The 72,089-nt window shown below is 47.1% G+C and overlaps 2 protein-coding genes and 1 pseudogene across 2 annotated transcripts; 1 reads left to right on the top strand and 2 right to left on the bottom strand.

Annotated features, from left to right (window-relative positions):
• The window catches only part of LOC136461125 (tryptophan--tRNA ligase, cytoplasmic-like), a 10,054-nt pseudogene extending 4,481 nt beyond the window's left edge, over nt 1–5,573 (bottom strand).
• An 8,099-nt stretch (nt 5,574–13,672) lies between these two features.
• On the top strand, nt 13,673–15,944 carry LOC136456753 (protein NUCLEAR FUSION DEFECTIVE 4-like). The gene is made up of 2 exons (XM_066456712.1): nt 13,673–14,874; nt 15,135–15,944. Exons 1-2 carry the CDS (start codon nt 13,724–13,726, stop codon nt 15,598–15,600), a joined length of 1,617 nt encoding a protein of 538 aa, XP_066312809.1. The 5' UTR covers nt 13,673–13,723; the 3' UTR covers nt 15,601–15,944.
• Nucleotides 15,945–25,121: 9,177 nt separating this feature from the next.
• On the bottom strand, nt 25,122–27,374 carry LOC136461124 (zinc finger BED domain-containing protein RICESLEEPER 2-like). The gene is made up of 4 exons (XM_066460561.1): nt 27,108–27,374; nt 26,607–26,666; nt 26,390–26,531; nt 25,122–26,299 (listed from the first exon to the last, which is right to left on the bottom strand). Exons 1-4 carry the CDS (start codon nt 27,372–27,374, stop codon nt 25,122–25,124), a joined length of 1,647 nt encoding a protein of 548 aa, XP_066316658.1.
• Between the last annotated feature and the right edge of the window lie 44,715 nt (nt 27,375–72,089).

Raw genomic sequence — 72,089 nt, 5'->3', positions numbered from 1 at the left:
TCCAATAGCTGAAGCATATGGAACCACTTTCACTTTATCAATTGAGCTCATATTGGTTCCTGGGGCATTGAAAATCCCCATATCTGTCGCCCTTGACTATAGGAGCAGGTGAGGGACTACATTTGTGCATACTGAATTTCTTTAAGATCTTTTCTATGTATGCCTTTTGTGACAGTCATTATACCCTTTTTCTTCTATCTCGGTGAATCTCGATCCCTAGAACGAATGAGGCTTCGTCAAGATCTTTCATATCAAGTTTTGAGGACAACTTCTTTGTCTCCTGTAATAGACTGACATCACTACTAGCAAGTAACATATCATCCACATACAGGACAATGAAGATAAACTTCCCATTCTTAAACTTTGCATAGACACAATTGTCCTCTACATTCTCTTTAAAACCCAAAATTCTTTATTGACTGATCAAACTTCAAGTACCACTGTCTTGAAGCTTGCTTTAATCCATAAATGGATTTCTTTAGGTGGCATCCCATTTGTTCTTTTCCTTCCATGACAAAACCTTTCGGTTGTGCCATGTAAATATTTTCCTCCAAGTCTCCATTGAGAAATGCCGTCTTTACATCCATCTGATGTAATTCTCAATCATAATGTGCCACTAATGCCATTATGATTCTGAAGAAAACTTTACATGAGACTGGAGAAAAGGTCTCATTATAATCAATCTCTTCTCTTTGCATAAAGCCTTTTGCCACAAGTCACACTTGATATGTCTCTATATTCTCTTGAGAGTCATGTTTAGTCTTATAGACCCATTTATAGCCTACTGTTTTGACTCCTTTAGGAATTATTTTCAAATCCCAAACTTTATTGACATTCATCGATTTTATTTCATCTTCCATGGCCTCAAGCCACTTTGATGAATGATCACTTCTCATGGCTTCTTCAAATGAGGTGGGATCATCCTCCATTTGAAATTCCTTAGTGTTATACACTTCATAATCAGTAGAAATAGCTGATTTTCTAACTCTTTGAGACCTTCTAGGGGCCTCCACATTTGGCACAACTTCTGTTTGAGGCTGTTGTTGCTCCCTCTCATGTGTGGCAATAGGTTCTATAGGATCCTGAGGACCAGGCTCCTCATTGTCATTCATTGTTGCCACAGGTGGGATAACAACAGGTGCTAGCACCATAGTATCTAGCACTGTCGGTGCAGCTATAGCAGGTAGTGAGAAAAATGGCTCATGAATCATTAGAGTGGACGCATACACCCGCTTCACTTCAAGGACAATTTCTCGAGCTACCATGCTCCCCCTCATCTTTTCATCCTCTAGGAAAATAGCATGTCTTGTTTTCACAAACTTTGTATGTCTCTCTGGACAATGGAAAACAAAAACCTTTTGACTTTTCTATGTTGCCAATGAAATGGCACCTTACTATTTTGGGATCTAACTTCCCAATGTTTGGGTTAAATACTTTAGCCTCAGCAGGGCTCCCCCCCCCACACAAGTGGTTTAGTGAGGGTATACTTTCTGTCCACAACTCATACGGTGTTTTGGGCACCGATTTACTTGTTACTCTTTTGAGAATATGAATGGGGTTTTTAACGTCTCTATCCACAGGCTCAACTATAAGGTGGAGTAACTTATCATACTGCCCACCATATCCATCAGGGTACGATTGATTCTTTTAGCTACTCTATTCTGCTGAGGTTCACCTGGTATAGAATACTGGGCTACTATGCCATTCTTTTAGGGTATGCCGACCGCAGTACTCCTCCATGGTTAGACCTAACTATCTTAATCTTTAATATCTTAAATTTATCCAATGCTTCTGTTCTTTTTTTGATTGGATAAATATAGCCATAATGGGAGTAGTCATCTGTGAATGTTATGAACGAATCATTACCATCCACACTCTTTACAGGAAACTGACCACATATGTCTGTGTGAATAATCTGTAGAATTCCTGCGCTTCATTTGTCATCTTTTCTTAATTCTTTTTACATACTTTCCTTTTATGCATTCTCTGCATTGTTCTAAAACTGAGAGCTCTAATGGAGGAAGAATATCATTCTTAACTTGTCTTTCCATTCTTCTCCTCGAAATATGGCCTGAACGATAGTGCCATAATTTTGACAACGCATCATGAGCTCTCTTATGCCACCATTTCTAGAGTAACACTCTGTCACCAGCTGCTTTATCAGCTGAGTAGCATATGTCTTTGAAGTGTCAGTGAACTGACTCTTTATTCTATCGAGGTACTCGGTGACCGTGTCATATTCTAGGATTGAGCCCACAATTGTAGGTTCAATCATGTTCTTTATCACAACCAAACATTTCTGGTTGACAGTGACACACTTTCTATGCTCAAAAGCCATAGGATATCTTTTGGGATTTAAAATCCCTTTCTTTAGTTGCCCAAGTGGCATCATTCTCTTTTGTCTCCCTCACCGGTGCCACAATCTCAGTGGAACACGGTGAGGTGACTACCCAGTCCACCTTAGACAAGATGAAAACCAGGTCAAAACTTTTTTTAACATAAAATTAACATCATTTGCATGTCTTGATTCCAACATTGGTCAAAATCAAAACATATAATTATTCTTATACACTAATTCTACATCACCGTTGGGCAGAAATAGAATTAATGCATAAATCTTTAACTTTCACAACTGTTCTTACACACTAATTCTACATCACCGTTGGGCAGAAGTAGAATTAATGCATAAATCACTAAAATTAATATCTGTTCTTATACACTAATTCTACATCACCGTTGTGCAGAAGTAGAATTAATGCATAAATCATTAACATTACGATATTGTTATTAACAACGTTGGTCAGAAAACAATAACATCATAATCATATCTAAACTCTTTTTCTCCAATTAAATACCACATTGATTTAAAATAACTGGAGAATCAATATTTTCTTCAGCAGCGGAAAAAATCTCTTTTTCTCCAATTAAATACCACGTTGGTACAAATTAACCGGAGAATAAACAATTTCTCTAGCTGTGGAAAAACTTCTCTTTTCCTTGAATTTTACCCACAGGGAAAAATGTTTTTTCTATTTTCTTTAATCCATTAATCAATTTCCAGGAAATAAACATTTACTAGAAAAACTTTCCTTTTCTCCAGTTAAATATCACGTCGGTTCAAAATCACTGGAGAATATACTTTTTCTTTAGCAGCAGAAAAACTCTAATTCAATTTCTTGAATTTTACCCATAGGTAAAATACCTTTTTTCTATTTTTCTTTTGAGCCATTAATTCATTTTCTAGAAAATAAAAACTTTACTGGAAAATGAAAAAACAAAAAACTGATTGATTCTTTCTCACTGTTCTTTGATTGGGCTAGAACTGCCATAGTGGCCCGGCCCACCATTGCCTTTCACTCTCGCGCGCGTGCGCTGCGCTAACCCAGGCCGCAACCTGGGCCTGGGCCAGCAAAGCGGCCTGCCGCTCGCGCCCGCTTGGGCTGAAAGCCGGTCCGTGCTTCCATCGCCGTCAGATCTCATCCGATGGCCATCCGTCATCTTAGCTGAATAAAAACCTCCTCCGACCGCGGTCAGCAAAACCCTAGCGTTCATTCGGTTCTTTTCTTTCTCTCTCCGTCTACGCCGCTCTCTTGTCTCTCAGCGCACCCGCAGCCACCGAGAGGATACTGAGCGAGAGCGAGCAGCGACCATGGCGCCGTCGCCGGCCCCCTCGTCGGCGCGCGTGCTCCCCAACGGGTGAGCATGCCGCCGTCGAGCGGCCTGGCCGCGGCGCCCCCTTGCCAAGCCTGGAGAGCCAGCTCCCCGGCTCGTCTTCTTCTCCCGCGCCAGCGAAGGGCCGGCTCGGCTCTTCTTCTCCCGCGCCGGCGAAGGTGGGTTCGTCCCCCTTTCCCCTTCTTCCCCGTCCCTTCTCTCTTCTGGGATTAACCCATGGTGGGGATGGGGTCAAAATTAGGGTTAGGGTTTCGCTTTTCGATTCGATTTTGCCGATTTGGTTTTCTGTTCTTTGATTTCTTTTCTTTTCGTTCATCCGAATGGGTTCCCTTCCCATCCGAATCGGTTCCTTTCCTCTTCTCCCTTTCTCCTTTCCCATCCCCTTCTTCTTTCGATTTGGACTGTGTTCTTCTCTTTTCCGAACCAGTAGATGGGAATAGGGTTTAGATCTTGGGTTAGGGTTCGAAAAACGACCTACCCCTTTTCTTTGTTCTTTTCTTTGGATTTTTCTTTTCTTTGATTACTTTTCTCTTTTGGAGTTCATCCGAATGGCTTTCTCTTTTTCCCTTTCTCCATGCGAGTTAGGGTTAGGTCTTAGGGTTCGGCCAAATCCGAACCCACTCTTATTCTTTCCTGAGCTTTCTGCGCGGGTTAGGGTTAGTGAACCCCTTCTCCGACCCGAATGGATCTTGTTCTTTCTCCCCCGCGCGATGGCGGTGGTGACCGGGTTCTAGTGACATCCGCCACCCTCGGTCCCTTTTCTTTGCTTTTACCCGGTTAGGGTTAGGATTACACAGAGGCAACCTGCTCTGGTACCATTGTTAGGATCGATGGTGTGTACCTCTGTGTGTGTAACCGTAGATCCAGGGACGACCTCTTCCACTAGAGTTCCTCTAGTCGCCCTGGGACAGTAGCGTCGTGACCTCGCGGACACCGGTGGCGAGGTATAGTGGTGGCGGCCGTGACGCTGCAGGGGCGACGGCGGAGGTTGGTGGGGCACATCCCGTCGCTGACAACACGGTCTTTAGATCGGTTTAGGGTTACTGTAGGTGGGTGTGGCAGCTCACGGCGAACCTTGTAGTCCGAGCCCTCACCCCCACATTCCTTTTATGTGTACTGTACGACAGGGACCCACCAACCGGATTAGGGTTGAGCTCCCCCGATCAGGGAGCAGAGATAAGGGCCCAATAGGCCTTGGTGGAGATCAACTAACAAAGTCATCTTCTTGACTACCTCCAATTAGAATCCTCACATGTCACACGTTTGGCAACTTCAAGGATATTTTCATAAAATGCCCCTCTGGTATAACTGATATTTGTGAAGATGAAAGTTCTCTGAATATCAAATCCACAAGCTATGATGTCTTTTGCATTTTCACGGGCAAGCCTTTTGCATTCAGCAACAGTCAAGTTGTTGTTCCGCAGAAAACTTGCATCGTCACATAGCTGTATCACTACGGGCACCTTGAAAGCATCCTGCAAATACTTTGTGAACTTGAAGGGGATGAGATGGCCAAGGTGCAGCGCCTCTGATGAAGGTTCCATCCCCGTGAACAGGTAAAACTTCTCCCCTGCCTCGTGGAGATCCAGTACGCTATTGAAATCCCGGTGGGCGAAGAAGACTCCGCGCCGAAGGAAGCGATGCGGCGGGCGGGATGTGAGGCCCGCGATGCGGTGAACGAGCGCGGCGTCGATGCGCTGGCACCCAAACAGGTCAACCAGCTTGTCGTAGTCCATGCGCCCCTCCGGAGCCAACACCTCCGACTGGGTAACTACCAGTTCCACTGCCGCCGCCTCTGTCTCGTGTTCTGTATCTTTGGCCCGAACGCCGACCACCGGCGGCGTCTCCTCCTGCACGACGAGCATCGGCTGTGTCGCTTCACGTTGAGCACCAACTTCCATGTCCGGAGGCAGATCTATTCTATCTCCGAAAAAACTTGACTTTGTGCCTGCAAATCTTCGATATTGCTGGATGCACGATGTAGCGGTGTAGGTGCAGAGAGGCGGCGGCGGAACCAACGGCCGGCGGCAGGGAGGCGGTGGCCAAGCGGGGGTGGGATGGGAGGAGACAGGCGGTGCCAGCGGATATATATATAGGAGCGGGGGCGACCGGGCGGGGGCGAGGCAACCGAGGCCGATGCGAATCCACATACTATCCTCAATTCGATCCGGACGCGGACTCGATCACTTTGCTGTGAAGCAAGTTTCCCAAATGCATCTACCGCCCAACAGATATACCTGTGCATCCAAATCCAAGCATAGAATATTTAGTTTTTTTTTTACCTGTGCAAGCAGAGGCGGAAGCGCTCGTCGGGCTCCCGCGCCGCAATGGCCTTTCCTGCGCTGCCTTCCAGACCCGCCGCACTGCCTTCCGGCGGGGCTTGCTTGCGCCACCGTGCCGCGCTCCTGCGGGGTTGCCCGCGCCGGCCTACGTCGCACGTCGCAGCCGCCCGGCATAGCGGTTGGCACCTGCCGCGTCTTGCCGCAGTGCTGCCGAGCCAGAGCCAAGCCGGTGCGCCCTGCCGAGGGGTTAGAGGTCGCCGGTGGATCCGACTTCCGAGGCTGGCGGTGGCATTCGTTGTGCCAGCGCGTATTGGCAGTGTTTCAGGAGAAGGGTCTTCCGCTGGCGGCACGTGGTCCGCGCCCATCCCGGCTGCTGGCACCGCGTGGCAGAGGGCGGAGAGCCCGGGCCTTTCTGAGGGGCGGCGAGGCGGAACGTGATGACGCGGCCGATTCAGTTGCACGGTGATCACGGGTTCAGTCTATTGTGCATATAACAATGGCTCCACGAGAAGATCCATAACGGCCAGTGTCACCACGGTCGCGTCGCGTGCAGAGAAACTCAACGTGAGCGCATGGGCCGGCCATGGTGTCCTCAGAATCTGGGAGCTGGCATGGGTGACGGTGACCTCAACGGCGTGCCAGCGTGCAGAGCTGCGTGTTCTCGGTGCGACGACTGCTTGTTAGAATAGTTCTCGGTCCAACAACACGCCTCCTTCATGTCGTACGCGCGGCAACCATGACTACTCTTTCAGATGCAGCTCGGCGCCGGGCGCCGGCGACCATGTTGAGTGCTGACTGAAACCTGAATGCATCGCCTATTGCATTTTTTTTTTATTCCATCGCCTATTGCATTGGAAAGTAAGAACAGGCCAAGATAAAATTGAAATTAGGACAGGCCGCGGTTGTGCATGGACAGCAGCAGGAGCTTCTTCCAGCTACCAGTTGTGCTGCTTGTTCGCATTGAATCCATTGTGGGCATGCATAACAGAACAGAACTGGAAGAGTTTCCAGCACTGCATGAACATTGCTTTGGTTCGTGCCGAGTTGCTGACGCCAATCAAGAAGTTTGAGACGGCTCCCTGCTGACGCTGAACACGTTTTTCTTCGAGCGTTTTGGGGCGGCCACGGCGATGTCATCACACCGTCTCCCAGCTCAGTCCAGTCGGCAGTCGCGAACCGCGCCATCCCGCAGCGGCCGGTCACCACGCACTTCACAAGTTCACATGGTGGCCGTCTACGGCCGCTGCTCGAGGAACTAACTAGGCCGGAAATTCCTCGAGCACGTACGTGTAAGCCTCGGATAGGCTCATCTCATGCTTTCCAGGCTCATCTGCTCGAGGCACTAGGAGCAGATGAGCCGACAAGTTGATCGATAGGCTCGGATATACTCCTCGATCTGTTGGTGTAGCAATAGCTAACTTGTCATCGATGCTTCTTTTCTCTAACTAGCACGTGCACCCCACCCTCGACGCTGTGCCCGCTGCTCCTCGCGTCCGGATAGACACCGCGCAGCCTGTCCCCGCCTCCCACGCGCACCCTGCCCCTCGCTGCGCACCACTCCTTCCACCTAACCCCCTCCTCTCTCCCTCCGTGTGGGAAGGACCCGGGAGCCGACCCTAGTTCGTTGCACCCCTATTCGTCGGTCCCGAGCTCTGTTGCGCCCCATTCCCCAGCGCCCGGGCCATGTGCCTATCACTCAACGTGACCCCGTGAAACACTTGCAACATTAAACATTCGAATGCAACATACGTCGGACACAGATGAAATATTTGAAACATACTGTTGCAACATATGTATGAACACATATACAAAATCCAAATAAAAGACTATGCAATATGTGTGTGAAACATATGCAATATCCAGATAAAACACTTGCAACATGTGTGTGAAACATATGCAACATTCAGATAAAACACCTGCTGCAACATACGTCTAAAACAGATGAAACATTTTTTTTTCAAAACGCTTGCAACATACCACTGAAAACACTTGCAAAAAAAATATGCAACTTGTGCAACATACGTCTGAAATATCTGAAACACTTGAAACATACATTCGTAACATAGGGGAGTAGAAGGTCAAGCCGGTCGACTCTGGTTGTAGAGGTGGGATCCGACAGCGAGCGGCGGCGCGCTAGCACCACCAGCACTGGCCACGCTTGTGGGTGCCCTAGGCTCGCCTAGGGAAGACCTGAGGCTCCACGGCACGTGCGCCCTAGCAGCCACGGCGGGTTAGCGACATGCCCGACGATGATGGACGACAGATGGACAGCGAGGGAACGAGCGGCGCAGGTGACTGAGAGCAAGTGAGCGACGCAGGGAGCGAGGGTGCACGGCGCGACCGGCAATGGGGGGAAGGGCATGGCGCGACAGCCCAACGAGTGCATGGTGAGGGAAGAGGGCGGACGGATGAGCGGCCACGCAGCATCGAGACCAAGCGGATAAGCATACCACAAAGTGGGGATTTTTTTTTGGTTCCTGAGAGAAATGGGTCCACTCCTATGGAGCAGCGTCCGGACGAAGTTAGGGATGAACGCCAGTATTGATCATTATCGTTTCTTTATTTCTTCTTGCTTCTCGAACCCTTAATGGCAGCTGGCCGGCCGGTGTGGGCCAAGGTCATACGCTGTACGCTGGCTCACGTATACACCTTACGCGTATATGATATGGAGACTACTCTCACAAGTACGCACGAAGACACATAATCCCTACGTCGCTAAATAACTATCATTTTTTATTTTCGTGTCATAAGTTTGACTAGATTTATAAAAAAATATGTGTAATATTTATATATCTAAATAAATTTATTATGAAAATAGATTAAACAATCTATCTAATGATATTAATTATGTAACATAAATATTAATATTTTTATATAAAATTTGTCAAAGTTATTTTTTAAGAAGCGACAACGACAGTTATTTATGAACGAAGGGAACATGTAGTCTACTTTTACTTTAATTTATATATACACGTATAAGACCGCCATGCATGGATGCTGTCACGTATGCATATTATGCATATTTTATAGTGAATTTGGTACTTATGAGCAATAGAGTTCTTTTTTGACGTTATATGAGCAACAGAGTTGTAGTTATCTTCTTGTGTTGTTGACTTTTGAGCATTGCGCGGCTCACACCAACTCGGTTTTTGCTCCTCTACGAATGGTTTCGCTCTTGCCTATTTCTTTTTTATGGAAAACTGAGGCTTGTTGTTAACGCTAAAAAATGTCCCAAGATGGATTATGGGCATCTCCATTAAGTTATAAAACTTCATGGACGTGCTAGAGGTCAAGTGATGTGACAAAACATCGAAGGAAACACACAGAGAAGAAAGCGAGCCGAACAAGCCAGACCCAGTCGGCTTAGTCGACTTGGCTAGCCAGCCTGGCCGGCTCCCCCTCTCCAGTCAGCTAAGCCGACTCCACCGATGACTGGGTAGAACCCTGGTCTCGGGCCTGATAAAGTCGGCTTAGCCGACTGCCCTGCTCGAAACCTATTTGGTCTGTTTCCAAATCGGTTTTTGGTTGCTTTTGGACGTGGAAAACTTAAAGATTGCGATTTGGACTTGTTTTCCTACTGCGATAAGACCACCCCTTTCTATATATATGAGAGGATCACGACCGCTTGAGGAATCCAACTTTCAATCGTCAAAATCGATCTACAACAACCCTTTTACCCCTTTTCCTCGCTATCCTGCTGTTCGGCGTGTCTCTCGGCGAGATTCAACGACATTCTAGGTGACCTTAATGGTCCTATGACACCCTCCACGTGCTTCTCCCTGACAGGTCTTCCCGAGAGAAGTTCAGAAGTCTATCAAGCGAAGAACGGACTCAACATCGATCGGACTAATCGGTCTCTAGATCGGTGTCGTCAATCCCGCTCGGACATGCTAGCCCTTGCTGGTGTGTGATCCGGAATTTATCCAGTGTCAACACCTATCTTTTGAGCGGAATTACTTTTTCGAGAACATGCCGTAGGACGTATTTCATTAAGAGGGAACTTTGAGCGGAATGACACACGGGAATTTAATCTGCCTATGGAGGTTGTGGGTCTTCCGTGGATGTGGTGAGTTGGATTCGCAGCGGCGGAGGACAGTGAATGACAAGGTGGGTCATGGACTCATGGCCACCCCTGGTTCTGCAAAATTCCTTTTAAGTAACAGCAATCAGCACAGGATAATTAAATAATTACATAGTTAATTTATCTGGTTCCACGATCCTGCCTCCTCCCCCACATTTATGCTGAAACTCGGCCACTGTGGATTGGGCTGCTGCCCCTCTAATCAGTGCCGGTCCTAGGATTTTAAGGGCCCTCCGGTCATCTCGTCGTAACAGCCCCTCTTGACCATGTATAAAATCTTATAATATATAGGCGCTAATTTTACTTGTAAAACGAAAGCAAATTCAATAACATATTTTTAATTTAACATATCTGTTAATTATCGAGGAACAATATAGATTAAGGAATATATTTGTAGATGTATGATAATTATCGAGGAATAATGTAGATTAAAAAAATAATATATTCGTTTTCTTTTCTCACTCATGATAAATGTTTCTTAGGTAACATTATAAAATTCTAACATGTAAATTAGAAGAAAGATATGACTATATGGGTACAAAGTATTAGAAGTCTGGAATACTATACAAATAATTAATTTGAATTAAAAATAAAAAGGGAAAAAATACCTTGAGCTTAAACAACTAATCGGTGATCGCAATTCATAAGAAGCAAAGAATCAAGATGTCGTCGTCGTGGAGCCCTGCCTGGTCGCCGTCCTTGTGCGCCGTGTCCGTGTCTCCGGTATTCTAGCTCTTCGCGGCGGCGCGGCTCGCCAGCTCCGTGCGTGTAAGGCGCACGTCCCGAACTCACGATCAGAGTGTGTTGTGTGCAGCGTGACTCCTCGCCTCCTCTCTACCCGATGGACGTGGGGAAAGGAAACTAGGAAATAAATATCAATGTTGTCTTTTTGGACCGCCTAGCCAGTTCTATGTCTCTCTTCTTATTAGTTTGTTAATGCCTAATGAACTATAGAACCTAAGGGTTTATATACCTGGACTTGGGCCCCTCCTCCGCTTGAGCCCTCGGCCGTCGCATCTCATGGCCTACCCTTAGGGCCGGCACTGCCTCTAATACCGTGTTCGAACCAGCGATGCACTTCTGCTTTTAGAGCATCACAACATTTCACACTCGACTGGCCAAAACTCTGAATTCTGAACGTGGTGTGCAACCATGTGAGCAAAAGGCTACGTCACTATACAACCTTTGAGGATCGCACATGGATCCTAGCCGGAGATTCAACTGACAGGACTGCCAACCGGTTCTTCAAATGACACTGAGCACAAAATGCTGCTGCTTTTCAGGTGTTATCATGTGCGTGTGTTTCACAAATCGTGGCATCGATCCTATTCGTCTGCTTTTTGACCTTTGAATTAGCTAGCTTTTCCACTGAAAGAGGAAAATGACATTATCATACATACAAGCAGCACAATAATCCTAACCTTTCACAAGATGAGCTCAGCATTAGCTCAGAGTGATCTCCGTTCATCCCATCCCAGAGCTTGAAGTGATCGATCTGGACGCCAGTCCTCGGTTTCAGGAATCTCGGAAAGCGTGGTTGGTCATGAGTATACGTTTCCATTTGCGAGTGAACGCCAATTGTCACCACTTACCGAACGAGTGAACGCCAGCAACGGCGATTTTCCAGTTCCCGGCTCCAAAGGTGGCGGTCTGAATGAAGAAATTCAGAGAATTAGGTCTCAGGTATGGTCAGGCTGCACTCCGTACAGGTACAGCAGTCCAAGATAGCCCGGCGCCGCGGTGCCGGTCTGATGTCACCGTGACCTAATTGCAAATGTAAGGTGGTGTCCGGATCCGACGACTAAAATTTAAGAGGGGTCACACGTGAGGGTGTCGCATGGGGTGTTCGGATAATAATAAAAAAAATTATATAATCCGTTAGTACCCACGGGACGAATCTATTAAGCCTAATTAATCCGTCATTAGCATATGTTTACTGTAGCACTACATTATCAAATCATGGACTCATTAGGCTTAAAAGATTCGTCTCGCAAATTAGTCGCAAGTTGTGCAATTAGTTTCGTAATTAGTCTATATTTAATACTTTATACATGTGTCTAAGCATCCTATGCAAGTTTAGGAGGTAATTCGGCCGGCGTTTCATTCTGATTCACGTTGAAGCCGGTCTGAGTCTGAATGCGAGTGCCGAGGAACCTGGGCTTCTGTCGCAGGCATGGCTAGAAACGAGTACACGAATCCATGCGTCATGCCTGGTTCTGCGCCGCTAGCGTTTGCTGTCTGTCGATCATGGCGCCCTGTCCTGGGGTCTCCGTTTTTAATGGCGCCGAGGCGAGCTGATGGTAACCGCAGCGGCGAGGGTGGCCAGACGTGGGCGAGCACCACGGCGAGGGCGAGTTATTACCCATGCCTCTTGTTGCGCTTACGCGGCGCCTGATGTCACCAGGCCCATTAACTGCCTCAGGCAACGGTGAACCGCTGAGTCCTGGCTCCTGAGCGCGACGGCCGGAACGTAAGGAGCCATGGATTCAGATCTGGAGAACCAGTCAGTGCAGGCACTGCAGCAGGTTCATTGCATTCTGAATCGTTTGATTTGAACTGAAGCCGCGGCCAGCTGAATGGCGGGAAACGCTTCACGTCGACAGATCGAGATGGAAACGATCTATGCGCGCTGCCAGGCGAAACCGCTGCTGAAGACTAGAAAGTTGTGCATTTCTTTCCGAGACATGGAATATCAGTCATGGTACAATGTTTTTCTCTCACAATAAAATAGCATCAGTCATGGTACAATGTTTTTCTCTCACAATAAAACAGCATCAGTCGGCTTATCAGCCGTAAAAACCATCCGAACCGCTCTGAATGAAATATCGAATCCGATCAGGGCTTAGAGAGTGCTTGGTTCAGGTTGACTCGTCTCCTATTCTGGATCAGATCACCTGAGTTAGGCACTTAGGCCGAAGAAGAAGCCCTGCTATAGCGCTGTGTAAAGGCTGTACAACTGCTTGGCGTCGCAGCTTGGCAACTTCGGGTTCCGGTGCAGGACGCCTATACATCGGCACACAAGACACATTGCAGGACGCAGAGCTTGCGCCTCTCTGGAGCGGCGAAGTGTTTGATTTCGTTGCAGCTTCTAATGACCGGCAGATCTCAATGACGTCCACGGCTATGCCAATGTCAAGCCAATAACTCTGTTTGCGATCTGAATCCGTCGTGGCTGCAGCGTAACCGTAACCGGCCTGAGCGTTCCCGGCCAGGAAATAGATACAGGAAAATGGATGCAGTGCAGCAACAGGTCGTCGGCTTATGCAAGCAAGCGTCAACAGATGTCACGCAACGACAGTGCCGAAACCGAAAGGCTCCCGCCCGAGCAACCAACAGTCTGAACTCTGAACCGAGGCTGCACCTCGACACCTCGTTCTGCTCACACCGGCCGAAAGTTACGTCTCGGCGTGGATCGGCCGGCCCCGGCCTTGCATTGCACCGTTGGCCGCCTTCCTCTGTTGGGCTAGCTGCTCATAGCATAGCACTTAGGCTGCTCTGCTCGCCTACTCGGCTAATAGCAAACCACGTATCTGTTGCGGCCACATCCATCGTAGTCGGGGCATTAAATTGCCGGTTTGGCTTAATTAACCGCCGGAGCTGCATAAATACCTGGCACGCACAGCTCTCAAATGGCAGCTGCAAGCACCACCGGACGGAGAGGGACACGACTCCTCCCTCATCTCTCACCATGCCTTCACCTTCCTCGGCCCACTGGCTGAGCCTCGTCGGGAGCATCTGGCTGCAGACCATCAACGGTCCCAACGCGGACTTCCCCGTCTACTCGTCGCAGCTCAAGGACCTGAAGCACATCACGCAGGTGCAGATCAACTTCCTGGCCTTCGCGTCGGACGCGGGCAAGCTCTTCGGCTGGTTCTCCGGGGTGGCGGCGCTGTACCTGCCGCTGTGGCTCGTGGCCTTCGTGGGCGCCGCGTTCGGCCTCGTCGGCTACGGGGTCCAGTACCTGTTCCTCGACAGCGCGGGGCTCCGGTACTGGCACCTGTTCCTGCTCACCTCCCTGGCCGGGAACGGCATCTGCTGGATCAACACCGTCTGCTACCTCCTCTGCATCCGCAACTTCGGCTCCAGCAGCCGCGTCGCGGTGAGCCTCGCCACCAGCTACCTCGGCCTCAGCGCCAAGGTCTACACCAGCCTGGCGGACTCGGTACTACCCTGGCTGGCCACCAGCTCCAAGGCCAAGACGTACCTCCTCCTCAATGCCGTCGTGCCGATGCTCGTCACCGTCGTGGTGGCGCCGTCGCTCAGGGTGGTAGACCTCACGAGCGAGGCGAGCACGGACGCGGCATTCCTCGTAATGTTCGCCATCACGCTCGCCACGGGGGCCTGCGCCGTGGTCGGGAGCATCGGCTCCACGTCCGGCAGCGGCCTGTCGTCGAGGGAGCACGTGATCAGCCTCGGCGTGCTGCTGGCCACCCCCGTGCTCATCCCGCTAGCGCTCAGGGTCCGGGAGAGCCTCCACAAGATAAGGGAAACCAAGCGGGAGAACAGGATCCACGACCTCGGCACCGACGACGCGGGCGCTGTCGTCGTCATCGACGTGGCCACCGCCGACGCCGAGAGTAATAAGGAGGGAGACGACGTGACGGCGGAGAAACCGCAGGAGGAGATCGGCGGCCTCCGGCTGCTGAGGAAGCTGGACTTCTGGCTCTACTTCTTCAGCTACATGTTCAGTGGCAGCCTGGGCCTGGTGTTCTTGAACAACCTGGGACAGATAGCCGAGTCGCGACGGCTCGGGCAGACTTCCACGCTCGTCTCGCTGTCGTCTTCGTTTGGATTCTTCGGCCGCCTGCTCCCGTCCTTCTTGGACTACTACTCCGCGAAGTAAGCAACAAGCTTCAAGCTAGCATTCTGTTCACACCACTTCCTATCTAGCCTATTGGTATATATCTATCCTGAGATCTTGGAGTCAATCAGTCAGTCTATATACCAAGACTCGGTAGTAGCTTCAGATTCAACTTTCTAGATCGATCCATGCGCGCGGTCTTTTTTAATTGACGTGCTAACGAACTGCTTGTTGCTACGTACAGAAGTAAGTGTTTCTTTGTCGTGCTAACGAACTTCTGTATTTGCATATTATGCAGGAGTGGCTACTCCATCTCACGGACGGGATCCATGGCGTCACTGATGGCGCCCATGTCCGGCGCCTTCTTCCTTCTGCTCAACTCGAGCGACTTGTTCCTGTACCTGAGCACGGCCGTGATCGGGACGTGCACGGGCGCCATAACGTCGGTGGCCGTGTCGGCGACGAGCGAGCTGTTCGGGACCAAGAACTTCGGCGTGAACCACAACGTGGTGGTGAGCAACATCCCCGTCGGCTCCCTCTGCTTCGGCTACTTCGCGGCCTACCTCTACCAGCGCGGGGCGCGGGGCAGCACGCACCAGTGCATCGGCGCCGCCTGCTACCGGGAGACCTTCGTCGTGTGGGGCGCCACCTGCGCCGTCGGCACGCTGCTCTGCGCCGTCCTCTACGCGCGCTCGCGCAGGAAACTAGCAGTAAGGACACCATGCCTCGCCCGCTTAGCTAATTGCCTCAAGTCATCATCGTAAGGTGGTAGCAGGCTGCAGGCTCCAGAAGTTTCTGATCTGAGGGCCTGATTAATCATACACCACCCATCGATCGATCAAGCATCTGCCTGTAGGCGATGTAACTTTTGATCCATCCTTGTTTTCTTCTTCTTCTTTGAGTTTTTACCTTGACTGATCCCGATGGAAGGGGCCGGGTACAGGAAAAAAGCCTTGGGGGAGGCTGATCATGAGTAGATATTGTTGTGCAGCAGGTTGGCCACCTTTTTCACTTGTTATTAGTAGTGCATATAGTATATATATGCAATATATATATGAGTGGTACACTTAAAAAACTTGAAAGGAATTCAGATTTAGTTCCGTGCTGATATTATTTCGATCGCATTTGTGATCTCTCTTTCTCTTCTTCGGAGGTTAGATGGACCACGCAGTACTGCACTGCACTCCTTGTTAGTGCCGTGCCGCTGAGAGTGAGAGGTTGATGTATCGCGCGCGCGTGCCTACGCGGACCCGGAATTCGCATTTCGTGCGTGAAAGAAACCATGAATGTCTTTGGACTTGTATAGACTCGGTATTTACGAGAACACAGCTACATGCATATGATTAGTGGTCCAGAGCAGGCAGTGCTATACTGCTATTCCACGTTATTTAGTGCAAGGACAGTTATACAGCAACAACAGTATTTTATTTTACACAAGTACAGTAGTTTATAGTAAATTTATATTGATTCTGAAATTTACTATACATCTAGAAGTAAAAAGTTTTCAGTCGCCTGATAGGTAGATACATCTGTGGTAGAGAATACGAGTACTGAATTACGGAAAGGAAAAACAAAGAATACTGAACTAGTGATAGTATGCGGTTTGGTTGTTATACGCGTGTCCAGGGTCCAGACCTAACTGTGAGTCCGTACACGAGGTGATGTTTTTTTTAAGAAAGTATGGAAAAAGGTTTGCCACGATTTCTAGTGGACGAAGAATGAAAAAAAGGCAAATGTCAACCCAATTTTTGAAAGAAAACTAGGCCAGAAAACTATTTAACTGAGGAGAGTGCTCTACTCATCCTACACAACTTTGGTACAACTGTCACAACTCACGCCACCCTTATAACTTGGTCGAATCGATACAACTAATAATAACTACCTAACTATCAATAATTTGGTTGAAAAAAATAACCCAACTAAGACACCCCAACTTAAAAAGACAACTTGGAAGTGAAGTCAAGGCCGATGTTTAGTACCTGTAACTGTCCGTCAACTTCGTACTGCCTGAAGGCGCTGAGGAGTCGCCATTCCTCAGAGCGGCGCGGAAGAAATTCCCGTGAAGAGATAGTATATCTTTGGTTGTGCCGTGTAGCCATCTCCATATTCCGTAGGCGTGCGGTTGTCTTGTACTACGTACTACTCTCGTCGCTTGGCCCCTGACGGAATCATTTCAAACTATCACCACGGAAAACAGATCCTTTACCGAGCGTAATTTTCTTTATCGAGGGCTAAAAGTCGAGTACTCGTTGAAGATCTATTTTGTCGAGTGTCAGGCACTCGGCAAAGCCAGACACTCGGCAAATGCCCTTTTTGCCGAGTGTCAGGCACTCGGCAAACCCTGGCGCTCGGCAAAAAGCGGCGTCAGGTAACGGCCGCCGCCTGCCGTCCAGGTTTGCCGAGTGCCAGCGGGTAGGCACTCGGTAAACCACTTCTTTGCTGAGTGGCAGACCCTAACACTCGGCAAAGAATAATGACAAACTATTTTTCCCCACTTTTGAACTCTAAAAGTTTTCTCGAGTCCTCCTACAGTACATGAGACTCCATGTTAAAATTTGGTACATTTTTTATGACTTTTTGCTATATTTAGTTAATTTATTTCATTTAATTAATTTTTTCAGAAAATATAAATTTGAACTGCACGTGCATCGAATAATGGAATTTAATGATTCAAAAAATGATATTCATGGTATTGAGTATAGTGTGAGGCCGTATCCAGGAACGGACCCAAAATTTCGAACATCTTGTTCATGAAACATGACCACGAACTTACGGACGAATTAGTTTTAAACTCTATAAAATGCAAACGAAGTCCGAAAATCATGAAACTTGTCGAGATGTCATGATATCGTATGTGGAGGATGTGATAAAAATTTAAGAAGGTTTGGTGCACGTTATCACGTACGATGCTTACAAACTAGGACATCTCCACATGCTCTTTGTTGAGTGCCAGATGCCACGCACTCGGCAAAGTGTTCCCTTTACCGAGTGTTCGTGGGGACACCTAGTAAAGAGCGTGCCAAATTTATTTAAAAATGTTTACCGAGCGCCTCTTCGCCCGGCACTCGGCAAAGTGGTATTTAAAAAAAACGATGCAGTGCGCTTTAGGGTTTAGATTTCAAAAAAAGGAAACACGTTTGCCGAGTGCACCGATCTGGCACTCGGCAAACCGGCAGCCCTAGTCCTTTGCGAGTGCCAGATCGGGGCACTCGGCAAACGGTCCATCCACACTCAAACCGCCCAACCGTTACCTCCCTCCCTCCCACACACGCACACATGCACACACGCGCGCCGCCGTCCCGCCCCGCCCCGCGCCGGCTCGCCCTGTGCCGGCTAGCCCGCCGTCCAACCCCGCCCCGCGCCGGCTGGCCCACCCCCACCGCCTTCGCCCGCCCCGCCCGCCCCACCTCGCCGACGCACCCCCGCCGCTCCGCCGCCCGCGCACGGCGGCGCGCCCCAGCCGGCGTGCCCCACCGCCTTCGCTCGCCGGCCCGCCCACACCGGCGCGCCTCCGTCGGCCGCCCCAGACACCGCGGCCCGCCCGCGCCCGCCGTCCCACGCCCGCCGCTCCAACCCCGTGGCCCGCGCCCCGGCCCACGGTAGCACCGCCCCGGCCCTCTCGGCGCGACCCCGGCCATCCTCGGCGCGCCCCCGACTGCCGCGGCCATCCTCTCCCCATCCCCGGCACGCCTCGGCCGACCCCGATGCCCCGACGCCCTCCCAGCCCCCGACACCATTGATGAGTAGTAGAGTAGCAGTGGTAGTATGTTTTAGTAGTAGAGTTCGATAGAGTAGTAGTAGTAGGTGGTTGTGGCGGTGGTAGTACTAGTACAGTAGGTGGTTGTGGTGGTAGTAGTAGTAATAGATGGTGGTGGTGGTGGTTGTAGTAGTAGAAGAGTAGAATGGCGGCGGTGGTGGTGGTGGTTGTAGTAGTAGAATAGTAGAGTGGCGGCGGCGGCGGTGGTGGTGGATGAATGTGACTTGACAATGATATGTTGAATTGAATGCATATGTATATGTGGCTGTCGGCCATTGTGTCGTATGTTTTTTTTTGCATGTTTTGGATACCTCACCTATGTATATGTATATGTTGTGCGTCCTATTTAGGAAAGAACACAAACATGCAAAGTTCTATCCAAAGTGTAAATCCTCTAGGTACCTAGAGGTAGACTCTGATGATGGCCAAAAGAGGCAACTTACGATCCCCGTACAAATCCTACGGTACCTCTTACTCCTGTCATATTCAAATGCCACTGGTTTCATCCTAGAGTAACGAGACGGACCCCTAAGCTTGGTCTAGTCGAGATTCGACAGGATTTCGTCTATCCAGGAAAAGATGTCTACATTGTGGCTCAACAGGCCGTCCAAGTTTATTATACGTCATACGCGTGCAAAGACACCGAGCATCTTAAGGGTTGGTCTATTGTGCATAAGGTATCGCCACACGGTAAACTACCTGTCCCAAACGATAAAGATTACAACTTCAATCCAAACACATATGATGAAGAGTTCTATCAAGAAGAGGGACTACAAGGGAGGTTTGACATAGACTTAACCGAAGAGATAGGAATGGAAGTAGACAATGAAAGAAATGATGACGAGGACGCTGGAGACGAGGTGCGAAATCTGAAGGACATACAAATGCTCGAGCGGTTACGTTTAGGCAATGACAATGAAGACAACATTCCTCCTTCGAATAGTGTTGATGAGTTGGACAATGTTGATAGTGATGACGAGACCTATGATACAGCTAATCTCAATCATGAAGATTATTTCTAATACATGTAATACTATGTTTTTTTGTAATTATGTTTTGTTCATTTTTGCATATATTTCTAATACATGTATTACTATGTTTTTTGTAATTATGTTTTGTCCATTTTTGCACCTATTTCTAATTACGTCTTGTTTTTCTTTTTTATTGCAGGTGATTGAACAAAGATGGTGGGCGACCGTCATAGGTCCGTGAACTCAATTTACCAAAGACCACGCCAACTGCAGGAGGAGGCGGAGGGAGCTGGGCCTTCACCACAGTCGCAGTGGCCGAGATGAGTGCACGTTGTATTTTTTTTCATTTGTTGTTCACTTGGTGATGGACTTGTGATACTTGTGATGCACTTGTGGACTTTGATGGACTTGTGGATTTATTTGGATGGACTTGAGTACTTATTATTATATATGTGATATATATTGTGATGGATGTGATATGTGCGGATGGATGTGTGGATGGATGGGATATATATGTGATGGATGAGATATATATGTGATGAATGAGATATATATGTGATAGATGAGATATATGTTTGTATGAATTTATTTGTCATGATGGAATATAAAAAAAATTAAAAATTGCCGTTTTGGGCCACTTTGCCGAGTGTTGCACTCGGCAAAGGACCCCGTTGTCGAGTGTCATGACCATGGTACTCGGCAAAGAATCTTTTTTAAAAAAAATTCAAACTTTGCCGAGTGTCGGCCAGAGGGCACTCGGCAAAGATTTTTTTTTAAAAAAAAAAATTCAAACTTTGCCGAGCGCCGGCCATGGGGCACTCGGCAAACAATTTTTAGAAAAAAATAAAACATCTTTGCCAAGGGCCGGATAGGGGGCACTCGGCAAAGAATTTTTTTTAAAAAAAATAAAAAATCTTTGTCGGGTGCCTGCAGGGTTGGCACTCGACAAAGCGACCGTCAACGGGGCCGCCGCCGTAACGGTCGCTTTTCTTTGCTGAGTGTCCCCGGGGCACTCAGCAAAGCCTTTGCCGAGTGTCCGATGAAAGACACTCGGCAAAGAGGGCTTTGCTGATCAATTTTTTGCCGTGTGTTCTTTGCCGTACTCGATAAAGGCTTTGCCGAGTACAATTTAGTCTTTGCCGAGTGCCTCAGGCACTCGGCAAAGAACCTGTACCTGCCTACTAAGAAGCTAGCTCTCTTAAGAATTGCACAGCCATGCTTTAGCATGTGAAAATATATACCACTGGACAGGGGACGATGAAAGTTACGCGACGGTGGCCCATGGACCGTTCAAGATTCTGCCAATTCCAACTCTGGTGACCATTCTGGACATGTCGAAACGCTTGATTACCACCACCTGTCGCGTCTCTCGTGACCACGACCGACCAGTTAGGGTAGCTCATTTACCTGGAGCTGGAGCGGGAGCGGGAGCGGGAGCGCTCACAGTCACAGTGACCCATGTCTCATGCACCATCACTCCTTCCGACAGAAACAGCTACTAGGGAAACAGGGGTCAGGGGATCTGAAAGCATGCATGTGATGGATAGATGTAGCCATAAAGGATCGATGGGTAGTAGTAGGTCGATCCATCCATCCATCCATCCATCTATCTATCCGTCGGTTCTTCGTCTCGTGGTCCTCTCAGTCACATGTTGTGCGATAGCGCACAGTTGAGTTGTCCGTTTGCACGTGTACTTGGATAGATGGGTAACTGCAATGGCTATTTATTCGCCGAAAGCATGCATTGCAGGCTTGCAGCAGAGCCATCATCAATCTTAAGGCCCGGCCGCATGGGCTCACACCTCGCTCGCTATAGCTAACAGTCTCCTCCAAATCCAATCTTCTGCTGAGGGCTGAGGTGAGGTGAGCCGGTTCATTTATGGTTTCATGAGGTTGGTTGGCCTGATCACTCACTGCTCCTTGGACGTCGGTGACGATGGCACGTCCGATCACTCACTTCAGTTAAGCCTGGGGTCTGCCAGACAGGCTTGAAATTGTCATAAACTCGAATCCCGGCCAGTTGTACATTTTTTAAGACAAAAACATGGTTCAACAGTGCTTCATGGTCGATGGATCTGAGATTGAAACCTCAGCAGCCTGATTCTTCCTGTGCCCTCCAATGCCAATCGCGTCGCGTCCTTGGCTGTGCTCCACTGCTACAGTACATATACAGGTATCCTATTCATTTGGCGTATAAGCCGTACTTTTTCAGTCAATAAACAGTATTTTACTCTCACAACAAATCACTCAACCGTACTTACCGCCATGGCTTTTCAGCCCAGGGAACGTGGCAACGGTTGCCTGCAGACGGGAGCAGGGGAGTTAGTGTGGTAGATGGGGATGCCGGTGTTGGTGGCGCTGTAATGGCTAATGGTGGCGGTGGTTGTTGAGAGGGCGCGTGACCCTGTGCACGCACATGCCGAGTTCGCGCGACGGTGATCAGCGGACAACCGGGGAGCCTGGAGGAGGACGGGCCGCAGGGGACTGGCTGGGGGAACGAAGTGAAAGTGTGCGCCCTTCCTTGTCCATTTGTGTAAACGCAGATTTGCCACCGAGATCGCGTGTGGTTTGGTTGGGGCTTTTTAGTTGACGATTTTTTTTTTGAAAACGGTACTGTAGCATTTCCATTGTTATTTGATAATTAATGTCTAATCATAATCTAATTAGGCTTAAAAGGTTCGTCTCGTGAATTTCGTCTAAACTGTGTAATTAGTTTTATTTTTTGTTTATATTTAATGTTTTATGCATGCGTCCAAAGATTCGATGTGACGAAAAATCTTAAAAAAATTTACAAAATTTTAGGAACTAAACACTACCTTGGTTGGACACATCGTCCGCATGTGTTGTGGACGCAATGATTACTCGTTGCTTGCTGTTGCTCGCTGATGGCCGGAGTAGATTCGTTCGGTAATGCTGGCTGCTCTGCTGCTGTGTGCATGTGGCATTTGGGTGACACGTCCGATCGTCGATCGGTCCGACGAGGATGTAACGCAACCAAGAGGACCATGCGTGTTCGCGAACATCGCGATCCACATTTCCGCGTCGTCGAATCATGTCATGTGAGAGAGGGACGGTCATCCGCCGTCCAGTCATCAACACACGAGTCCCTACCGAAGCAATTGAGCACAGTGCTTTACAACATAACTCTTTCATTTATTCAAAAATTGTTTAATGGACGGTTCGTCCACCTCCTTTGATAGTTGCGATGTTTTGAAAACCGTAGTATACAGACGTTGACGCTCCCATGCCTGCACACTTATATTTAGACCTTGTTTAGTTCGAGGGTGTGAAGTCTTGGGCGCCACATCGGGTGTCATGTGGAGATGTCGCATGGGATGTTTGGATACTGATAAAAAAATAAATTATAGAATCCGTCGGTAAACCGCGAGACAAATTTATTAAGCCTAATTAATCCGTTATTAGCATATGTGTTACCGTGGCACTTTATTTTCAAATTATGGACTAATTAGGCTTAAAAGATTCGTTTCGCAAAGTAGTCATAATATGTGCAATTAGTTATTTTTAATCTATATTTAATACTCCGTGCATGTGTCCAAACATTTAATGAGATATGGTGTAAACTTTTGGGTACGAACTAAACAAGGCCTTATAATAGATGTATACACATGCAAATCCTATCAGTATTATCAATATGAAATGGGCAAAAGTTACCCGCATACTATTGAATCACCCCTCAACTTTACAATTAACGATAAACTAGGCCTATAAATATTTCCAATACTACTTGTACCAACATTAATGTACAAAAAATAGATCAAACTAAATGTACATGCCACCATGGAGACCAAGAATAAATGTGTGCATGAGTGATAAATACAAATTTCTACAGATTAGTGATCATGTTTTTCCCTTAAAGAATCGAATTGCCAATGACATAGGAAATTTATTTTGAATTATATTGACGATCCATGATAATAAATTATATAATTTACTATTTTAGATAAAAATATACATTTTAACTAAAATACTATGACGTATCTATATTGACATTTTATTTTTGAGCACTTTTACCTTTGTAAGAGAATACCAATACACACATAATTCTTTGCTTAATGAAATTCAGCGTCCAGAGTGGCAAATGAATGACACATTGACTGTAACAAAAGCCGATATATATAATCTTGCTAATGTTTCAACTAAACACATTTTGAAGACAGGTAAAAGTGCGATACAAATGGGCAAAAAGTATGAATATGGACACAAAACATTAAAAGTGATTGACAAATGTATTACAGTTGAAAAGAGATCACATAGCATCAATATAAACATCGTGTTATCAAAAAAAAAAAAGGCGAGATGGGTCTCTTCACCTTGGCGGACTTGTCAGCGAGTAAGAATTATGAGTGGGGTCCTAGAAGGAGGCAGAAAGCGGCGAGGGAGCTGAAAAGGAGCGGCGGCGGCTTCGGACTACTGCTTCTTTTGCTTTTAACTAAAAAACAGCGGCATCCCTAATCAGTATCCACTTCAATCATCGCATTCGGAATGGAAGGGACGGATGTACGCAGCCATCACGCATCAAATGGGTCGACACGAAATCACCTCTGCTGTGTCAATTATCGCCGCCTCAGAAGCGAACAAGACACAATCAGAGTGGTGATGAACCATACCTGACCTTAGCACCTCAGCATCACCCCCCCCCCCCCCCCCCCCCCCCCCCGGAACGAGCAGGGCATGTTGGTCTCTTCCGGAGCCTGACACGATCACATCGGCTGACGTAAAAATCTCATCTTCACCCGAGGCGACATCGATCACTTTCGACCCCTTAAATCTCTCAGCTGGATAAATCCTAGACGTCACTTGGAGAAATTCGATTCTGTTTTGTCTACCAGCGACGTCATCTAAACAAAGAACGGTTTCATATGGCTACTTTTCTGCATATAGCAGCAGCTCCGGCTATGGCTCGGCTCGCCCGGTCGTGACAGGAAACAGAACCCAAAAATGTACTCAGTGTTATATATGGCCATGGGGCCGGCCCGGCTCGGCACGGCCTGGGCACGGGCCAGGCACGGCCCGCTGGTGTCGGGCCGGCACGGCACGCCGTGCCCCCCGTGCCGTGCCTTACCAGGCCCTCGTGCCCCGTTGACAGCCCAAGCACGGCCCCTCGGGCTGAAATTCGGGCCGTGCCGCCCGCACAGCCCGGCCAAAACTTGCGGGCCGTGCCAGCCCACAACCCAAATTGTAGAAAATCGCTCATTAGATTCTTAATCAACAACACGTTCATAATTTTGACAAGTCATTCACAGAATCACAAAAACAACTTAACTATTTAACAACTTAACAGCAAGACTCAAACACAACAAAAGACAGAGATTTAAAGATAGAAATGAGCTATGTGCAATGCTGCCTCATTAAAAACCTTTTTGGGTAAAACTCACCCTTGTGAGAAACCCCAGAAAAGAAAAAAGAGTGCAGCACAGCTCTTATAATGTTCAAATGTTCACAATACAAATACCAGATACAAGCATCATGTCTCAACTCTCAAGCCTCATAGGTCTCAATCTCAACTCTCTCAAACTGAACTCTCAACTCTCAGCTCTCAGGTAGCAGCAGAAGCAGAAGCAACGGAAGCACTTGCAGATGTGCTAGCAGAAGGAGGCCCAGATCCATCTTCAGGAACATCAAGATACAGATTCTCAAAGGACTCTGCCAGCTCTTGGTTGTCAGCAGAATGTTGAAGTCTTCTATCACCCAGCTCCCAGTCCTTGATGCAAGCAAGCATCTCCACATGTTTAGGCAGAAGTCTTCGGCGCCGCTCTTCAATAATCCTTCCTGTTAAACTGAAACATGATTCTGAAGAGACAGTAGAAACAGAAACAACCATAATATCTCTTGCCATTATAGAAAGAACAGGATAGATTAGTTTGTGGTCACGCCACCAGAGAAGCAAATCAAAATCATCCTCATATGCAGTGACATTGTCACTATCCAGATAAGTTGTGAGCTCACAAGCAACAGAGGCAGCAGATTGAGTTGAAGTGGAGACAGAGGCAAGGGGAGGAGGACCAACAACAGCTGATGATCCAGGGCCGCCAAAGATCCTTCCCCATGCTTGTTTCCTCTTACCTGAGTTGACTGCAGGATGTGCAGGCCTTTGAGACCTTGTAGAACCATACTTGCTGTCATACTTGGCAAATAACTTGTAAATTTCAGTTTTAACATCAGCATAATATTTACTGTAATCAACACCAGTGTTCTCTTTAAGTATTACCAGCACATTAAACAAACCTCTCAACTTAGCTCTAGGATCAAGAATGAAAGCAATAGAATATAACAGAGGTATATTTTCCCAATACTTAAGATATTTAAGCTTCATAGGATAGACAACAGCCATTATATTTTGATCTTTTTCACTTTCATGCAAATGATGAGCAATGTCAAGCATATGGTGCAGAATTAGTGGACTAGTTGGATAGTAAACACCAGATAGAACACATGTTGATTCATAAAATAATTCCAGGAACTCCAATATCTTGGCAGCAATGAGCCAATGTCTTGGAGTCAACAATGTGCAGCCAAAATTTGCATTAATGAACACAGAAAAAACCTCCTTGTAAGGTAGCAAGTGTTTAAGCATAAGGTATGTATCATTCCATCTCACATCCATATCTAAACCAAACTTTCTAGGTCTAACACCCTGAGCATTGCAATAATTCTTAAACATGACAATTCTGTGATTAGATGAATTTAAGAATTTAATAGCAGTTCTAAAATCCTCTGTGTAAGTTTTAAATCTCTTTAAACCAGATTTCACAATCTAATTAATGATATGGCAAGCACAACGCTGATGCATAAGATTATATTTACGCTTATTAGGATCTGATGGAGTAGGTGCTGGATCAGAACCTAAATAACATACAAACATGGGTGTCAAAGTCTCCATTGCCTTAGCATTGGAGGAAGCGTTGTCTAGAGTAACAGAATAAATCTTGTCAATCATACCAAATTCCTGAACCACACAAGCAATTTTTTCAGAAATGTTCTCACCAGTGTGCTTCACCTCAATCAACCTGAGGCCAATTACCTTTTTCTGTAGCTCCCAATCTGCACTCACATAATGAACAACTACACTAATGTAGTCCTCCTTAGCATTTCCAGACCATATGTCAGATGTCAAAGCAACAGATGATGCACCCGACAAAACATGATTCTTAAGCATATTACGACGTTCAGTAAATAGAGCACGAAGGTCTCTAGTGGTGGACTGTCTAGACACCCTACGAAACCTAGGGTTATGAGCACGTTAAATGTACTCCTCAAATGCATCTGTATCACCAATACCCAAAGGCAAATCAAGCCTAGCAATCAATCTGCAGAGTTCAGTTCTAGCTACCTCAGGTTTATAATCCCAGTTATGCATAGAACCATCTGGATTGTAAGATAGCCTAGATTGAACCCTAGCACGTTGATCAGTTTTCTGCCTACAAGAGTTCTGGTGCCTCTTCAAGTGACTAGTGCTAGCACTAGATCTAGCAGACAAGGTTGACTTACACATTTTACATTTAGCTTTAGTGCAAATCTATACTCCATTCATAGTCTCAAATATCTCTTCAAAATCATCCCAGACAGGAGATTTGCGCTTACCAACCTTACCATTACCAGCAGCAGCAACAGATGGAACAGAGCCGTTGGAGTTGGAGCTGACCAGGTTCGCAGACGCCGTCGCCCCTTCACCACCGTTGCCATCTCCGAGATCGACACCGAACAACGCAGCAGTGTCATCATGGATGTCGTCGTCGTTCTCGCCCTCAGGGGCCATGCCAGGCGGAAGCTCGCCATCGTCTTCAGCCATGGCCGCCTCTCCAGCACCGTACCTCAACGGTGCGGGTGGCCGCCTTGCTCCTCGCTCTATGCCACAGCTAGAGCTTGAAGCATCGGCTACCAACCTACGAAGGAGGAAGGAATAGATTAGTTAGAGATCTCATCAAAAAAAGAAGAAAGATGGGGATTAGGGTTAGCCGGTTAGGGTTAGGGTTAGGTGCTTACCTTCGCAACTGGAGCCCAGTGCCGGAGAAGAAGACGACGATGGCCCCGCGGCTAGAGAAGACGACACAAGGTCAACAAGGACAGTGAGCGGCGGAGGAGGGACAAACGGGGTCAACAAACTCACATAATCACTGAGATCTAGAGGGGAGAAAGGTAGAGGGAGAAGGGAGAGGTAGAGAGGGTGGGGAGCACACCAGCGGCGGCAGTTCGAGGTCACCGGAGTTGGGGTCGACGACGGCACAGTGGATACAGCGAGGCGAGGCGACTGGCTATAGGCGAGAGTGCGAGCGGCGGCTGCGGTGCAGTGGACTAGAGAGTGGAGAGGAGTCAATCGAGTGATTTAGGTTTAGGGTTTGTGAGGGGCGTTGGCTACCTCATGCTTATATGGCAGGGGGAGGCCAAAGCGCTGTTGGCCACTGGGCCGCTAGCAGGCCGAGCGGGAGCTGCTGCCGGGACGACCTCGGGCCGCCTGCTTATTATCGTGCTGGGCCGTGCTAGCCCGCGGGCTTGCGTAACTGCCCAGGCATGACCTGTAGCTGCGTGCTGGGCCAGCCCGGGCCCAGAGACCCTTGTGTCGGGCTGGACTCGTGTTGGGCCCAATTAGCGGGCCGTGGGCCGGGCTACCGGGCCTCGGGCTGCATGGCCAAGTATACTCAGTGTTACGGACTCGAGGATTGTTTGGTTTGACGTCCTCCCAAACAGGCTTCCGCGTGAAGTAGTATCTCATTAGCATGACCACGGCGCCCACATGCGTGCATGCTGTTAGCTAAGCGACCGATATGTCTGATTTTTTTAGCTCTTTTTTTTTGAAAAATTTACACAGATATGTTCCTAGAGGTAACATTTCAAAATCTGAACCCTTAGCTCGACGTTAGCTCAGGGCCACGTTGACCCCATGTACGCTGACATGGCAGCCAGCTCGGCGTCGTGGATCTTGACGCCGAGCCCAGCGCAAACAATTCTGGCGTCAAGCCCTCTTATGTATGGGTCCGAGGTTCCTTTCTCTCTTTCTCTATACCATCCCCACCCGCACCGTCCGTGCCATCCTCGCCGGCGCTGCCGCGCCACCGCGCCCACACGCTAGTGCCACCCCGCCCGCACCCGCGCCGCCACGGCCGCTCTCGCTCCTGTGTCGTCTTGGTCGCAGCCGCCCCGGCCGCGCCCGCTCCCACGCCAGCATCCGCGCCCGCTGTGCCACTCAGCACTGCGGCCCTGCCCTGCCCTACCCGTCCACGGCCTGTGCACCCTCGCCGGCCGAGGTGCCTGCCTCGTCGTGCGCCATCCCGCCTAGCCTGGCCACGACCCGCTGCACCCTACCCTACCGCACCACTCGGCGCCGTGGCTCGCCCCGCCCCACCAGTCCATGACCCGTGCGCCCTCACCGACCGTTGTGCAAACGCGCCCTCACCGGCCGTCCATGGCCTACCCCACCCTGCACGGTCTATCGTGCCGTGCCCGCCCTTACCCGCCACACCAAGGCACGCGGGAGCTCCGGCCTAGGCACGCCAAGGCACTCCGGCGGCTTGCTGTTGCACTCCACCGACTGCACAGTAAAGTAAGTTACTTTATTCATTTGAATTGGTAATTTAGTACTTAGTTAACAATAGTTAGGGTGTAATAGGTAGATAGATATTTAGATAGATATATAGATACTTATGTTGGTATAACTAGTTTTCGTATATAGTTATTACATAGTTAGATACATACATAGGTATATATTTTGTACTTAGTATATATATGTAGTACTTAGTACATAGTATATATTTACTTATCTAAATACTAGAGCCCTTCACGTTAGTAGTTAGCGTGTATTTTTTACTAAAGGACATGTGTTTCGTTACGTGTTTGACATGTAATCTTGCTTTGTCTAAAATATAGGTGGTGGCCGGAGACTCACAGCTTACACCTACCTTTTGGGGAGATGATAGTCACGCTTCAGGACTGTCAGAAGATGCTAGGCCTGAGGATTCATGGCAACGTAGTCACCGGGCAGTGCAGGCCAGAAGGTTGGAGAGCATGAGTAGAGGTCTTCCTTGGGCGTGAGGTTGGTGAGCAAGGGGCTCGCACTTCTGGAGTTCTAATCTCCTAGCTCCGGCAAGAGTTCGCCCAGTGCCCAGAGGAAGCAGATAAGGAGATAGTTGGGTACAACTATAGGGCATGGATCCTACACCTGTTTGTCTGCGTTTTCTTCCCCAACACCATGGGTGACACTACGTGTGGATGTGGGTCCACTGCCTTAGTGATTGGGACCAGGTGGGTCAGTATAGCTAGGGCTCTACAGTCTAGGGTTTTCTTTACCGGCAGCTGTGCGAGGGGTGTTGTCGGATTTCGTCCACAGTGTCACTTGGTGGATGTGTGTACCTGCTTCAGTTGTGGATGTGGGCTCATCTACCAGTTGGCCGTCTCGAGGTTCTGGCTCCTCATGAGTGGTTCCTAGGTCAGCCTCCACGTCGGCAGCCGACGTGGGCGTACTTTTGGGACCAGGTTAGGGTTCTGCATGCGAGGTTACAGCGAGCGTACATTGAGTTCACGAACGAGCTAGACACGCTCACGACGTCTAATGTAAGTAAATTTTATTTTTCATGCTGGTTTGAAATGGTTTCGTATACCATCTAACATCTTGTTTGGACATGTTGCAGGTGTCGTGGGAGTCATACGATGGAGAGGGGGCACTTTCTTTTCATTTGAGCAACATATGTGGGTTCGACGACGACTTCTATAGGATGAGGTGCCCTCTAATATGTTTTTATGTTGTCGAGTTCCACCTGTCAGATAGAGTTGCACGCCAATTTGGAGCCAGACAGCTTTGGCCAACGGTTCCGTTCTCGACTAGCGTTGACTTACACAAGTAAGTGTTTTGATATTTCAAATGTCTCGTGATGGTCCATTTCCATTAATATGGTGACATGTACATGGATTCAAGTAACGATGACATACGTGTAGGTTAGATCGTTAGAAGAACAGAAATATTTTTAACTGGGAGAAGCACTACCAGTACTACATTGAGCAATGGGAGGAGATGCATGACAACATGGACGAGAACAATGAGCCGCACATGAACCATGAGTTCAGGCGGTACCAAGCTTGGTACCAACGTGTGACACGTTGCAGGCTGAGGGTACAGTAGACAGAAGATGACTACACCGACATCGAGTCCTCCGATGATGAAGACACGACGTACGACCAATCTACTCGTGCAGGAAGGTAGGTGGCGGTAGGACCAATCTTGGACAGAGTGGTAAGTCAATTGCCTTATTTTTCTATGTTAAGTTGCATACCATTACATTATGCGTTAGAGGAATCTATTGTAGTTAGTGCCACCTTCGAGCCATAGCATCCTTATAATACGTTAGATTGTTGTACAAAAGAAAACAAAACCTGTTGCTATCTGTTAAGAAGTATTATTATTGAGAACTTTGTTGCAGGGCAATGCCTCAAATGCTCCGTTGAAGACATTGAGCGCTTTCATCCGAGAGTCAGGGACGACAACACGCGTAGCTTCCAAGATGTAAGATTCGAAATATTCTTCAAAACATATTATTAATATGTTAGATTCTTTCAGTTAACGTAATTTTGAACAACAGAGGCTGTCACATAGGCTACGTCGTGCAGTTTCTCATTGTGGTTGTAGGACAGACACGACGCAAGATATGTACGTTCCTTTCATAGGTAGAGGAGGCTTAGATTCCTCTAGCCAAGCAGCTATAGGGGACGAGGATGAGGATGAGTGAAAGGTCCTAATGGCTAGAGGGGGGGTGAATAGTCTATTAAAAATTTCTACAACAACACTTAACAAACCGGTTAGACAATTATGAGGCGAAGCAAGTGTTGCGCTAGCCTACTAAAAAGCAAGTCACCTACCACAATTCTAGTTTATATAGTTTCTATCCACACAATAGGTATGACACTACACTAAGTTAGTGTGCTCTCAAAAGCTAACTAAAGAGCCACACTAACCAAACTAACAAGCTCTCACAACTAGCTACACTAAAGAGCTTGACAACTAGTTTGCGGTAAAGTAAAGAGAGTGAGCAAGAAGGTTATACCGCCATGTCGAGGAAGGAGTCAATCAATCACAAGAATGAATAACAATGAAGACCAATCACCTCGGAATCAAATGATGACACAATGATTTTTTACTGAGGTTCACTTGCTTGCCGGTAAGCTAGTCCTCGTTGTGGTGATTTACTCACTTGGAGGTTCACGTGCTAATTGGCGTCACACGCCAAACCCTCAATAGGGTGCCGCACAACCAACACAAGATGAGGATCACACAAGCTACGAGCAATTCACTAGAGTACCTTTTGGCTCTCCGCCGGGGAAAGGTCAAGAACCCCTCACAATCACCACGATCGGAGCCGGAGACAATCACCACTCTCCACTCAACGATCCTCGCTGCTCCAAGCCGTCTAGGTGGCGACAACCACCAAGAGTAATAAGCGAATCCCATAGTGAAATACGAACACCAAGTGCCTCTAGATGCAATCACTCAAGCAATGCACTTGGATTCTCTCCCAATCTCACAAAGATGATGAATCAATGATGGAGATGTGTGGGAGGGCTTTGGCTAAGCTCACAAGGTTGCTATGTCAATACAAATGGCCAAGAGGGTGAGCTTCAGTCAATCATGGGGCTTACATAGAAGCCCCCATGAAATAGAGCCGTTGTACCCCTTCACTGGGCACAACACGGGGTGATCGGACGCTCTGGTCATATTGACCGGACACTGGACCTCAGCATCCAGTCACGCGATGCGGGCCATGTGTCCCCTCTCTTCAAATACTGAGTGCTCATTCTCAATGGTCAAGTGATGATCGGACACACTGCTGCGAACTGACCGGACGCTGGACCTCAGCGTTCGGTCGTTTTCAGTAAGCATCTAGAAACAAATTTTCACGACCGGACGTGTCCGGTCATGCTCGATTGGACTCACCTAGCGTTCGGTCACTTGGTGTTTCCCCTATGCATAACCATGTCAATGTGACTGGATGCAGCCAGCCAGCGTCCAATCGTTTTAGCACCAGCGTCCGATCGATGACCGGCGCTGCGCTTCTTCTGCTGCTACTGACCGGACGCGCCAGTCCTTTAGAGACTAGTGTCCGGTCACTTATAGTGACCACGTTCACCTGAGTTTAGGACACCGGTGGCGCCGTCGGACTATCCACACTCAGGACACTCCACCGGTGAAGTTTCTAACCCTTGCTCAAATGTGCCAACCACCAAGTGTATCACCTTGTGCACATGTGTTAGCATATTTTCACAAACATTTTCAAAGGTGTTAGCACTCCACTAGATCCTAAATGCATATGCAATGAGTTAGAGCATCTAGTGGCACTTTGATAACTGCATTTCGATACAAGTTTCACCCCTCTTAATAGGGGCTATCGATCCTAAATGTGATCACACTCACTAAGTGTCTCGATCACCAAAACAAAATGACTCCTACCATTTATACCTTTGCCTTGAGCCTTTTGTTTTTCTCTTTCTTCTTTTCAAGTCCAAGCACTAGATCATCACCATGGAATCACCATCATCATGTCATGATCTTCATTTGCTTCACCACTTGGAATGTGCTACCTATCTCATGATCACTTGATAAACTAGGTTAGCACTTAGGGTTTCATCAATTCACCAAAACTAAACTAAAGCTTTCAATCTCCCCCTTTTTGGTAATTGATAACATCTGTGGTAAAACCTCCTAAATTATAGGGCCCACATGCACCTGTCACTGTCCGACGACCCTTGACATCTATGCATATGTTTTCGGTAACTTAAGAAGACTATCGGGTGTCCTCAGGGAACCCCGAATCATCCACAATTTTCGAGCAGAATCACGTTACAGAGTCATTGCAGTATTACAACATTTATTCAAATATCTATACCAGAGTAAAAACAATGGAAGTCTTACAATAACATAATTTACAAAATAGTAGTTTCAAACCTCACAACTAAGTTCGATGATTATTACAAAATGAAATAGTGGAGTGGCATTATAATATAATACAAAACACATAATGAAACTGCCCTGCCCAAGGGCCACACATTTACTTCTCATCGTCATCACAAGGAACAACTGTCATGCAGCACGATCCAAAACAGATCTGCTCATGAGGCTCACCTGCAACAAGGGTCAACGAACCCCGAGTACAAAAGTACTCAACAAAACTTAACCGAAATAAAACTGAAAAGACTTAGGAATGCAGGCTTAGGGATTCAAGGTATGGTTTTAGCAATAATCAAAGTTATTTTGCGTAAAAGCTCTTTAACAAAATTCTTTATTTCAATAGTTAAAACTTCATAAGTACCACATATGAATCTACCGTGATCCGTAATGAGATCATAAACTTCATATCAATCTCTTTCTCAAACCTTACTCAAGTTCTAGTTATTAATTACTACGATGATGAACAGTGAGTTGTGTCTCTATGACCGAGGAGCAACGATGATTCGAACCGATTAAGCCCAGCTGGGGATTCCAGACCACACGACATATGCAGGTCCCCGACCTACATATACCAACCTATTCTCGGATTCTCTAAAACAAGAACAGGTCCACGCCACCCGAGAATACAATACTCCACCATTCCAGCCCATGGCCACGTGGGTACACGCTATTCCCGCCATCTCTCCACTCCCAGTGCGTGGGTAGCCATTCTCGTACTAGAATCACCAAGTTAAGACTTACCGGAGTATGTGGTTAGTACTACAAATTCTCACCTCATGCAATTCAACAACAGACGTGCATTAATCGACACAGGTGGAAAGAACCCGCTCACAAGACCTTCATGTCTTGTGGCTCACACACACACCGAGTCCGCCCGGTCTAGATTTATTACTCCACATTCCCATATCACATGATAACATAAGTAACTAAAGTTTCATTTAAAACTTGCAGGTGGCAGGTAATCGCCCGACTTTCATCGTTCTAAGCATAGCTAAGCAAAACTAGGCATATACGAATTTAAAACTGGTAATATGGTAAATATGGAATAACAAGGTTGGTGATGTACCAATTTGGTTTGTACTTGACTCCTAATAACTTAATGAAGTAAAAAGAAGCAAAAGCGAACTCAATTTGAAAAATACAAGGTAGGGTTGTATGCATCCGGGGCTTGCCTTCGTTGACGGAAAAGTCCGGTTCTTGCGACGTTTCACAAGTATTCGATCCGACCTCAACAGACGGACTAACTTCCTCAGCAACTTGGTTAACTATCACATGTTCACCTTCGTTCACTACACGTAGTAGCAATACCATGTTTAACATGATGCAGAATACAAAACATGATGCTTGATGATGATGCAAAATTTAACAATTCGAATACAACTTTCCTTCGCGGTACAGTGGCAAGTCAAACTAATTAAACCTTTTTCACAACACCCAAATCAATTGCCAAGGATCATTATCAACTAATGACCCAAGGACATCACTCAATCAAAATTTTAAACAAAACCTAAATCACTAAAGGTTACTATTTGCTTTTATGAATTAATTAATTAATTAAGAATTATGAAATAAATCAACTTGTTTCAATTGACCTCAAAATTTTGTAAATGTTCATTACATGATAACTAAGTGGCAAAACAAATTTCATAATTTTTGGATAAATAAATAAGCCTAGAAAAATCATGTAAATGCATTTATTAATTAATTGGGCAATTTTCATCACATTCAAAAAGTACTGAAAAACATTATTTCATATTTTTATTAAATACTATACATCACAGAGAAGTCACACAAAAATTTTCATAATTTTCTGGAGCTCTAAATAAATCTACACAAAAATAACAAATTACATCACTATTCATTCAAATCTGAAAATAGAAAAATTCCATTTGAACGTTGAGTCACTGACAACCCGACCCCACCTGTCATCCCCTTCCTCCCGCGCTGACCACGGCAACAACGGCGCTGACCGGCGATTCCTCGCCGACGGCGAGACCAACGGTGACGACCAAGGTACCAAAACACTACCCTCGACTAGGCGCATCGATCTAGGGCACAAGCTGGACTAGCTATGGACTGGACCAAGCACTACGTCGGCCATGGCGGACGCGGTGGCACGGCAGTGCTACGCCGGTGATGTGAAACCAGTAGAGCTTAAACAAAGGATCTAGGAAGCACCAGTAGCTCACCCCGAACGCGTTGAAGCAAGGAACAAGGTCGGAGAAGCAACAGAGAGGCGTGACGACGACCACGGTGATCACGGCGGAGCAAAGATTGTCGGTGAAGGAGAACCGACGACTGCAGTGATCAAAACGAGTAAACAACAATGGATTAAGTACTACAGCATCAAGACGAAGCCGTAGGTACACTGATCACGGGCAACGGCTCACCAGAGGGCTCTGGCCACGATGACACGCTCGCGGCGGTGAAGTTGCTGGCCGCGAGGAAGAAAGACATGGACAGTGGATTCTCGGCAATTTCAGGCGACCAATGTTAGCTGGCTAGATTCGCAAGGAAAAGACGGAACTAGGACGACCTTTATCGAGATGGCAACGGCGCTGGGGAGACGATGCGAGCTCACCGGAGCGATGACAACGGCGGCGGCGGTGAAAACAGAGGAAGGAGAAAAACGACGACGACGGCGTCTCGGTACTTATAGCGCGGCTCAGAAGCTCAAGGAAGCCCCGACGGAGCTGTTTCCGCGCCAACGCGACGTCAAAGATGGCCACGACGCGCCTGGAATGCCAAAGAAGGCCCGCCGGCAATGTAGCTTAGACGGTGAACATTGTTCACAGTATTTACAAGATTGCCATTCGCCAAAATTCATAAATTACTCTCAAATTTTCATAACAACTCAAAAATCTCCAAAAACAAAAGTTGTTTAAAATCAAAATTTCTACAACTTTGCTTTTATAATCAACCCCTAATTCGGTCTAGATTTTGAAATGAACTTTTGAATTCGAATAGGGGAAATTTAACGAATTACGCCTTTTTTAATTACTCCAAATTTTTCTAAACAACTTGAAAAATTCTAAAAAGAAACTTTGTATAACTTGTCAAGCTCTACACTTTTGCTTTAAGGCTCAACCCCAAAATGTGCTTCAATTTTAAAATGGATTTTTAGGGTAGGGTTTAAATATTGAAAATCAGGGTTGTCGGAATTTCAAATCAATACAAAGGTTTCAAACTTGATTCAAACAATACCAAGCAATACTTATAATATAAATGTAAACTTGTTTTAGTGAATGCATATAAAAGTTTGCAATATGACCAATGCCTTGCAATGCATATGATGATATGTTTAGTTTTTATTACTTAAACACCCGGGGTGTTACAATCCTTTCCCCTAAAAGAAATCTCGCCCCGAGATTCAAAGCCATAGGGTAAGTAATGGAAAAGGAAATGTGTCACGAGAACACATTCAAGATCTATCCATAAAATAGTTGAGGTCCCTTTACAAAACATAACTTGTACAACCGAGCTCAACTAACATTACTCTATTTTATATTGACGCTAGAAACTCTGGAAACTTTTGTAACAAGTAATCTTCTGATTCCCAAGTAGCTTCCTCTTCTGAATGTTGATTCCATTGTATTTTATAGAACTTGATTGTTCGTCTTCGAGTAACATGATCTTTCTGATCCAAAACTCAAATAGGATATTCGGAATAAGTCAAATCTGGTTCAAGTTCCACTCCTTCAACCTCAACATTCTGCTCAGGCACTCAGAGACACTTTTTCAATTGAGAAACATGGAACACATCATGTACAGCTGCAAGATGTTCAGGTAATTTCAAGCGATATGCCACTTTTCCATACCTCTCCAAAATTTGATATGGTCTAATATATCGAGGTGCCAACTTGCCTTTAACACCAAAACAGGTAACTCCCTTCATTGGTGATACTTTCAGATATACAAAATCTCCTTTGTTAAACACCAATGGTCTCCATCTTCTATCCGCATAACTCTTTTGTCGGGATTGAGCTATCTTCAAATTACTTTGTATTTGCTTAACCTTGTCTTCTGTTTCTTTCACAAGGTCGACTCTAAAGAATCTTCTTTCTCCAGGCTCAGACCAACTCAATGATGTTCTGCATCTACGACCATAGAGTGCTTCAAAGGGAGCCATTCTAATGCTTTCCTGATAACTATTGTTGTATGAGAACTCAGCCAAAGGCAGACATTCATCCCACTTTTTGGAATAGTTAAGAACACAACATCTTAACATATCTTCAAGTACTTGATTGACTCTTTCAGTCTGACCATCAGTCTAGGGATGATAAGCTGTACTATATAGAAGTTTGGTACCTAATGAAGCATGTAAGTGTTTCCAAAAGCTAGAGACAAACTATGTACCCCTATCTGATACTATGGTCTTTGGTACTCCATGTAAGCTCATGATTCTTGCTAAGTACATCTTGGCATATTAGATCATAGGATATATAGTCTTGACAGGAAGAAAATGTGCTAACTTAGTGAGTCAATCTACAATAACCCATACTGAGTCAAATCCCTTTGATGTCTTGGGTAGACCAACAATAAAGTCCATACTTATGTCCTCCCACTTCCAAGATGGAATAGGCAATGGTTGTAATTCTCTAGCAGACCTCAAATATATAGCTTTCACCTTTTGACAAGTATCACACTTTGCTATATATCTAGCAATCTCTATTTTCATTTTAGTCCACCAGAATCTTTGCTTCAAGTCATGGTACATCTTGTTGCTTCCCGGATGGATAGATAACCTAGTAGCATGTGCCTCTTCTAGAATTGACTGTCGCAACTCAGGAACTTTTGGTACCACCAGGCGATCCTTGAACCATAGCACACCTTCCTCATCTATGCTAAAGCATTCTGCTTTTCCATTCTTGACTCTTTCCTTGATATGGGCTATACCCTTGTTTTCCTTCTGAGCAGCAACAACTTGATCTCAAATAGTGGCTTCAACAATTATGTTGGTCAAGCTACCTTGTTGAATTACTTCTACGTTCAATTTCTCCATTTCTTGACATAAAGTCAAACCCATTGTTCTCACTGCCAGACAATTGTAATAACTTTTGCGACTGAGGGCATCTGCAACCACATTTGCTTTACTAGGGTGATAATGTACTTCTAAGTCATAATCTTTAATCAGTTCTAACCATCTTCTTTATCGCATATTCAACTCTGATTGAGTAAAGATATACTTTAAGCTCTTGTGATCTGTATAAATATGGCACGTATTACCAAGTAGGTAATGCCGCCAAATCTTCAGAGCATGGACCACAGCTGCTAACTCCAGATCATGAGTCGGATAGTGTTCTTCATGTTGCTTAAGTTGCCTAGACGCATAGGCAATGACTCGGCCTTCTTGCATCAACACACATCTAATACCAATACATGAAGCATCACAATAAACATCAAACGGCTTCTCGATATCAGGTTGGGCTAATACTGGTGCAGTAGTCAACAATCTCTTCAAAGTCTAGAAAGCCTCTTCACAATTAGATGACCACACAAACTTGACTTGGTTCTTCAACAATTTAGTTATTGACTTTGACACTTTAGAGAAATCTAGAATAAACTAACGGTAATACCCTGCCAATCCTAGAAAACTCCAAACTTGATGAACTGTGGTTGGCGGTTTCCAATCAAGCACATCCTTCACTTTGCTTGGATCAACTGCCATGCCTTCAGCTGATAAGACATGTCCAAGAAATTGCACTTCCTTAAGCCAAAAATCACACTTGCTGAACTTGGCATATAGTTGATGTTCTCTCAAGCGGGCCAGAACAATTCTGAGATGTTCCGCATGTTCTTTCTTATTCTTGGAATATACTAGAATGTCATCAATAAACACCACTACAAACTTGTCTAGCTCAGGCATGAATACTGAATTCATCAGATACATGAAATGAGCTGGAGCATTTGTCAAATCAAAAGACATTACCAAGTATTCATATAATCCATATCTTATGGTAAATGCTGTTTTGGGAATATCTTTAGACTTTATCTTGATTTGGTGATATTCTGACCTCAAATCTATCTTGGAGAAAACTTTAGCTCTGGCCAATTGATCAAAAAGCAAATCTATCCGAGGTAATGGATACTTATTTTTGATGGTCACTTCATTCAACGGATGATAGTCGACACATAACCTCAGGGTCTCATCTTTCTTTTTCACAAAAATTGCTGGACATCCCCAAGGTGATGAACTAGGTTGGATAAACCCCTTCTCAATCAATTCTTGTAACTGAGTCTTCAACTCGGCCAATTCCTTAGGTGGCATCCTATAAGCTCTCCGAGAAATCGGAGCTGTTCTAGGTTGCAATTCTATGTTAAATTATACATCCTTATCAGGTGGTAGACCGGGTAACTCTTCTGGAAATACATCCGAAAATTCACACACTACCGGGATATCTCTAATTTCTTTGACAGCAGTTGCACAAATCTTGCCCACTGGTCTTCTTAAGGTTGGAAGTTGGATGAGAAGTTGAGAATTACTATCAGGCAAACTCACTCTTAATGTCCTATTTAAAGCATCTATGACAGCCTTATGCTGATACATCCAATTCATTCCCAAGATTACATCTATATCATGATCCTTAAGGATAATCATGGTAGTGGGAAAAATATGCCCACCCAGGTTTACGGGTACCTAGTATACCATTTCCTTAGTACACAGACGTCCCCCAGGCGACTGTATAAAGAAACTTTCCTTTATTGCCCCAATTGAAATTTCATGCTTTACCACAAATGTTCTATTGATGAATGAATGCGATGCGCCAGAATCAAAAAGTATAACTGCAGGGTGATTGGCAACAGGAAACATACCCATCATCACCGGTTCCCCTTCCAGAATTTCTCCAGCTTGAATATAGAACACCCGTCCTATCTTTCTCTCATCTTTGCCCTTCTGAGCATTCTGATTGGGGTTCTTGTTTGGTGCCTGACCTTGTTGTTGATTGGCAGGGGCCTTCTGATAATTTTGATTAGCCTGCCTGGGATATGGACATTCCCTAGAGAAATGACTAGTCCTTCCACAATTGTAACATGGATAGTTGTGACCCTGGGATGTTGGAGCATTGCCACCAGGAGCATTGGTCGACTGTGAATTTGGGTAGGTTATAGCAGGACGAACATTTGACTGTTGCCCGGCTTGAGACTACGGTGGACGATAAGGAGGATGATTATGATGTACTGGATGATAAATCACCCTCTGCCTCTTCTAATTTCCCCCAAAAGATCCAGACGGCATACTCTTTTTCTTTTTGAGCTCCTTATGCTGTCGATACTTGACTCTGAAGCAATTGCAATATTTATTGCCTCATGATAAGTAACATTAGTACAAGTTGTCATCATTGTCTGCAGCTTGGTATTCAGACCTCTCATAAACCATCTTTTCTTCTTGGCATCCGTATTAACATGTTCTGATGCATATTGTGACAGATGATTGATTCTTCCCACATACTGCATCACTGTTTGATCTCCTTGCTTCAAAGCAAGGAATTCATCCAGCTTTATAGCCATAACTCCTTTAGGGATATAATGAGCTCTAAAGGCAGTATGGAACTCAGCCCAGGTTATTGGAATGCCAGCTGGTTGCATAGCCACTAAGTTTGCCCACCAAGCACTTGCTGCTCCTCTAAGTTGCTGGGCGACAAACGCAGGTTTCTGATACTCCATGCATGGAATAAGATCAAATTTCTGCTCCATGGTTTGAAGCCAGTCATCAGCCTCCAATGGTTCATCTACCTTGGTGAACACCGGTGGTCTTGTGTCTGTAAAATCAACATATGTAGCCTTCTGTCTGTTGTGGTGGCGACCACGGTTTCCATGCATCTAATTCTGATTACTCTAAGCTATCTCATGAAGTAAACGAGAATTTTTGGCCATCACATTGACAAGTGTGGTTATAGCATCAGCCAAATTTGTTGGAACTAGTGGCGGATCTGGAATACCGTCCTCATCTTGTGAAGTTCCTAGAATATACGAACCCCGCGTACGACGCATCTTCTCATAACAAATCAACTTTATTCACAAGCCTTTATTGAATTACACAAAAGCTTACTCCAGACACATTACATAGAGTTTACTTATTTAAGCACAAACCCGCACCTAAACAAGACTACTTAACTAGATCTTCTACTTTACAACTCTACTCCTTTCCTCAATTACTTCAAACTTCAGGCTCGGTATCCATTCTGGAATTATTACCGCCCTCATCATCACTTTCATCGATCATTACTAATTCTTCAGGATCTTCTTCTTCTTCCTCTTCCGATTCGTCATCATTGGCAAGGATGACACCAGGGTCCATGGCATCAGCTTGGGGCTCATGATTTGGATTTAGAATATTGCTAAGCCTATGAACTTCCTCATGCAGATAAGTATTATGTTCTTCCAGATCTTCTACATAGAATTCTAGCTCATGAGTTCTAGCTCTAGCTACATTTTCCCTATGCCAAGCTTCATTCCTTCCCTCCACCGTACGAACTAACATGCTTTCACAGTTCCTATGCGTGGTGGTAAGACACGCCTCAATTGATCCTGTAATTCTCCTACCTGTATAGCATCCAAAGCCCTATCTCTAGTAGCTTGTGCTAACTCTGCAGAAATCCTCTATATCTCTGCCTGGGGATCAGGCCTAGAGCTGCTACTGCTAGCACCGTCATTCCTATGGGCAAGTTGGTGATGAGGAACTCCTTTGGGTCCAGTGGACTTACGGGGCGTCATCTTGGTACGAGCCATACTGTAGGAAGCTAATTTAATCCAAGTAAGACCACTTGATCAAAGTCTAAAGAGCAGCTATGATGGATTACATTACTCAAACTAGACTCACTACTCAACTCCAGACTCAGAGGGAAAGTAAGTAACGAATGGATTAATCATGATGCATGAATCGTTCTTACGAACAAAAACATCAAAGCTTATAATGCACATAATTAACATTTGTTTTTATATAGGGCATAGTAAGATTACTACTCCACCACACAAAATCTTTTTAATCAAATAAGGAATGGTGAGAAAGAAATAAGATAAGTCAGAAGCAATTTGGACCAAATTAACAAATTACATTTAGTCATCCCAAATCATTTTGAAGTTTTTGTAAACCAATACGACAAAGACTTTGTAACGATCGCTCTGATACCATTCTATGGCAGAACCTCCTAAATTATAGGGCCCACATGCACCTGTCACTGTCCGACGACCCTTGACATCTGTGCATATGTTTCCGGTAACTTAAGAAGACTATCGGGTGTCCTCAGGGAACCCTGAATCATCCACGATTTTCGAGCAGGATCATGTTACAGAGTCATTGCAGTATTACAACATTTATTCAAATATCTATACCAGAGTAAAAACAGCGGAAGTCTTACAATAACATAATTTACAAAACAATAGTTTCAAACCTCACAACTAAGTTCGATGATTATTACAAAACAAAATAGTGGAGTGGCATTATAATATAATACAAAACACACAATGAAACTACCCTGCCTAAAGGCCACACATTTACTTCTCATCGTCATCACAAGGAACAACCGTCATGCAGCACGATCCAAAATAGATCTGCTCATGAGGCTCACCTGCAACAAGGGTCAATGAACCCTGAGTACAAAAGTACTCAACAAGACTTAACCGAAATAAAACTGAAAAGACTCAGGAATGCAGGCTTAGGGATTCAAGGTATGGTTTTAGCAATAATCAAAGTTATTTTGCGTAAAAGCTCTTTAACAAAATTCTTTATTTCAATAGTTAAAACTTCATAAGTACCACATATGAATCTGCCATGATTCGTAATGAGATCATAAACTTCATATCAATCTCTTTCTCAAACCTTACTCAAGTTCCAATTATTAATTACTACGATGATGAATAGTGAGTTGCGTCTCCATGACCGAGGAGCAACGATGATTCAAACCGATTAAGCCCAGCTGGGGATTCCAGACCACATGACATATGTAGGTCCCCGACCTACATATACCAACCTACTCTCGAATCCTCTAAAACAAGAACGGGTCCGCGCCACCCGAGAATACAGTACTCCACCATTCCAGCCCATGGCCACGTGGGTACACGCTATTCCCGCCATCTCTCCACTCCCAGTGCATGAGTAGACATTCTCGTACTAGAATCGCCAAGTTAAGGCTTATCGGAGTATGTGGTTAGTACTACAAATTCTCACCTCATGCAATTCAACAACGGACGTGCCTTAATCGACATAGGCGAAAAGAACCCGCTCACAAGACCTCCATGTCTTGTGGCTCACACACACCGAGTCCGCCCGGTCTAGATTTATTACTCCACATTCCCATATCACATGATAACATAAGTAATCAAAGTTCCATTTAAAACTTGCAGGTGGCAGGTAATCACCCGACTTTCATCGTTCTAAGCATAGCTAAGCAAAACTAGGCATATACGAATTTAAAACTGGTAATATGGTAAATATGGAATAACAAGGTTGGTAATGTACCAATTTGGTTTGTACTTGACTCCTAATCACTTAATGCAGTAAAAAGAAGCAAAAGCGAACTCAATTTTAAAAATACAAGGTAGGGTTGTATGCATCCGGGGCTTGCCTTCGTTGACGGAAAAGTCCGGTTCCTGCGACGTTTCACAAGTATTCGATCCGACCTCAACAGACGGACTAACTTCCTCAGCAACTTGGTTAACTATCATGTGTTCACCTTCGTTCACTACACGTAGTAGCAATACCATGTTTAACATGATGCAGAATACGAAACATGATGCTTGATGATGATGCAAAATTTAACAATTCGAATACAACTTTCCTTCGCGGTACAGTGGCAAGTCAAACTAATTAAACCTTTTTCGCAACACCCAAATCAATTGCCAAGGATCATTATCAACTAATGACCCAAGGACATCACTCAATCAAAAATTTGAACAAAACCTAAATCACTAAAGGTTACTATTTGCTTTTATGAATTAATTAATTAATTAAGAATTATGAAATAAATCAACTTGTTCCAATTGACCTCAAAATTTTTGTAAATGTTCATTACATAATAACTAAGTGGCAAAGCAAATTTCATAATTTTTGGATAAATAAATAAGCCTATAAAAATCATGGAAATTTATTTATTAATTAATTGATCAATTTTCATCACATTCAAAAAGTACTGAAAAACATTATTTCATATTTTTATTAAATACTATACATCACAAAGAAGTCACACAAAAATTTTCATAATTTTTTGGAGCTCTAAATAAATCTACACAAAAATAACAAATTACATCACTATTCATTCAAATCTGAAAATAGAAAAATTCCATTTGAACGTTGAGTCACTGACAACCCGACCCCACCTGTCATCCCCTTCCTCCCGCGCTGACCACGGCAATGACGGCACTGACCGGCGATTCCTCGCCGATGGCGAGACCAATGGTGACGACCAAGGTACCAAAACACTACCCTCGACTAGGCGCATCGATCTAGGGCACAAGCTGTACTAGCTACGGACTGGACCGAGCACTACGCCGGCCATAGCGGACGTGGTGGCACGGCAGCGCTACACCGGCGACATGAAACCAGTAGAGCTTAAACAAAGGATCTAGGAAGCACCAGTAGCTCACCCCGAGCATGTTGATGCAAGGAACGAGGTCGGAGAAGCAACGGAGAGGCGTGACGACGACCACGGTGATCACGGCGGAGCAAAGATCATCGGTGAAGGAGAACCGGCGACTGCAGTGATCAAAATGAGTAAACAACAACGGATTAAGTACTACAACATCGAGACGAAGCCGTAGGTACACTGATCACGGGCAACAGCTCACCGGAGGGCTCTGGCCATGATGACACGCCCGCGACGGTGAAGTTGCTGGCCGCGAGGAAGAAAGACGTGGACAGCGGATTCTCGGCAATTTCAGGCGACCAATGTTAGCTGGCTAGATTCGCAAGGAAAAGACGGAACTGGGATAGCCTTTACCGAGATGGCAACGGCGCTGGGGAGACGATGCGAGCTTGCCGGAGCGATGACAATGGCGGCGGCGGTGAAAATAGAGGAAGGAGAAAAACGACGACGGCGGCGTCTCGGTACTTATAGCGCGGCTCAGAAGCTCAAGAAAGCCACGACGGAGCCATTTCCGCGCCAGCACGATGCCAAAGACGGCCATGACACGCCTGGAACGCCGAAGAAGGCCCGCCGGCAATGTAGCTTAGACGGTGAACACTGTTCACAATATTTACAAGATTGCCGTTCACCAAAATTCACAAATTACTCTCAAATTTTCATAACAACTCAAAAATCTCCAAAAACAAAAGTTGTTTAAAATCAAAAGTTCTACAACTTTGCTTTTATAATCAACCCCTAATTCAGTCTAGATTTTGAAATGAACTTTTGAATTCGAATAGGGGAAATTTAATGAATTGCGCCTTTTTGAATTACTCCAAATTTTTCTAAACAACTTGAAAAACTCCAAAAACAAACTTTGTATAACTTGTCAAGCTCTACACTTTTGCTTTAAGGCTCAACCCCAAAATGTGCTTTGATTTTGAAATGGATTTTTAGGGTAGGGTTTAAATATTAAAAATCAGGGTTGTCGGAATTTCAAATCAATACAAAGGTTTCAAACTTGATTCAAACAATACCAAGCAATACTTATAACAGAAATATAAACTTGTTTTAGTGAATGCATATAAAAGTTTGCAATATGACCAATGCCTTGCAATGCATATGGTGATATGTGCAGTTTTTAATACTTAAACACCCGGGGTGTTACAACATCCCTTTCACAAAGATATGAATTGAAATTCAATTGAATCCATGTTGCTTGCCCAAGCATATTTACCATGTGTAAAAGGATATGGACAAGTTTCATGAACCCTAAATGGTAGCAATTGCTCCCCCTACATATGTGGTAAGAGTTTGGATTGTAGCTTGCACATATGCTCAGATAGAAAATATAGGAGGCAATGTCTACCAAATGATGCTAAAGTATAAAAGATGGACCTTTGAAGCGTGATACCAATTGGAGTGCACCATTATACCATCCTTAGCACCATGGTTAGCTTGATACCACTTGGAAACACTTGAAAATGAAATCACTAGATAACCTATGCATGCTAAATTTTAATTGATCCTTTTGTCATATTTCTCCCCTTATGTCAAGTTCTCCCCCTATCACTTGTATCTTTATTTCTCTTCCCCTTTATGTTGTCTTTTCACTATCTTTGTGCACTATTTCTCCTCCTTTATCATCAATGACCACAAAGGCTTAAATTATAGATAGGTTGAGATTATTAATGTCAATCAATGGGGTGAGGATCATTTTCCCAAATTTGGTTCAATCTATAATATTTACCAAAGATATTTAACTTGGTTCGATCCAAGGACAAGCTTCTTCACACCTCCAAATAAGGGTTATCTTGTGCCATATTGAGTTAAACACTTAGAGCTCATTTTCTAGATCAAACACTAGGTTTATAAGCCCACAAACATGTCATATGCTACCAATAGATCAAGTCAAGCATAGAAGCAATAGTGGTATCATAGAAACATCAAATTCATTTGATTTTCATGAATGAGCCTATTAAAATTGAGAGATGACTAGATGCACTAATCATGTCCTTAGCAAGGATGTATGCCATGCCAATCAACTTTTACCTTGGATTGCTCAAAGGAGAGGCATGTCATATAAGTGGGGGGGTGCATCAACACATATTTGAGAAATCCAATATGTTCAACTCATTCCTCAGCTTGCAAAACCTTTTCTCATCCAATGGCTTGGTGAATATATCAGCAAGTTGATCTTCGGTGCCTACACTCTCAATGTAAATGTCACCTTTTTGTTGGTGATCTCTTATGAAATGTTGGCGGACATCAATGTGCTTTGTTCTTGCATGTTGAACCGGATTGTTGGTCAACTTGATTGCACTCTCATTGTCACATAGCAATGGCACTTTCTTGAACTTGATTTCAAAATCACTCAAAGTGGCCTTCATCCAATGTACTTGTGCACAACAACTACCAACGGATATGTATTCAACTTCGGCGGTTGATAATACAACACTATTTTGCTTCTTTGATGACCGTGAAACAAGTTATCTTCCCAATAATTGACATGTGCCCGAGGTGCTCTTCCTTTCAACCTTGCAACCCGCATAATCCGAGTCAGAGTAACCAACTAGCTCAAACTTTGCTCCTTTGGAATACCACAAACCAACATTTTATGTATGCTTCAAGTACCTCAATATTCTCTTAGTAGCCTTCAAATGACTTTCTCTTGGTGAGGCTTAAAATCTTGCACACATGCATACACTAAACATGACATCTAGCCTTGATGTGGTCACATAAAGTAGGCTTCCAATCATAGACCGATACAATTTTTGATCCACCATATCATCAACATAGATTTGGAACATAAACAAGTCTTTGCCAATCTTCTTGATAAAAAGAGTGGTGTCAACTTTGCCCATCATGAACCTTTTAGAGAGTAGGAAATCCCTCAATCTCTCATACCATGCTCTAGGTGCTTGCTTCAAGCCATACAACGCTTTCTTCAATTTGTACACATGGTTGGGCTTCTTGTCATCTTCAAAACTAGGAGGTTGCTCAACATATACTTCTTCATTGATGTAACCATTGAGAAATGTACTCTTAACATCCATTTGATAGAGCTTGATGTTGTGGGCACAAGCATAGGCTAGCAAGATTCTTATTGCTTCTAATCTAGCAACTGGGGCATATGTTTCTCCAAAGTCAAGACCTTTAACTTGTGTATAGCCTTGTGCTACCAATCTTGCTTTATTCCTTACCACTATCCCATCTTGATCTTGCTTGTTTCTAAAGACCCATTTGGTTCCAATCACATTGTGTCCCTTTGATCTCTCTACTAATTCCCATACTTGATTTCTTGTGAAGTTATTCAATTCTTCATGCATAACATTCACCCAATCAACATCCTTCAATGCTTCATCTATCTTCTTTGGTTCAATAGATGACACAAATGAGAAATGCTCACAAAATAAAGCCAATCTTGATCTAGTTTGCACACCTCTTGAAATATCACCAATGATAGTGTCTAATGGATGATCCCTTGAAATATTTGTTGGTTGGAGTATTGAAAATTGATTACTTGCACTTGCTTGATCATTTGGTTGAGATGATGTACTAGCCACTTGATCTTGTTCATTGTCATGAGAGCCACTTGTACTAGCTTGATTTGTATTATCTTGCACATTTGAGTTAGAGATCACTTGCACTTGATCATCTTCTTCATCATTCATTTGCCTAGGCCTCAATTCACCAATATCTATGTTCTTTATGGCATTTGAAAGTTGAATGCCTCTAACATCTTTCAAGTTATCATTCTCTTCTTGTGAACCCTTGGTTTCATCAAATTCAACAACATGAACTTCCTCAAGAGTGCCACTATCTAAATTCCAAACTCTATATGCTTTGCTTGTAGTGGAATAACCAAGTAGGAATCCTTCATCACATTTCTTGTCAAACTTGCCCAATCTAGTGCCTTTCTTCAAGATATAGCATTTACAACCAAAGAACAAAAAATATGCAATATTAGGCTTTCTACCATTCAAGAGATCATATGGTGTCTTGTTTTTCAATGGGTGACAATAGAGGCGGTTGCTACAATAGCAAGCCGTGTTGATAGCTTCGGCCCAAAAAGATTGACTAATATTATACTCACTAAGCATAGACCTTGCCATATCAATGAGTGTTCTATTCTTCCTCTCAACAAGGTCATTTGATTATGGAGTGTACTTGGCCGAGAATTGATGTCTAATTCCAAATTCATCACACAACTCATCAATTCTAGTGTTCTTGAACTCACTACCATTGTCACTTCTAACTCTCTTGATGGTTGTTTCAAACTCATTGTGAATACCCTTAACAAATGATTTGAATATTGCAAACATATCACTTTTGTCCACTAGAAAGAATGCCCATGTGTATCTATTATAATCATCCACTATCACAAAGCCATATTTGTTACCACCAATGCTAGTGTATTGTGTTGGTCCAAACAAGTCCATGTGCAATAACTCAAATGCTTTACTAGTGCTCATCATGCTTTTCTTAGGATGGGTGTTTCCAACTTGTTTGCCAGCTTGACAAGAGCTATAAAGCTTATCTTTTTCAAACACAACATCTTTCAAGCCTCTAACCAAGTCATGCTTAACCAATCTATTCAATTGCTTTATTCCAACATGACCAAGCCTTCTATGCCATAACCAATCCATGCTAGACTTAGTGAACAAGCATATAGATAATTTAGCTTCACTAGCATTGAAATCAACTAAGTATAAATTCTCATATCTAAAGCCTTTGAAGATCAAATTAGAGCCATCTACACTTATGATCTCTACATCATCTACCCCAAATATGCATTTGAATCTAAGATCACACAATTGAGCCACAGATAGTAAGTTGAAGTTTAAGCTCTCTACTAGCAACACATTGAAAATGCTCATGTCATTGGATATTGCAATCTTACCAAGCCCTTTGACCTTGCCTTTGCCATTATCACCAAATGTAATACTATCATAACCATCATTGCTATTCGTGTTGATTGAGTTGAACATTCTTGCATCACCGGTCATGTGTTGAGTGCACCCACTATCAAGAACCCAATGCCTTCCTCTAGCTTTGTAATTGACCTATAAAAGAAGATCAATTCTTTTTAGGTACCCAAACTTGCTTAGGTCCTTGAAGGTTAGCCACTAAGCTCTTTGGTACCCAAATGGCTTTCTTCTTTGAGCCCATCCATGGTTTACCAATGAACTTAGCCTTCACACCATTTGTACCCTTAGTAAGCATATAGAAAGAATCAAGCTTAATGGAGGATACATTAGCATTTTTGCTCTTGTTTTTTGCATTCATGCTCTTTATGACCAACTTGCTTGCAACTAGTGCAAAACCGACCATTGTTCTTCACAAAACTAGTCTTGTGAGGAGCAAAGGTCGCCGTGCCTTTCTTGGGGGTATAGCCCAATCTCTCTTTGTAGAGAGAAGCTCTTTAGCTACCCAAGCATATAAGCAAGCGGTCCTCACCACCATAGGCCTTAGCCAAGGTGTGAGTGAGCTTATTGACCTCCTTCTTGAGGTTTTCATTCTCAACCATTAGTGAGGCATCACAAGTGAGACCATCACTACTAGATGAGGTGGAAGTAGAAGTACTACAAGAAGGGTTAGTGGGAGCAACAATGATAGGCATAGATAATGATTCATCAATTATATCACAAGTTAAACCTACATCACAATTCTCAACATGCTTCTTTTTATCTTGCTCATTAAACAATGAGGAATGAGCCTTTTCAAGCTTTTTGTGAGCCTTGCCAAGCTTCTCATGGGCTTCCTCTAGCCTCTCATGAGTTGCTTTGAGCTCATCAAGGGTTTGCTTAAGGGCTTTTACCTCCTTATTCAAGCTCTTACATTCCCTTCTCTTATTGTCAAAGTGTTCTTTGGCATCTTCTAGCATGTCAAATAATTCATCTTTAGTAGGTTCATCATCATCACTATCACTATCATTTTCATTACCATGTTCATCATCACTTCCATCATCATCACAAGTTTGTACCTTAGTGGCCTTAGCCATGAAGCATAATGTTGGGTCGAAGAGAGAAGGCTTCTCATTGATAGCAATGCTTGCAAGTGCCTTCTTCTTTGTGGTCTTGTCATCATCACTATCATCATCATTACTTGAGGAAGCATCACTATCCCAAGTGACCACATATGAACCACCCTTCTTCTTCTTGAAGGTGATCTTGTCCTTCTTCTCTTTCTTTTCCTTCTTGACCTTCTTGTTCTTCTTGTTGTCATCATCATTGTCACTATTGTATGGGCATTGAGCACCTTCTTGACTCTTCCTTGTTCTTGGATGAAGATTTCTTTCTTCTATCATGGTATCCTTTCTTCATCATTATCATCATCCCATGAGCCATCATCTTCAATTGATGTATCTTGCTTTGCCTTGCCCTTGGATGATGTGGCCTTGAATGCCACGCTCTTCTTCTTCTCATCTTTCTTCTCCTTCTTTTCTTCCTTCTCATCATCATCTCTATATGTATCATCGGTCATTATATCTCCCAACACTTGATTATGTGTCATGGTGTCCAAACTGCTCCTCACTATAATAGTGACCAATGTGCCAAATCTTGAAGGCAAACATCTCAAGAACTTGTTGGAGAAGTCCTTGTCCTTCACCTCTTCTCCAAGTGCTTTGAGATCATTGACAAGCACTTGAAGCCTATGAAACATCTCCGGCACACTCTCATCCTCCTTCATCATGAAGCTTGCACCCTTCATGGCTTGAGTGCCCTCAAATGATTCTTCCAACTTCTTCTAAGCCTCATGAGCTATCGGGGACCTAATACTGGGGTACCCCAGGAGGTGGAACCAATAACCATCGAGCGTTAAAAACTTCTAGACGGACAAGGGTGCCGCTACGTTCCTTGCCCAAATGACGGAAGTTTGGTTCCATCTCGCCCGATGCCTTTGGGCCAGCCCCGCCTCGCCCGAGGGCTAAGGGCTAGTCTCCGCCTCACCCAACATCTTTGGGCTAGCCTCACCTCGCCCGAGGGCTAAGGGCTAGCCTCCATTCCGCCCGATGCCTTCGGGACAGCTCTGCCTTGCCCAAGGGCTGTAGGCTAGTCTCCGCCTCACCCGACGCCTTCGGGACAGCTCTGCCTCGCCTGAGGGTTGAGAGATAGACTCCGCCTCGCCCGACCCCCAGGGGGTGGGCTCGGTCATGCCCAAGGGATAAGGACTAGACTCTGTCTCGCTCGACGACCGAGGATGAACCTCGCCCCGTTCGATGTCCAAAGACTGGTTTCATCTTACCTGATAACTTCTCCTTCGTTCCCTCATGATGATGGATATAGAGCAAGACAAGATGTTCGGGTCAACCACGGCTTCAAGGACCATACCCTGCGCCCCGGTAGGAAAGGTACTGCCAGGGAACGACTGGACGGGTGCTTTAGACCCTTCCAGGCGCCATAGAGCCCAAAAGGTATTGCAGGGGTGTGCTCCTCGCCCTGTAGAGTTGTAGGCGTCACCTTTAGCTCTGGGACATGGAACCTGACAAAGATATATGACAACCACTACACTCTAGAAAAGGATTTGTGATCTCCATGAAGGACGGACATGCTGTCACCACGTTATGGACCCAAGGGAGCGGCGCCCGCTTCCCGACCCCTCGAGTCCACCAAATCAAAGGACCTTGCCCATAGTGCTACTCTGGACCCCGACCCCGCGTCCCTCCGATAGAGACTCATAGGAGCCAGAAGGCGTGCGAAGCAAGGTTGGCCAAGGTTCATAAGTCAAAACCACTGTACTGCAGCCCATACCCTGCGTAGGGTAGTATTATGCAAACATCCTGACATTCTACAGGGGCATCGACAGTATTATAGGCGCTTATCATCCTTTCACACCAATCAGAATGGGTAACCGAGCTAGGTAGACATGAGCCACAAGGCTAGGTGGAGTACGCATCCTAAGTCCTCACCCTTGTAATGCCGTCCCCTTCATCTATAAAAGGGGATGCGCTTCCAACAATAAAGGGGGACCGAACGAGACGAGACACACACACACACACAATCAAGCTGCTACCAAGCTCTTGGCCTCCTTTCGACCCTTCCATCAGAGACTTGGGACCTGTCCCTCTCTCGATCGTTTGTATCCCCTACTACGAACCATTCATGGTGCTAATAACACGAGCAGCAACAAACTGGACGTAGGGATATTCAGCCCGAACTAGTATAAATCTTGTGTCCTTTAGCGCACCGTCCGAGCCTAACATGCATTACTATAAATTTACTTGTCGGTGCTTGTATGAAACACCGATAGTTGGTGTGCTAGGTAGGGGAGCTTGCGCGTTCCAAATCAGGCCTCGGATGGCCACCCATGCAATCAGCTGGGCCCCGGGCGCACATGTGTGTTTCGGTGACCTAGATTTCATTGTCACACTAGGAGGACAACTGGCGCTGACCCACACGGCCACCCAGTCTCTCCCTTCCATCAACCTCAGTCGTCTGAGGCTTGAGGGCTTGCCGGGCAACTCCCTTGGACCCCAGTTATCTAGGGAGGCCTCGCGCAACATCGCCCTATTTCCGGAAGGCCCCGTACGGAATGCCCCGACAGTGTTTCCATTCGGTCTCTGCAACGCAACAGTGATCGCTGACCACCTTCTGGCACTACGTATGGTTCAGCCGCCCATGGACAACGAGTTTGTGGGGACGATTGAGCATAATACAGAGACTCTCTATGGGCTCCTCAACGAGGAGCCAGGATTGTTCTCTAGCTCGGACTCTAGTAGGGGGAGCCACCACCCTTCCCGAGAATGCTTCATGGCGCAGACCCTCGAGGGGCATATCGAAAGTGTCTCCAGGGAAGAGGTCACCCCAACAAACAACCCTGATGGCAGATCCAGGGAAGAGATGGTAGCCCCATCTCGCCTAAGGATGGAGCAGCTAAGGGCTCGTTAGCTAGAGATCAATGAGGTTAGGCAAGGGCTCGTCCGGGAGTACGCGAACCTCAATCGCGAGATTGAACGCTGCAAAGACGGGGGGCACGCGCGCACCACGGCCCGCACCGTACACCAAAGGATCCTCACCGATGACAAGACCTTCCTCACTTCGCTCGGGCGAGCCAAAACATCACCGCAGCAACCGCCTTGCTGCATGGCCTACCGGAGGCCGTGACATCCAAGGATTGTCGCGCCCACCGAGAAATCCACATGTTGCTCGAGCGTGCAGCGGTGCAGCAAGCAGAAAGTTTATTGTCCCGACGATGTGAGCCCGACGCTAGCCAGTGAACGCCCTTGGTGCGCCCCACCAAGGACGCATCCATTCACTAAACACCACCAAGCAGCAGGCCGCCCTCCGCCATCCTGGTGCATCAACGTCTCGGCCATGACTGTGATGTGCGCAGCACCATCGACACCCGCAGGCGCGTCCACGGCGACACGGGAGAGGCGGCCCACCACGGCTACCATCCTCGGCGTGGTGGACGCTATGACAGCGGTGAGGACCAAAGCTCGAGCCCTGGCCTACCAGGCCCTCAGGCCTTTGGCCAACATATCCTCAACGCTGCATTCCCCCTAAGGTATCGACCACCTACCAACATCCCTAAATATTCTGGCGAAACAAATCCTAGGCTTTGGCTTGAAGACTATTGGCTTGCATGTCAGGCCGGTGGTGCAAGTGATGATGATTTCATTATTCGCAATCTCCCGCTGTTCTTGGCCGATTTGGCATGAGCATGGCTGGAGCACCTACCGTCCAACGCCATTCAAAGTTGGGCGGATCTGACGGAGATCTTCATGGGCAACTTCCAGGGCACATACAAACACCCTAGAAACCCGTGGGACCTCAAGAACTGTCGCCAAAAGGCCGATGAAACCCTTCGCAGGTACATCCAATGCTTCTCTCGGCAGTGCAACGAGCTCGCTAATGTCGCCGACGCTGACGTAATAGGAGCCTTCCTATCTGGGACAACCGGTGAATCCCTGGTCCACAAGCTAGGACGCAGGGGCCCGAGGACTACCAAGGAACTCCTAGACATTGCCACTAGTCATGCCTCTAGAGAGGAGGCGGTCAGAGCCATCTTTGACTGCTCCAACAGAAAGACAAGGCGAGATGAGGATGCCAGCGAGGGTGCTTCCAACCATCCCGCCAAAAGGAAAAATAAGAAGCAACGACGCGACAACTCGCTCGTGGCCGCTGCCGACCGCAAAGGTGGCCAGAAGCCCGCGGAGGGCACTCCGAACCACTTCGAGAAAATGCTCGAGGGGCCATGCGCAAACCACGCCTTCCCGGCCAAGCATCTATACAAGGATTGTGGCCTCATGCGCAAATTCTTGTCCGAGGGCCTTAACAAAGGGGAGCAGGGGAAAGAACCTGTTCCCACCACAGACGACATAGAAGAGAAGGATGACGCCTTCCCAACACCAACTAGCGCCCTCATGATCTTCAAAGGATCAATGGCCTATGACTCCAAGCGCCACCAGAAGGTCGTGTACCGCGAGGTCTATACAGCCGGACTGACCATCCAGATGTTGTCCCACACCCGGGAAGGTACCCACTTGTCGTTGATCCGATCGTCGGTCCAAAGCGGCTCATGAAAGTACTGATGGACGGAGGCAGCAGCCTCAACATCATGTATGCCAAGACGCTCGATGAGATGGGCATCGACCGAACGAACCTCCGTCCCATCCGAGCACCTTTCCATGGCGTCATGCCCAGTAGGCAAGACGTGCCACTAGGGTAGATCGATTTGCCCATCACTTTTGGGGATCGGTCCAATTACCAGACTGAGACCCTCACCTTTGACGTAGTGGGGTTCCTAGGAACTTTCCACGCCATCCTGGGATGACCATGCTACGTGAAGTTCATGGCCGTCCCCAACTATACATACCTTAAGCTGAAGATGCTGGGCCCCAGCGGGGTCATCACCATTGGCACCTCCTTCCAGCGTGCTTACGAGTGCGAAGTCCAATGCTATGGGCACGCATCCACAGTCATCACCTCCAAGAAACTTGCCACCCTCAGGGAGGAGGTTGCCAAAAAATGCCCGACGCCAAGAAATCAACCGGGTCGTTCGAATTAGCAGAGGGCTCCAAGGAGGTCCTCGTGGACCCCAGCAGCTCTGAGACTAAAAGGGTACGCATTGGTACTATGCTCTCCTCTGAATAGGAAAGTGTGCTCATTGACTTCCTCCGCGATAACAAAGTCATCTTTGCATGGAAACCCTCAGATATGCCAGGCATCCCGAGGGAGGTCGCCGAGCATACCTTAAAAATTCACCCAGGCTCCAAGCCGATGAAGCAACACCTACGTCGCTTCGACGAGGAGAAACGTAGGGCCATCGGCTAGGAGATGGCCAAACTGTTGGCTGTAGGATTCATTAAGGAAGTATACCACCCAGAGTGGTTAGCAAATCCTATTCTTGTACGAAAAAGAGCAAGAAATGGAGAATATGTGTCGATTACATAGGCCTCAACAAGGCATGTCCAAAGGATCCATTTCCTTTGCCACGAATAGACCAAATAGTTGATTCCACCTTAGGGTGTGAAACCCTCTGCTTCCTTGACGCATACTTCGGCTACCACCAAATCGCGATGAAAGAGTCCGACCATCTCGCGACATCTTTTATCACCCCCTTCGGATCGTTCTGCTACATTTCAATGCCATTCGGTCTAAAGAACGCTGGGGCAACTTACCAGCGCGGTATGCTCAATTGCTTTGGAGACCTCATCGGGCAAACCATTGAGGCCTATGTCGATGACATCATAGTCAAGTCCAAGCGAGCTGACCACCTTGTCGCCGACCTTGAACAAACCTTAGTGAAACTCTCTGCAAACGGCATCAAACTCAATCCTGAAAAATGTGTTTTCGGGGTCCCGAGGGGCATGCTGCTTGGCTTTATTGTCTCTGAGAGCGGCATCGAAGCCAACCTAGAGAAGATATCAGCCATCACAAAGATGGGACCGATCCAAAACATAAAGGGGGTTCAACGGATCATAGGTTGCCTTGTCGCCCTCAGCCGATTCATTTCACGCCTCGATGAACGAGGACTCCCCCTTTATCGACTCCTAAAGAAATCCGACCGCTTTGAGTGGACAACCGAGGCTCAGGAAGCACTTGACATGGTTAAGCAATTTCTAACTAAACCCCCGGTTCTGGTCCCTCCAAGCAAAGGAGAATCCCTCCTCCTATATATCGCGGCCACCACGCAAGTGGTTAGCGCCGCCCTAGTAGTAGAGCGGGAAGAAGAGGGGCATGCCTTTAGGGTGCAGCGCCCTATATATTTCATCAGTGAGGTATTATCTGACTCTAAAACTCGCTACTCCCAAATCCAGAAACTCCTATACACCGTCCTCATCACCAAGAGGAAGCTACGCCACTACTTCGAGTCACACCTTGTGACAGTAGTGACATCATTCCCCCTCGATGAGGTCGTCCATAGCTAGGACGCTACGGGAAGAACCGCAAAGTGGGCACTTGAGCTGATGGATCAGGGCATTTCTTATGCCCCCTGAACAGTGATCAAATCTCAGGTACTGGCTGACTTCATCGCGGAGTGGATCGAGGTCCAGATGCCACCAGCAGTCGTCGATCAAGAGTACTGGACACTATACTTTGATGGATCATTGATGAAGAAGGGCACCGGAGCAGGACTAGTTTTTGTATCTCCCCTCGGGTTCGCATGAGGTACATAGTTTGGCTCCATTTCCCCTCATCAAACAATACTGTAGAATACGAAGCGCTGATCAATGGCCTATGAATCGCCATCGAGCTAGGCATCCAACGCCTCGACGTCAAGGGCGACTCCTAGCTGGTCGTCAACCAGGTCATGAAGGAGTCATGCTGCCACGACGCCAAGATGGAGGCATACTGCCAAGAAGTCTGATGGCTGGAGGATAGATTCGATGGCCTCGAACTCAATCACATCCCAAGGCACCTCAATGAAGCAGCTGACACGCTCGTGAAAGCAGCGTCCGGCCGAGAGCCAATCCTGGCAGGTGTCTTTTCCAGCGATCAGCACAAACCCTCGATATGCTACGTGGGGTCAAAACAAGCCGATGATGGCCCATCTAGTCCGACCCTAGGGGCCGATCTGCCAACTGCTCCGCCCGACCCTGAGGTTATGGAGCTTGAAGAGGACCCAGCAGTGGAGTCCGACCCTCCCGATGATTGGAGAACACTTTACCTCGACTACCTCCTCCGTGACATACTACCAGCGGACAAGACGAAAGCCCAACGACTCGCGCGCCACGCCAAGTCCTTCGTTCTTGTAGAGGGTGAACTCTACAAACAAAGTCATATTGGGATCCTGCAACTCTATGTCCCTAGCGAACAGGGAAAACTTCTGCTAAGCGATATCCACGGTGGAGTCTGCGGTCATCATGCCGCACCAAGGACCTTGGTTGGGAATGCATTTCGACAAGGCTTCTACTAGCCCACCACAGTAGCCGATGCCGAGCAAATTGTACGCACCTACGAAGGGTGTCAGTACTACGCTCGGCAAACTCACCTCCCGGCCCAGGCACTCTAGATGATCCCCATCACATGGCCCTTCGCGGTCTGGGGGCTCGACCTAGTTGGGCCACTCAAAAAGGCGCCCGGGGGCTTCACCCACCTGCTTGTCACTGTAGACAAGTTTATAAAATGGATTAAAGCTCGACCAATATCCACGATCAAATCCGAGCAAGCTGTGCTATTCTTCCTCGACATCATCCATCGCTTTGGAGTATCGAACTCCATCATCACAGACAATGGCACGCAGTTCACCGGTAGGAAATTCATTCGATTCTGCGATGAACAACACATCCGGATCGATTAGGCAGCCATCACGCACCCCCGGACAAACGGGCAGGTCGAGCGCGCAAATGGCATGCTCCTACAAGGCCTTAAGCCGAGAATTTTCAACCGGTTGAACAAGTTCAGCGTGCGCTGGCTCGCTGAGCTTCTGGCCATACTCTAGAGCCTGAGGACAACTCCTAGCCGAGCCACTGGCTACATACCCTTCTTCATGGTCTATGGTTCCGAGGCTATTCTCCCAATGGACCTTGACTATGGAGCACCAAGAATCAGAGCATACGACGAACAGGGGGCCGAGGCATCTCACCAAGACGCCATGGACCAGCTAGACGAAGCCCGTGACATCGCCCTCCTCCGTTCGGCTAAGTACCAGCAGGCATTGCGATGGTACCACAGTCGATGGGTGCGGGGTCGAGCCTTCAATGTTGAGGACCTCGTCCTCTGCCTTGTCTAGAGCAACAAGGGCCGCCACAAACTCTCCCCGCCCTAGGAAGGGCCCTATGTCATCGCGGAAGTACTTCGCCCGGGCGCCTACAGGTTGAAAACCATCAATGGCGAGGTCTTCACCAATGCCTAGAACATTGAGCAGCTACGTCATTTTTTCCCTTAAATAAATGCATGTTTCTTCCTTATCAGTTTTTGTCATTACAAAACCTCGATTCTTAGTGACATCCGACCCCTGCAAATTGCAAGGGGTCAGACCTCACTCGGGGGCTGACATGAATAATACAAGTATGCTTGCAAAAACTTCCTGTGTTGTATTTGCAAACATTCTCTAAGTTTTCCATTCTTCTCATAAAAAAGTTTTAAGGACTAAGATTTCAGGAACAAATTTTAAATATAAATGGTAGGACTGCGGGAGATCCATGCCCCAGAGGCTGCGACCTCTTTGCTCACCAGCGCAATCAGAATTAATTTGCCCGCACTCCTAGTTTCTTACGACTTAAACCATGGGAAGGGTCGAAGGGCATGAAAATTGTTTTTACAGAAAGAGGAAAGGTCATTTGCCGTAACAAAAGATGAAAATTTGTTCATTTTTGCACAAATTCACCACTTACAAAGTGATTTCATTACAAAAAGGACTAATATACTTGTAAATTCAAAGGACTATTTACTCGGGGGCTCCCACACAAATTTATTCAATTACAGTCTCTGCCTAGCTTTACTACAAGTACTGCTGCGGTCGCCATGCCACGCTCTCCATCGGCAACGCCTGGGGCATGTACATAGGCCAGTGCGTCTACAGCGGCCGCCGCACCACGCTCTCCATCGGCGGCATCCTACCACTTCATGGGGTCCTCAAAGGCACCGTCACCTACAGTGTCGAGCTCCATGCAGGCAAATGCAGTGCCTCCGCCAGGGCGTCCAGGGACTACGACATCATCATCAGCTACAACCCTGATAGTGACGCCTCCACCAGGGCATCCAGGGACTACGACATCGTTGTCAGCCACAACCCCAACAACGACGCCTCCACCAGGGCATCTAGGGACTACGCCATCGTTGTTAGCCGCAACCCTGACAATGGCGTCAGGGCAAGAAATGCCTCCTGGAAAAGGAGGGACACAGCGAACGATGGCAAAGTCGACGACGTACGGCGCCCTCCAGCGCTCCTTCTCCTTCGGCAGTAGCGACTCCTCAGTAAGGGCGGCTCGCACCATCTCATCTACATTGGATGACCTCTGGCTCGACATCACGCTCTAGATTCATGAGCGGATCTATGAGTTCTCTCTCCCCCTGGCATCACCCTCTCTTACTTAGGAACCGAGGCATTCGGTGGAAAGGAACCAGGAAAAGGGGTGGTGGCTCAGAGGTTGGCAAGGAGGTGGGACAAAAACTCTTTCCCCCCTATTTAAAGAAGGGGCTCAGCAGCTGAGGAAAGGTGAAAGGTTCGGCTGAAAAGATCTCTGCCTTCCCCTATTCAATACAAATGTGAAATCAATGCCGACAGAAATCTGAGGTGATGCACCGGAAATGATGGGACACGCTCTGATCGATAGGACCCGGGCATGCCCCACCACTAACGTGCTCACCTATAGGCGACTCTCCGCTTCCCCAGGCAGGACCAGGGATGATCCAACAATGGAACCTCCATTCGGAGGGAGGCCCAACGGGCCCCCTGAGTCAATCGGTCAGCCCAGGCAAAGCAACGAACAACGAACAACGAACGACCGGCCTTAATATAAGCACCCTTGTTTATTTACTTTGAGTATTGAATTCTTTGCCGAGCTTCCAACCCCAGCAACGGCAGGGACATGGACATCGCTCGGGGGAAGGCCGAGGGCGCATGTTTGTTTAAACACCCTCTTAGTCTGATCCCTCCTTTATTTCGATTAAAATTATACATTCAAACATTACATATGCAAAACATTGCATCCTAATGCTTCGTGTCGTGTCACCAAACGGCCATCGCCTCATTCGATATAGGTGGCAGTAGGCCAAGGTTCGAAGGCTGGCCCACGAAGGGCTTGAGGCCGCCTCGTGCCAAATAGAGCCAGGGAGAAATAACTGAGACAAGCCCCAGTGGCCCTGCCCGACCCCGCTCAAAAGCGGACAGGGACGTTTCAACCTTTTCTCGTTCGATTCTAACCCCGAGCTAAACCCACAGAATCTCCTTTGAGGAGAGGCCATCGGGCCGCTTGAGCCTATCAAACGGCTCGAGCATCTGCCGGGAGGCGGGTTAAGAAGTTGTGGAGTGCCACCAAAAGGCTATGTCGACCCCATCAGCAAATGATGGACCCGGATTCCACACGAACGTACCCGTTAGCAAGCTCATTGAGCGCGATACTTGAGCCGTCGAGGCAAGTGTCGCTTACTTAGCCCCTCTGATTGTGAAAATCGAGGATGGGGTAACACGCAAATTACGGCCGACCCCTATCAGACCCTGATAAGGCCTGGGGGCTCGAGCCGCTCAATACAGGGACATAGGTTCGAGGGCCCTCCCTTGCCGAGCCCATAGAATCCCATTTGGGGGTTCTGTTGGAAGGCTGGGTGGGGAATAGTGTGACGCCATCCAAGGACTTCACTGACCCTGTCACAAAAACCACGGAATGGGATTCCATCTGAATGTTCTAGTCTCTAGTAACACCCGACCCTAGCAAATGTAGGGGGTCAGACCTTACTCAGGGGCTGGTTAAGGTATGGCTACCTCCCTTCCTCTTTTCGAAACAATCATTACATCAGATTCCCTCCTCGTGTCAAGACCAGTGGCAAGATTCGGGGGAACAGATTGGTAAGACCGCAAAAACCAAACGACCAGACGGCTATGGGAAGAAGGTGAAATCTAACAAAACAAAATTACGAAGCAAAATCATGAAATTGCTTCTAGACTCAAAAGTACCGACACTTGTTCACATATTACATATAAATCTTGTTCATTTGACTGACTACTTCCATGAAGGGAGAACCGCTTCTTTCAATCTGTCCGCCAGGTCCCACGCAAGAGGTGTCACCGCCTTCTCCATCTCGTCCAGCTCAGGATCTTCATAAACAGGCTCAAAGCCTTGACTCATCACCTTCAAATTGATCTCTCGATCATAATGAGAATGGGCGACAACAAAGGCTTGGGTGATCCTAGCACAAAAGGCATCTTCCTCAAGTTGGCCCACCCGCGCCGTGATACCTGTGGCACGAGCCGCGAGCGGGATGGTCTCCACTAGCTCCACCACCTTCAGGGCATCAAGGACCACCCTGACCGCAGCTTGTAGAAGATCGTGCTCGTCGCTCTCAGCCTGAAGGGTCCTTCACACATGGGCAAGTTCCTTTTCTAGCTTGATAGAGATGTTCTCGGTGCTCAACCTTCGGCTCACCGCATCACCAAGATCTGCCTGGAGGGAGCAGACCACCTCGATGTCCTCATCCGCCTTCTGCTGAAGGGCCACAGCCCTACTCTCGGCCTTCTGCCTAAGATCCTGCTCTATCTCCAGCTCCTTCAGGACCTCGACAGCTCGCTTACTGGCCTAGGCATCCTTCTCGAGTAGCTCGTCCCGCTCCTTTAGAATCCTAGTGGCCTCTTCCTCTTCTAGCTTCACCCTCGCCGACAGGTCCATGAACATCCCATGGATCTCCTCCGCGTCCCGACGCATCTTGGCCTCTCGCTCTTGGGCGGCAGCAAGCTGCACGGCCATATCTGCTCACAGCCAGGCCTCCTCAGAAAGGCGATCCCACTCCACCTTCTGCTCATAGAGGAATTAGGATTTATTCTGACTACGAGCAACGAGAATCTGAAGAAGAAGAAGACCGGTATTAGAAATACAAAAACACAAAAACATGTAAAGAAAGAAGAAAACCAAGCGAATACCTGGGTAGTTGGAATAACGATCTCACGTAGGGCTCCTCTAGCCTGGTCCCGGGCATCCAGCATGGTTAAGATCCCGACATCAAGACCCTCCCGCTCCATGCTCTCGGCATGATCATCGCGCAAGAAAAGAGCCGACGTCGGATCCTAGGCGGCCATCCACTGGAGCGGCGGCTCCCCCCGCACGGGGGAGCGGCTGCCTCCTGACAAAGGGGCTAGGGGCGGCTCCCTCCTTATCCTATACGGCACCACCGCCATGCCTGACGACCCTCCGGCCATGTCTGCCTCCATCCGGCCTGCCTCGTCCGCCATGGCCTGGGCCGCCGGTGGCATCGATTGTGCCACCCCCTCGAACGCCATCACGGCAACATCCAGCCCCACCGGGCTTGGTATGGTCGCGGCCACTTCCACCTAGGTCTCCGGCGGCATGGACTGCACTGGACCCTTAGGCACCACCTCTGTCAGCGATACTAGACCCTCGGCCAGCTGTACCACGCCCACCACAAAAGATGACGCCAGCTCAGCAACCACCGAGGGCGCGGGTGCCACCACAGGCGCCGTCGGATCGGCCAACATGGCTCCAACATCGGCACCACTCCTGCCCAAAATAGGGGCAACACTGGGCAGCGCCATTCGTCCCACCTGAATGGCGAGGCTCTTCTTGGGCGCCAGCCCTAGGGAGTGGCCCGTCCGCAAGAACCTACACAAAGGTAAAAGCCATTAGATCAAAATAGAAAGAGAAAAAGGATGAAAATAGGGGAACCAGCGGCTTACGCTGATGCCTTCGGCTGGCGGAAGCGTTTTGGGGACGGATCTCTGCCCCGACTCATCTGGGTGGGACCATTTTGAGCCTACCCCTTGCTCTATGGCAGGGGGACTCATCTCCCTTACCTCATGGGGCGCGGCACCAGAGCCGCTCCCTTCCACCGTCTCATGGGGCAAGGCACCAGAGCCACTTCCCTCCACCATCACCTCAGGGTCGGCGGTGGCAGGCCCGCCTTCCCCCATCCACTGATCCTCGACCGGCACGCCGTGTGAAGCAGTGGACTCTCTGGCCTCCACCGACTCACTTCCCTCCATGTGGAACGGGAAGGGTCCCTGCACGGATGGGTGGGCACTTGTCAGCGTGTCCTCATCCTCCAGAACGCCCCAATCCACGCCGACAGCTACCTCGTCATCATCGTCATCATCGTCGTTGTCATCATCACTGCTCACGTCCTCTCCCTGATCCCGTGCTTCCTGCTTTAGTCATCTTTTCTTCTTCATCTGCTCCCTTGCATTCTTGTCCCGCTCGGTCATGAGGCGATTCGCCGCCGCCAGGGCCTTGTTCTTTGGCAGTGGAACCGGACTATCTTTGAAGACTAGCCCCCCCGGCTGGTCCCAACGTTGCAAAAGCGAGTATAAAAAAATGGAGATCCAGGAAAAAGAAAGAGCACGGGAGAAGAAGGCTTACAAATTCGAAGAACCTAGGTTCCGGCCGCATTGGGGGATGTCCGGGCATCGGATACACAATGTCGAGGACACCACCTGCGGAATCCTTTGTCAGCTCTGTCGCCTCCTTAATGCTTTGTGCCACTTCCGAGAAAGGGAGTGCCTCGTCTACAAGCACCGTCTGCTCAAACGACATCCTAGGCATCATCCGATGCAGGGGAAGCGCATGCGCCATCAGCGGCTCCACCCTCCTTGCATGATAGGCGCCGATAATCCCCACCCCCTTTACGCCCTGTTCCTTTAGGACTTGGAGGGCGGAAAGAAGGTTGGAAAGGTGCTTCTTGTCTTTGAACTAGACGCCCCAAGTCCACGACTCTAGAGCCTCTTCAATAAGGTGCCCGGTGTACCTCGGTAGGGTGGCACTCACATCATCCCTAACATAAAACCACTACGAGTGCCATCCCTTGTTAGAGGTCGCCAGACGCATGAATGGGTAACCCCTCGACCGGGTATGGCGTAGATGAACGCTGGCACATCCCATCGGCACATTCACCTCCTTCCCCCCGATCTGCCTCTTCGACAAACTGATGGTAAAGAAATACCGCCACAGATCAAAATGGGGATCGATCCCTAGGAAACCCTCGCACAGGGCAACAAATGCCGCCATATGTTGAACCATGTTGGGAGTTAGATGCTGCAGCTCCACCTCATAATAATCCAGCAGCCCCCGAAGAAATCTATGCGCGGGTACCGCAAATCCCTGCTCATGGAAGATGGCGAAAGACATGACATACCCTTCGAGCAGTGCCGGCTCACCCTCATCACCAGGTAGCAGCTACTCCTGGATGGCGGACAGTGGATAGAGAAGGCCACGGTGGACGAGGCCCTCCAAATGCCGAGAGGTGATGCTAGATCTGCCCCATAAATCCATTAAAACAATTGGGGAGAAAGGTGGGCGCAAGCTCAATGGCAGTTACAAGGTAGGCGCAAGCTTGACGGCGACTGCAACATGGATGCAAGCCGGTCGACGGTGGTGGTGTGGGCATAGGACACGAGAAGGGCAACCGTCCGCCTCGATCTCCAGGCTTGCCACGTGCACCACCACGTCATGTCGCAGGACACGCGCCCGCAGTCCCTATCCTCTCCCACCAAAAATCACGGTGGATGGTTCGCCTTCCCCTGGCGAATCTGGACTCTCTACCCACCTGGGAAACGCAGGTCATGGAGACTTTTTTCTCTTTGGCCCACCTAGGGCCCAGAAGCTCAGTGGCCGGCCCAACTGAGAATGGGTCTACGAATGATCCGAAATCAAGGGCGCAAGTATTACTGGGATCTCGGTCCACGGTCAAGCCCCAGTTAGGTCAGCCCTGAATGAGATCTCCGTGAACGGGATACCACGACCACCTCAAAAAAATATCCAGTTGATGAAAAACTAAGTCCTTCAGCCTTACCCATGAAGGGTCTGATACAACCCCCCGGGCGACCCTACTCGAATCACCCGGGGGCTCGAGGGATACACCCATCGGGTGCACTCATGCGTACCCTCTAGCAAAGTAACTCCAACGAAATCAAAAACACCATCTAGGCGGTTCTCTCTGAATCACCTAGAGGCTCAGGGGCTACTATCGGGGACCTAATACTGGGGTACCCCAGGAGGTGGAACCAATAACCATCGAGCATTAAAAACTTCTGGATGGATAAGGGCGCTGCTACGTTCCTTACCCGAATGATAGAAGTTTGGTTCTGTCTCGTCTGATGCCTTTGGGCCAACCGCACCTCGCCCGAGGGCTAAGGGCTAGTCTCTGCCTCACCCAACGTCTTTGGGCCAGCCTCGCCTCGCCCGAGGGCTAAGGGCTAGCCTCCATTCCACCCAATGCCTTCGGGATAGCTCCGCCTCGCCCGAGGGCTGAAGGCTAGTCTCCGCCTCACCCGACGCCTTCAGGACAGCTCTGCCTCACCCAAGGGTTGAGGGATAGACTCCGCCTCGCTCGACCCTCGGGGGGTGGGCTCAGTCACGCCCAAGGGATAAGGACTAGACTCTGTCTCGCCCAACGACCGAGGACGAACCTCGCCCCGTTCGATGTCCAAAGACTGGTTTCATCTTACCTGATAACTTCTCCTTCGTTCCCTCATGATGATGGGTATAGAGCAAGACAAGACATTCGGGTCAACCATGGCTTCAAGGACCATACCCTACGCCCCAGCAAGAAAGGTACTGCTAGGGAATGATTGGACGGGTGCTTTAGACCCTTCTGGGTGTCGCAGAGCCCAAAAGGTATTGTAGGCGCGTTCTCCTCGCCCTGTAGAGTTGTAGGCACTGCCTTTAGCTCTAGAACACGGGACCCAATGAAGATATACGACAACCACTACACTCTAGAAAAGGATTTGTGATCTCCACGAAGGACGGGCATGCCATCACCACATTATGGACCCAAGGGAGCAGCGCTCGCTTCCCGACCCCTCAGGTCCACCAAATCAAAGGACCTTGCCCACAACGCTACTCCGGACCCCGACCCCACGTCCCTTCGATAGAGACTCATAGGAGCCAGAAGGCGTGCGGAGCAAGGCTGGGCAAGGTTCATAAGTCAAAACCATTGTACTACAGCCCATACCCTGCGCAGGGCAGTATTCTACAAACATCCTGACATTCTACAGGGGCATCAACAATATTGTAGGCGCTTATCATCCTTTCACACCCATCGAAATGGGTAACCGAGCTAGGTAGACGTGAGCCACAAGGCTAGGTGGAGTACGCATCCTAAGTCATCACCCTTGTAAAGCCGTCCCCTTCATCTATAAAAGGAGATGCGCTTCCTCCAACAAAGGGGGACTGAACGAGACGAGACACACACACACAGTCAAGCTGCTACCAAGCTCTTGGCCTCCTTTCAACCCTTCCATCAGAGACTTGGGACCTGTCCCTCTCTTGATCATTTGTATCCCCTACTACGAACCATTCATGGTGCTAATAATACGAGCAGCAACAAACTGGATGTAGGGATATTCAGTCCGAACCAGTATAAATCTTGTGTCCTTTAGCGCACCATCCGAGCCTAATGCGCATTACTATAAATTTACTTGCCGGTGCTTGTACGAAACACTGACATGAGCCATCTCAATATTCTTGATTTGCTCAAATGTTCTCATCAATTGCATCATGAATGGCACTTAGAGCAATGTCATTGTTTTGGAGAAGCATTTCTTCGGCCGTGGTGGGATTCTCTAGATCACCAATCTCAATTTTGGTTTCTACCACCTTCCACACCTTTCTATTGATTGACTTGATATGTGTGGTCATCTTTAATTTCCAATACGGATAATTTGTGCCATCAAATTAGGCTGGCTTCTTGGTGTTGTTGATTTGAGCCATTTTTACACCGAATGTTGTTAAGCCTCAAATCACGGTGACCTTGGCTCCGATACCACTTGAAAGATCCTAATGGCTAGAGGGGGGTGAATAGCCTATTAAAAATTTCTACAACAACACTTAACAAACCGATTAGACAATTATGAGGCGAAGCAAGTGTTGCGCTAGCCTACTAAAAAGCAAACTACCTACCACAATTCTAGTTTACTAGTTTATATAGTTTCTATCCACACAATAGGTATGACACTACACGAAGTTAGTGTGCTCTCAAAAGCTAACTAAAGAGCCACACTAACCAAACTAACAAGCTCTTACAACTAGCTACACTAAAGAGCTTGACAACTAGTTTGTGGTAAAGTAAAAAGAGTGAGCAAGAACGTTATACCGCCGTGTCAAGGAAGGAGCCAATCAATCACAAGAATAAATAACAATGAAGTCCAATCACCTCAGAATCAAATGATGACACAATAATTTTTTACCGAGGTTCACTTGCTTGCCGGCAAGGTAGTCCTCGTTGTGGCGATTCACTCACTTGGAGGTTCACGCACTAATTGGCATCACACATTAAACCCTCAATAGGGTGCCACACAACCAACATAAGATGAGGATCACACAAGCCATGAGCAATTCACTAGAGTACCTTTTGGCTCTCCACCGGGGAAAGGTCAAGAACCCCTCACAATCACCACGATCAAAGCCAGAGACAATCGCCACTCTCCACTCGACGATCCTTGCTGCTCCAAGCCGTCTAGGTGGCAACAACCACCAAGAGTAATAAGTGAATCCCACAGTGAAACATGAACACCAAGTGCCTCTAGATGCAATCACTCAAGCAATGCACTTGGATTCTCTCCCAATCTCACAAAGATGATGAATTAATGATGGAGATGTGTGGGAGGGCTTTGGCTAAGCTTATAAGGTTGCTATGTCAATATAAATAGCCAAGAGGGTGAGCTTGAGCCGACCATGGGGCTTAAATAGAAGCCCCCATGAAATAGAGTTGTTGTACCCCTTCACTGGGCACAACACGGGGTGACCGGATGCTCCGGTCATATTGACCGAACGCTGGACCTCAGCATCCGATCACGCGATGCATGCCACGTGTCCCCTCTCTTCAAATACTGAGCGCTCGATCTCAACGGTCAAGTGATGACCAGATGTGCTACTGCGAAGTGACCGGACGCTGGACCTCAGTGTCCGGTCGTTTCCAGTAAGCATCCAGAAATAAATTTTCACGACCGGACGTGTCCGATTATGCTCGATCGGACTCATCTAGCGTCCGGTCACTTGGTGTTCCCCCTGTGCATGACCATGTCAGTGTGACCGGACGTAGCCAGCTAGCATCTGATCGTTTCAGTGCCAGTGTTTGGTCGACGACCAACGCTGCGCTTCTTCTGCTGCTACTGACTGGACGCTGAATGGTCGAGATGGTGGACTAGAGGGGGGGTGAATAGTCCTTTCTAAAATTAATCACACTGGCTAATCAAAACAAGTGCAGAATTAGAACTATCAGTCTAGCCAAGACTACACCCCTCTATTTATGTTCTCTAGCACCTTCCAAAGATACTAATTAAGCAACAAAGATGCCAGGCTAGCTAGAGCTCACCTAACCAATTCTAGGAGCAAGGTCACACAAACCTATGCCACTAGTACTTCAAGCAACAAGGGAGCTCCTACACAAGCTAGTAAGCAAAAGCACAAAGCCACCTAAGCTCACTAGCAATGCTCAATAACAAGGCAACCAATGCCAAATTAGAGAGCACAAATACTTAGCTACACAAACTAAGCAAAGTGACTAATAAGGTTACACAAACCTAATTAGCCACGCAAGGGAGCTACTTCTATGCTACACAAGCAAGAAGGTAACTAGTAAGCTACACAAGCTAACTAGTTACAAGAGCAACTACACAAGCACAATGTATATGAAAGTAATTACAAGCTTGTGTAATGATGATGCAAACCAACAGGAAGAACAAGGTTGACACGATGATTTTTCTCCTGAGGTTCACGTGTTTGCCAACACGCTACGTCCCCGTTGTGTCGACCTCTCACTTGGTAGTTCGATGGCTAATTGGCATCACCCGCCAAGCCCACACATAGGGCACCATAAGAACCTACCCTAAAACTGAGGGTAGCTCAATGACACGCTCAACTAGAGTTGCTCTTCGTGGCTCCCGTGGGGCGAGCACAATGCCCCTCACAAAGCTCTTCTCTAGAGCACCGCACAAGCTTCTTGCGGGCTTTGACGGAGACCACCACCAAGCCATCTAAGAGGTGGCAACCTCCAAGAGTAACAAGCACCACTGGCTTGCAACTCGATCCCCTAGTGCCACTCGATGCAACCTCACGATGCAATCGCACTAGAATCGCTCTCTCACACAATCGAATGATCACTATCAAGCATATGTGAGACGGAGGGCTCCCAAGCACTACTACACAAGCCACCAAGGCTCTAGTGTGCTCAGCTACCGGCCCAAGGCCGACCATGGCTTCTATTTATAACCCCATGAACAAATAGAGCCGTTACCCCTTCATTGGGCAAAAGTCAGAACGACCGGACGCTCCGGTCCGATCGACCGGACGTTGCAACCCAGCGTCCGGTCATGCAATGCAGGCCATGTGTCCCCTTCTTCAAACGCTATTCACAGGATCCCAATGGTCATCTGTCGACTAGACGCTCTAGCTTGAACTGACCGAACGCAGCAACCCCAGTGTCTGGTCGTTTCTAGTAAGGTATCAGACATGATCGGACGCGTCCGGTCGATCACGATCGGACATAGCACCAGCGTCTGATCACTTCTAGCTTCTCTACTCTGCCTGTGTCACCACACATCACCTTGACTGGATGCATATGCCCAGCGTCTGGTCACTTCTAGCGCCAGCGCCCGGTCGATGACCGACGCCTGCATGCTGTCTGCCATCACTGATCGGACGCTGGAACCTAGCATCCGGTCACTGCATGACCAGAGTCCGGTCCACTCTGTGAGACCCTATCTTTTCAGAACACTCCATCGGTGGAGTTACAAACCCTTCTCGCCTCTATTCCATCGCCGAGTTTATCCACATCAACTCCAACTTCATCTCCTTTATAAATGTGCCAACACCACCAAGTGTACACCACCATGTGTATGTGTGTTAGCATTTTCACAATCATTTTTCAAAGGATTAGTCACTCAACTTGCCATGCCACTCAATCCTAGCGATGATGCAAAATTAGATCACTCGAGTGGCACTAGATGACTGATATGCAAACAAGTTTGCCCCTCTTGATAGTATGGCCATCTATCCTAAACCCGGTCATAAACTTCTCTACACACCTATGACCGGTGAAATGAAATGCCCTAGGTTATACCTTTGCCTTGCGCATTCCATTCCATCTCCTCCAATGTCGATGCAACACATGCACCAACACGATCAACAATGATATGATCCACTTCATATCATCACATGATCATATTGGTTCATCGATCTTGACTTCACTTGCTTTTCACCGTTGCCTTCGTCCATCGGCACCAAGTCTTGCTTAAGCTTCACCGCCACGTGGTCCATCGCTCCAAAGCCTCCGACTTGCCCTTCACGCTTGCAACCTATCCATCAAGCCAAGTCTTGTCTTGATCTTCTCCACCTTGATCACATGACTCAATGTCATGTCTCATGTGCAATGAGCTCCTTCATCATCATATGTGTGAGCTTTGTAACATCTCCAAGCCATTTTCACCTTCATGGCATATGTTGCTCACACATATGTACCTATGGACAAATCACCTGTGTATCTCACATAAACACAATTAGTCCACCTAGGTTGTCACTCAATTACCAAAACCACACAAGGACCTTTCAGACATGCCAGTCCTTTAGACACCAGCGTGCGGTCACTTACAGTGACCATGTTCACCTGAGTTTAGGGCACCGATGGCACCGTCGGACTATACGCAAACATTTTCAAGGGAGTTAGCACTCCACTAGATCCTAAATGCATATGCAATGAGTTATAGCATCTAGTGGTACTTTGATAACTGCATTTCGATATGAGTTTCACCCCTCTTAATAGTACGGCTATCGATCCTAAATGTGACCACACTCACTAAGTGTCTCGATCACCAAAACAAAATGGCTCATACCATTTATACCTTTGCCTTGAGCCTTTTGTTTTTCTCTTTCTTCTTTTCAAGTCCAAGCACTAGATCATCACCA

This window comes from Miscanthus floridulus, chromosome 6 (genome assembly GCF_019320115.1).
Source record: "Miscanthus floridulus cultivar M001 chromosome 6, ASM1932011v1, whole genome shotgun sequence".
Taxonomy (NCBI): Eukaryota; Viridiplantae; Streptophyta; class Magnoliopsida; order Poales; family Poaceae; genus Miscanthus; species Miscanthus floridulus.
This window is presented reverse-complemented; position numbering and strand designations above follow the sequence as displayed.

Bases quoted from the DNA above. Each gene is read 5' to 3' on its own strand.
- LOC136456753 (XM_066456712.1), top strand. From the start codon at position 13,724: ATGCCTTCACCTTCCTCGGCCCACTGGCTGAGCCTCGTCGGGAGCATC. The intron at 14,875-15,134 runs GTAAGCAACAAG...CATATTATGCAG, and splicing joins TTGGACTACTACTCCGCGAA to GAGTGGCTACTCCATCTCAC.
- LOC136461124 (XM_066460561.1), bottom strand. From the start codon at position 27,374: ATGGCTGAAGACGATGGCGAGCTTCCGCCTGGCATGGCCCCTGAGGGC. The intron at 26,667-27,107 runs GTATAGATTTGC...GGAAATGCTAAG, and splicing joins TATTTGAGACTATGAATGGA to GAGGACTACATTAGTGTAGT. The intron at 26,300-26,389 runs GTAAATATAATC...AAACTTACACAG, and splicing joins TCCATCAGATCCTAATAAGC to AGGATTTTAGAACTGCTATT.